The sequence below is a fragment of the Microtus pennsylvanicus genome, chromosome 1 (genome assembly GCF_037038515.1).
Source record: "Microtus pennsylvanicus isolate mMicPen1 chromosome 1, mMicPen1.hap1, whole genome shotgun sequence".
Taxonomy (NCBI): Eukaryota; Metazoa; Chordata; class Mammalia; order Rodentia; family Cricetidae; genus Microtus; species Microtus pennsylvanicus.
The window spans coordinates 8,470,169-8,542,257 of NC_134579.1; positions in this window are offsets into that span (position 1 = coordinate 8,470,169).

Below are 72,089 nucleotides of genomic sequence, written 5' to 3' on the forward strand. Positions count from 1 at the left end.
GAATCTTTTTTTAATTGAAAATTTCCACCTCCTCTCCTCCTTCCACTTCCCTCCCCTCCCCCCATTCCCCCTCCCCTCCCTCTCCAGTCCAAGGAACAGTCAGGGTTCCCTACCCTATAGGAAGTCCAAGGTCCTCCCTGTTTCCCCCAGGACCAGGAAGGTGAACATCCAAACAGACTAGGCTCTCACAAAGCCCATCCATGGAGTAGAATCAAAACTCATCGCCATTGTCCTTGGCTTCTCCATCAGCCTTCACCATCAGCCACATTCAGAGAGTCTGGTTTGATCACATACTCCATCAGTTCCAGTCCAACTGGCCTTGATGACCTCCCATTAGATCAGTCCCACCACCTCAGTGCGTGGACACACCCTTCAAGGTCCTGAATCTTATCAGTAGACCACAGCTTTGTGCTGACACACAGATTAAGAGAAATGGGTTAATTTAAGATCTAGGAGCCAATTAGGAAAATACAAAAATTATTGGTCAAACAATGTTGTAACTAATGTAGTTTCTGTGTGATAGCCTGGTATTGGCTGGTCTGGAAATTAATGAGGCATCTCTATGCTCTGGGAACACATTCTGCTCCTTCAGTCAATAGCCTTTAAGATAACAGTCCACTTGGGCATGGTCTTTTATACTACTAAAAGCAGCAGTAACAGTGTACCTGCTCTCTTGCTTTTGGCTCCTGCTTCCTGCTGCAACATTCTATTTCTGTTCACTCAGAGAACTGTTGTCTACGAAAGTGATCTGTAAATTTTCCCCTTAAATAAATAACCCTTTTATTATTCATAATTCTGAACTGGTGTGGGATTGTTTTATGCCTTCATCTTTGTTTACGTATCCACTGTTTGACTCCCAATTGATAGAACTGTATGGGAAGGATAAGGAGTCATTTCTTTGTTAGAGAAGATGTTTCACTGGAGCTGCGGAGGTGGTCTTCTGAGATTATATATATAATATGGCTGAATGTCATCTTGGAATTTAGTCAGTAGGAAACCTTCCTTTATGATCTCTGAAAGGCTTCATAACTTCAGGTTCTTGTTGCTTCTCTAGGCCAATGAATGATGGACTCTGACCTGTAAAATGCACTAAACCTTTTCCACCCCATGTTGTTTAGGAAATAATATTCTATTATAGTAGCAATAAGCAGACAAAGAGAATAATATTGATATTATGTCTAAACATTAGCTCTGATAATTTTTTTATAAAATTCTCAACTAAGTGAGTTTTTGTAAGGCATAGATATTCTAAGTAGACACATTTTCCCTATACTTAAGTCTATTCATTTTAATTATGGGTATTACCTAAAATTACTTTCCACAAATAAGAAAATAATTTACATGTTGCTTATTATTTCTTTAAGCTGTATCTATCTGTATAAACATTACTTCATTTCATATTGCCAACAGGCTTTTCCACATAATCATCAATGATTTCCTTCAGTATAAAGTAACTATTAGAATTATTTTCAATGGTTTGTTTGTTTTCTTTAATCGATGTCAGCACAAGCATCAGCATTTAAATAACCACTACCAGAAGCTAATAAACTTAAAAAAAATTTTCAAGGCTCATTGGGTAGTCATGAACCTTTGACATCTGACTCAGTTTTAAATAGAACTGTTTATTATCTGAAATAATCTTAATTAAGTTTAGTCAATGTAACATTTTCCTTATAAATGAAACACATTGTCTCATTAGGTCAAACTTTTTCTTCATTAGAAAAATCCTTTTGATATTTTATTCTTTTAGAGAATATTGTTAATGAGAACAAACAGAGTTGGTGCTTGCAGATGACAATAAATGTGTCAGGAATTGTTACTTTATAGGACTTCATAGTTCAAATAGTACTGTGAAAATGGCACTCTAAATTAGTGCCACCCAAATTTAATATATATAATATATTATAAGTAAATATAAAATATTTCTCTAAATATATTAAGTATATGGTATTATACCATTTTGATCATACTTTAAATAATAACACTTTTATTTAAGTGATCTTTTTTTTTTTTGGTTTTTTGAGACAGGGTTTCTCTGTGGTTTTGGAGCCTATCCTGGAACTAGCTCTTGTAGACCAGGCTGGTCTCGAACTCACAGAGATCCGCCTGCCTCTGCCTCCCGAGTGCTGGGATTAAAGGTGTGCACCACCACCGCCTGGCGTATTTAAGTGATCTTTAAGCAGAGATCAATACATGTATGTGCCGTATTATTTCTAGTCACCATTTACTTGCATTGAGTCATTCTTAGAAATATCACTTAGTAAGTTTTGTGATGGCTCTGAGGATAAAATGGTTAGATACACATAATAAGACCTTGCATTCCCTCTCCAATCAACATTGTAAAAAGAGAGAACTAATTCCTAGAAGTTGTACTCTGCCCTCTAAGTGAATATCATCACATGTGCCTCCATAAATAAATAAGTAAATGTAAAAATATTTAAATGATATGTAAAATATTTTAATTACATTGGATTTAACAATAAAACTATAATTTAATAAATGATAATAATCTAAATTCATGATTTTAATGACATTTAAAATTTTCTCTATTTAAATAGAGCAACATATATATGTACATTTTACCTTGCTTTAGATTTTCTGAAGAGTTGTCAAGTTATATATGGAGGTAGAATATTATAATTGACTTTTTGAGATTATGACCTAACTACAGTATTTTCCCTTCTCTTTTCTCCCATCAATCTCTTCTATAAAATTTGTCTCCATTATCAAATTCATGACCTTTTGAAAGTTATTATTGCATGTTTGTTTATGTATATACAATTATATTTCCAAATATAAAGCTCATTAATGCATATAATGCTCTATGTATGTATGCATGCATATTTTCAGGGCTGACAGTTTGGCACTGAACCATCAGTTGGTGTGTACTTCCTGGGGATGACCAACTCTTCTCTTCCCCGCTTTCCTTAGTTGCCTAAAGTTCTCCGTCTATTGTTGAGTCCTCTGAGTTTTTCTGTGTCAAATGTGGCATGTACATTGGAGTTTTTATTCAGCTCACATTTGGGCAGTCACGTTCATCATTTATTGGTTGTGAGTTTTGATATTACAAGGAGACATAGTCTTATAACAAACTTGCTGTTGCTCTGGTTCTTATAGTATTATTACCCACTCTTCCGCAATTTTCCATGAGTATTTGATGAGGAAGTGCTTTTTTAGATGTATCCATTTTATTGACCATTGTTTTCTTTAGTGGTTCTGTCTGTTTCAAAGAGAATTTTCCTCAATCCATAGTGAAGACGTTACTTATCTATGGTGATATAAACAAATGTTTACTGATTATTATTTGGTATTTCTTTGATTTAATATACTAGAAGTTAAAGATTCCTTCCATCAACTATGATTTCCCTTGCACTGATTAGTTATCTACGTTCCAAATACCAAGTATGTCATCTTAGTTGAGTAATATTAAGCTCAATTAGAGAGCTGGAGGACACTACCATGATTTTCACCCATGCCACTACTCTACTATTTAGTTTTTGAACAATTATGCACCATGTAAATGATAAATGGTCACTTTACAAAGTTGAAAGTTCATTACTAATCCGAATAATAGTTGACTACAACGTTGTAAGAGAGTGCAAGCAGTGTTTCCTTCTAAAAGGTTTTATTTGTTTTCTTATATAAACAAGACCCTAGTCCAACACATGCTTATTATGTGCAAAGAAAGATTATGTAATCATTTGTCAATTGCTTGCTAAAATTTCTTCCACAATCAGGTTCAGTTTTACAAATTTTGTTCAATACAGGAATTGTGCTTTATGCTTTCATAAGTGTGGCTTTAGAGTCTTTTTCTTGAACATTGTGTAACTCTACATTTCTAACAATACAAGTAGAGTATGAATTCACAAAAAAAATGAATTTGACTAAATATAACCATACAGAATTAAGAAAAAAATCATGATGACTTTTGATGACCTGATAAAAGAATGAGGTACTATATGAAGCAGTAATAATACGCTTTCATTAATCAAAAATTTAAATGTTTACTAGGTCAGGTTGCTATTTTTCTCAAATTCTGCTGCAAAAAATAATAGGCACAATGATAAATCAGATACCAATTCATAAAACTTGCGATTAATCTTGAAAAACAATATCATAATTTCAATTTATGCTTCAAAGCAAACCAACCCTACAAATCACAATCTCAGAGAACCTAGACAACAATGAGGACCCTAAGGGAGATGTACATGGACCTAATCTACATGTGAAATAGTAAAAGACAAGATCTCTTGAGTAAATTGGAAGCATGGGGACCATGGTAGAGAGTTGAAGGGGAGGGAAGAAGCAGGGAGGGGAGCAGAAACATATATACAGTTCAATAAAATCATTAAAAATGAACATATATACAATGGTAGAAAAACAAAGTAAGCACATACAATGAAACAAAGAATCCATACCTTTACTTTGGAATTTGATAAATTACACTTGAAAAGAAAATTTGCAAACAGAGAGAAAATAAATCAGAGTAAGAAAAGAATGTATTCTGAACAGGTCTGAGACATGAAAATACTTTGAAGAACACAAGATCTCTCTCCATCCTTAAATTACATGGCACCTTTACTCCCATGACTTATATGCTATATCCTGTGGTGATGTTTTGTAACATGGAGGAGGGCCTGCCCTGCTTGTTTGGGTTTTCTGTCCCTCCCAGTACCCCATCTATTTAGTCCCAGAGAAAAATCACACAGAGATCTCTATAAGTTATAAGCTGATTGGCCCAATAGCTCTAGCCTCTCACTGGCTAACTCTCACATCTTGATTAACCCATTTTTCTGATCTATGTTAGCCATGTACCTTTTTTTCAGTGGGGCAAATAACATCCTGCTGCTTAGGTGGTCTGGGCAGGAGTGGGAGGAATCAACTTCCTCCTTCCCAGAATTCTCCTGTTCTCATTACATCATTTCTACTTCCTGTCTGGTTTTCCCGCCTATATTTCCTGCCTGACCAATCAGCATTTATTTGAAACATGATTGACAGAATACAGACAATTCTCCTGCACCAATGTTTACTTCTGGCACTATCTTTTCCTCATGTTTTTTTTTTTTTTGTTGTTGTTTTTTCATGTTATCATTAACCATGCAATAATATTGCTATACTCTATATTGTTTCATTGACTTTGTCCAATTCCATGAAAGACTTTCACAATGTCAGATATTATTAAATGTATAAGAGTTCAAAAGAGGTGAGTGTTTTGTAAGTAAATGTTTGATACTAGAAATTATGAACACTAGGATCTGATTTTTTGAGTACATGCAAAAAATACTAATTATTCTTATTTTTGTTGTGTTTATTGCTAAAGAAGCTTACTTAAATGAAAAAAATTAGTGAACTAATTTAAGTTCACTAATATAATAGCCAATACACAGTTATGAAATTTTTACATTCCTGAAATTGCATTTATATCTAGGTAAAAATTTTATGTTTAAATTTCCATTTCATTAACCCAACACTGTGTTCAGTGTTATAAATTTTCTTATATGCAATGTTCACATGTATGGGAATATAATATGGCATATAATTAGTATACTCAGTTGATACTCATGTTGCACCTAAAAATTTAATCAAAAATTGAAATTTAAGGTATTCTTTCTCATGAATCAGAATTTTATAATTTTTCTGAAAACAACTGTATATTTGAGCTTATAAAGCAATTGTAACATTTCTCTCTTCAATTATCTCCCTTTAAACATTCCCATTTACTCCTCTCCACTCTCAGTTCATTGACTCTTTTTTCATTGTTATTGAATGCAATAATATGAGTATAAATATGTGTATATAATATTTTTATATCTAAATGTAGATTTTTCAGAGCAGGCATGTAAGTGTAAGGAAGTAAATACAAAAGAAGGAAAAAGATGTGTAAATATGAGAATACCTGAAAAAAAATCAAAAGAATTTGTATTTTCAATTATTTACCCCCAAAATTTATAATTTATGTACAAATATACATTGAGAGTAACAATAAACTTTTCTTACCAGGATTGAGAGTAGCCTTTTTAAGAAGCAATATCACTTATACCTATACCAGACATACAAAATGCTTTATGAGTAAAATATGTGCCAGATTAAATGGAAAAGAAACAGTGAGAGATACTACAAGAATAATTTTTAAATTTGGTAAGTGTTGAAATGACAATACTCTTTAAATATACCATATATAAAACACTTACTATTTTAAGTATTTTACCTTGTAAAATATATATGCATTTTAAATATCTTTTCTTTCACTAAGAAACAAAAAGTATTCACTTAGGGTTTAGCAATTTTATTGTACTAAGATTTATGTGCCTGTGAAAGACAATGATGAATATTAAAAGGCACTTTTCCTATAGTGGTGTTTGATTTACTTAATTTATGCAGATTCTGTATTATTACTAGGACATGAAAAACAAATCTTTTTATTTCATTAGAACACATACTTCCTTGACAAAATAATGGAGATTGTGGGTTTTTTTTTTATTACTTCATACATAATACCAATCAAAATTCCCACTTCCTCCTCTCTTCCCACTTCCCTCCTGCTTCCCCACAACCTTCCCCCGGCCCCTCCCATCCTAAGAGATTGTAAGGTACCCTGCACTGTGGGAAGTCCAAGGCCCTCTCCCCTACATGCAGGCTTAGGCGGCTCAAAGGTAGCATGTCTGACTCCAGATAATGTCCTAATTATCACACTTATGTTTTTCTAATAAGTAGATGGATCCAACTCCATTTTTCATAAAGTGAAGGGGGAGAATGAGGAAAGTGGGCTGTTCACTTTGCAATTGTTTCACTCTCTATGACTCTCATGATATATATGTGTTATCACTATTCTCTTCTTCTTCAATCTATTCCATGCTCATTTTGCAGTAGATGAAACTGACATGATATTATTCTTACATGGTAATTCAAAAAAATTAAATATCTTTCCTGACAGCATCATTATATTTGCCAACACAATACAAAGAACGATAGAATGAGGGGTGGGAAGGAGACAGAATCATTAGATATTCCATTCCAAAGGCTGTATTAGTTTGTTATGATATAGAAGTCAGTATATTGTCATTTTAAAATAATGTATATTGGTTCAGAAGAGTTGAATTATTTATTAGAAACATTTGTTGAACTTTCAGAGAATCCACTTTCAGATTCTAGTTGCCAGTTTGTGGTTCACAATGACTAAAACTCTATTTATGGGGAATCCAGCATTCTCTTCTGAACTTAGTACCAATCATATACATTATGCACATATGCATTCAATCAACATAATCCTATACATTAAGAAAAAAAACAAAACTAATTTTTATACAAATCTCCCATTGATATATTTTTGAAGACTTTTACCTATTTTCTTACTATCTTTTCTGACTTGAGTAAACTGTGTTTAAGAAACAATGAAAATGAACACTTGAAATGCTCTACACTTTAGAACTTTCAATTAAATGATTATGGTGTTTGTGATCATATTTTACTATTCTTGATTTGTAATAACTGATGACCATCCTGACTTTAATGTCTGCAATCTCTTTATTTCTAGTTTCAATTTTACTCCATTATGTCGACTAACACTTTTTTCTTTAAGAATAGAATCCAAGAGCTGTTTCTTTCCCCCTCATGTTAACATCATTGCATCCTAAAACTGCAGCTAAGAAATGAGCAGAAATCTCTTTGTCACGCTCTGTGATTTCTGTCCTCCTTCTTTTCCCCACATACTTAGAAAATTAAGCATTATAATTTTATTTAGTCATTCAATAGGGACAAAAAAACTAACCAATTTCATTGATTCTCATGTGATCTTGCTATAAATTTCTAATCCTAAGAGAATATAATATGATTACTTTATAATTACATGTACATATTCTATATGCTTGGGTGCAAATTGTGTAGAACAAATAGGCTATATTTCTTTGTGTGATCACTCATTTCAGATCTTATGACTTCCTTCTGGCTTTTTAACCAAGAATGTATATCCTTCTTATCTTCAAAGTACATTTGATGCATTCTCTTTAGTCAAGATGTAGGTCCAGACTATTATAATAGGTTCAGAGATTATAGTAAATGTGGAAAAATGTGTGAGTTTTATATTTTGTATTTGAGGATTTTGAGAATACTTAAATAAGCTGTCACTAAAGTTCTGTAGAGTAATAGGACTCCAATATTCATTGTGTCTAAACAGTTTTCACAGCTATGGAGTAGGTATATACAGTGTGTGGGGAATGTAATTTTTGTGAAATACTGTTCCCTAGTTTGCTGTCTGTTACTAAGATAAACACTATGGCAAAAAGCAACTTGAAGAGGAAAAATTTCATTTGACTTACAAATCATGAGTCACTGTTCTGTGAAGGAATACCATGTAGGAACTAAAGATAAAAACATAAAGGAACTGAAGCAGACACATGGAAGAACGTTTCTTATTGTTTCGATTCTCATGCCTTGTTCAGTCTGCATTTTATTGATAATTCCCAGCACCAGCTCTTCGAGCAGTGATCCCCCATGCTCAGGAATCTGTGACCACTCTTACTGACCATTACACTAGAAAATGCATAATAGATTTGCTTAAGTAAATATGGCAGAGACAGTTTCTCAATTGAGGTTCTTCATTAAAGAAAAGCTCAAAACAGACAATTATCAAGAGAAATCTAAAATGGCTGAAAGACACTTAAGGAAATGTTCAACATCCTTAGTCATCAGAAATGCAAATCAGAACAACTCTCAGATTCTTACACCTGTAAGAATGGCCAAGATAAAAAAACACTGTTTACATCTTAAGCTGGAGAGGTTGTAGGGTAAAGGGAACACTTCTGCATTGCTCTTGGGAATGTAAGCTGGCAAAACCCCTTTGGATATCAATGTGGTGATTTCTCAGAAAATCAGAGAAGATCCTTCCTTAAGACCCAGGAATATCACTTTTGGGTATATATCCAAAGGATGCTCAATCATGCCACAAGGACATGTGCTCAACTATATTCATAGCAGCGTTGTTTCTCATAGCCAGAACCTGGAAACAACCTAAATGCCTCTCGACTGAAAAATTAATAAGAAAAACATGGAACATGTTTTGGAGTACTACCACACACAGCAGAAAAAAAAGGACATCTTGAATTTTGCAAGAACATGGATGGAGTTAGGAAACATTATTTTGAGTGAGATAACCCAGATACAGTAAAACTATTATCGCATGTACTCACTCATAAGTTGTTTTTAAATGTAAAGCAAAGAAAACCAGCCCACAAATCACAATCTCAGAGAACTTAGACAACAATGCGGACACAAAGAGAAATTTACAAAGATCTAATCTACATGGGAAGTAGGAAAAGACAACATTTCCTGAGTAAATTATGAGCATGTGGACCTTGGGAGAGGGTTGAAGGGGAAGGAAAAGGCAGGGAGGGGAGCAGAGAAAAATGTGCAACTCAATAAAAATCAATTAAGAAAAAAGAAAACTCCAACTAGTCAAGTAGATGTAAAAGTTAATATGTCAGCTTGGACATATTAAACTTGGGGTTCCAAATATTGTATACTTTTCCTGTTGTTCTGTTTTGTATTGATGTTTTTTGTATCAGGTATTTAGGAGGTCATATTTTAGAAATATTATTCAAATAATCAGTTTGTACTTTGTGTTTAGTTAACACCTCAGTGGGAGCATTTAAAACATGATTTATTATAGAGTTTAAGATTCAGCAAATAATTAGAAATTTCTAGCATGTGGAAAACTGAAATAATGTGTTACATTAAAAAAATGAACATTGTTTTAAAATTATTCAAAAAACAAATCCACTATGTTTTAAGATAGAATAAATGATGTAGGAAATGAGCATATGTAGTACTTATAAAACCTCAAGCACCATTCTGATTTATTTTATGAATCCATGGCAAAAACATAATATTAACTTACAGTACATTGTTACACACTCATAGATACACACCTACACACATATGTATAACAAAGTGCATTTGAGTATATTCATTTACATGTGCTAACTTCTAACAATTCAAGAAAAAAACATAAATTTTGGGAATGGTCTTCAAAAATAAGTGGAAGAAGAGAAGATGAGCATGAAGCTTCAGTATACATCTATAAAGTTCTCAAATGAGCAAACAGAAACTAACACACCCCATAGTATATAATATAGTACTAATATAACATGCAAAAATAACAATTTGTATCATGAATTATTCCTGATGAGAGCATCACATTTATCAGCATTTGTAAAGCTTTCTAAAAATATGCATAAAATGTGAATATTACAACTTGCATTTTGCATCACATATTGCATAAAATATGGTAAATATGGTAAGTGGTATTTTCCTCCAGCATCACTTGAGTTGTATTCTTCAGTATTTATTTTGGAAATATTGCTTTCTGAATTTTACACGGTCTATTTTAAGTAATTTAAAGCTTCTATATATTTTCACACATTCATGTGGTTGATGACTAAGCATAAGGTAAAGATTCTCAAATTTCCCTACATACTTATACACTATTGTTTCTACAAAGAAAAAAAAATTACAGAAGTCCAATTTATGTATTGTTCTACCTTGACATAAAAACACATGAAAATATTTTTACCTTTCAAATGAGAATATTTTTCCTGTGGCAAATAATTAAATTGTGACTAATAAATGAATATTTACATCTACTGACCACAATGACAGCTACTGTAGCAAAGGTGAAATGCAAGCCTTATTTCAGGCCACAAATCCTCAGTTAATACTGTTATTAAGCATAGCATAAAACTAGCTATAAAAAGGCTTACTTTTATAGTGAGGGGAATAGTTTCCCTCTTTTAACTGAGGGGAATAATTCATACCAAAATCAGTTACAAAAGGCATATAAATAAAAATTGTTATAAGAAAATTTCAATCTAAGCTGGAGTATTATTTCTAGTTATGAATACTAGCAACGTTTAATTTTCTTTGCATACCACATAATTTGAAATATTAATAAGAACAGGAGACATCATTAAGATATATAAAATTTGCAAGTTTTTGTAAAAATGTATCATAAATTATTTTGGTTGGTTAAGAGAAGTAAAGAAAATGTATAGTAAAATTCAATTCATTTTTTAAAGTTGATATGTTCACCAAAGAAAACTTCCACATATTTTGCTCTGATTCTCAATTTTTTGTCATTATTGAATGGCAACCGATTTTTCAAAATGAAATTTTAGTAATTTTGATATTTTGACATTTCATACATATAATTTGTCTATAACATTTTAGATTAAGCAATTATTTATATTCGTAACCTTACCTTTATAATTCTGCCGCAATTATCAACATTCAGGCTTAGAGACAATCTTATAAAGTTTATACACAAGGTACTTTAATCAAATATCCCTACCCATACTATACCAGATCCTCCGCACTTGGCCATGCCCATAACTTTATGTTTTCTCTCTCTCTCTCTCTCTCTCTCTCTCTCTCTATATATATATATATATATATATATATATATATATATATATATTCCCCCTCTCTGTCTCTGTCTCTCTTCCCCCCTCTGTCTCTCTCTCTGTCTCTCTCTCAGAAGCAAATGAATAAAACAGGACAAAAAAATTAAACAAACAAAATGACAAATCAAAAATAAAGAAATGCCATGAGTATTTTTTAATTATTGGAGAATATAATAGTTTTACAAGATTTTCTCCCTGTTTTTTCTCCATTCAAAACCTCCCTTATACCATAATTGTTGTTATTTTTCATTAATTATGTATCAATGTCTATATATATTTAAATACATGCACACAAATATTTCCTGCCAGTCTGTATAATGTTACTTATATATTTTTTCTGTACCAATCATAGTTTTGAAACTAATTGGTCTGCCCTTCCATAAAGACTCTTTCTTCATTTATCACAATTATCATTTAACCAAATAAATGAGCACTTATTCTAACCAATTTGATGGAGGAAATGAATCATTCTGCTGAAATAATATGTACATATTTAATCTTGTGAACTGTGATTTTTTTTTGACAGATCACTCTCAAATTCTCCTTAAATGTTATATTTATTCATTCAAGAAAATGTCAAACCCAGGGTACCTAAAACAATTCTATACAATAAAAAAAATTTCTGGAGGTATTTCTGATTTTAAGGTGTACTATAGAGCAATAATAATAAAGAAAATCACATGGTATTTACATAAAACAAACAGGCTGACCAATGAAACTGCACCAAAGACCCAGACATAATTTCACAGGACTATGGACAACTGGTTCATGATAAAGAAGCTAAAAGTATAAAAGGGATAAAAGAACGCTTCTTCAACAAATGATACTAGTATAGCTGGGTAACTACATGTAGAAGAATGCAAATACAGATATATCTATTACCCTGCAGAAAATTCAACTTCATGTAGACCAAAGACCTTAACATAAAACCAAATACATGGAATACGATAGAAGAGAAATTTGGGAACAGTCTTGAATGCGTTGAGACACACACTCAAAAAAAAAAAAACCCAACTTCCTGAAGTGAAAACCAATTACTATGAAACAAAAATCAATAACTAATAAAACTGAAAAACTTCTGTAAGGCAAAGAACACTGTCAAAGGTACAAAACAGCAGTTTACTGAATGGGAAAAAGCCTTCCCCAAACCCCATCTGACTGATAGCAAATCTCTAAAATATATAAAGAAGTGTAGTGAAATTCTGTAGTGAAATTGCCTGAGATATTAGGCTAAATGAACCACAAGTATTAAACAGAATCTAGATGACTTCATATATGAAGAAACTACACATCAAAAACAAATAATCTAATAAAATGGGGTACAGATATAAAAAGAGATTCTCAGCAAAAGAATCTGAAACGGCCAAAAAGCACTTAAACAAATGTTCAACGTTTCAGTGGGAACAGCCTAAATATCCAACAACTAAAGAATAAAGATACATTTTCACAATGTAACTCATCTATTAAAAGCAATGACATAATGACATTTTCTGGCAAATGGATGGAATTAGAAAAATCCATCATGGACAAAGTAAGCCAGACCGAGAAATTGCATAGCATGCACTCATATATAAATGACTATTAGCGATAAAGGATAACCATGCTACAATTCATAGAACCAAACATGCTAAGTATCAGGACACAAATCGCCTTGTGACTAGATTGAGTAGATATCACAGGCAGATGATGAGAGGGCTCTAGATGGATAAAGCTTGGTATGACAACAGAAGGATTCAGGTAAGGGGAAAATGGAGGGAGAGAATACTGGAAAAGACAATTAGAATAATGAGTATCTCTAGGGTGAGCTAGGCACTTAGTACAAAGAAAACTCCCAAACTCCCAAGTATCTATGAGGATTAACCTAGCTAAGACTTCTAGCAAGAGGAGATATGGAATCTGAACTGGCAATATCATAAAACCAGGCAAAATTTACCAGTGGATAGATTTGAACCCCACCCAGCCACATAACCTTTGACCTATAGTTTCTCTTGCCTACAAGATATGCTGGGATAAAGGTCATAGATATTATGGGGGTAGACAACAAATTACAGGTAGTGCTTGAGAGTCATACCATGTGGGATGTTCAACACTGACACTGTCTGAAGAGCCAGGACCCGGAAGCTGCACAGCCCAGAGGCCTAGGACAGAACCAAACAAGACTGGCAAAAAAAGAAATGATCTCTAATGATATTTTGCTATACTCATAGATTATTCCCTGGCCATGCTCCATCATACCACAGGAATACTTGCTCAGATATATTCGTGGCAACTTTAATCCTGTCCCTCAATCAAAGAATGGATAAAGAAAATGTGGTGTATTTATACAATAGAATAGTACTCAGTTGTAAAAAGCAAATATATTATATCATTTGCAGGAAAATAGATGGAACTAGAAAAAAATCCTGCCTGAGGTAACCCAGACCCAGAAGACAAACATGGTATGTACTAACTCATAAATGGATACTACATATAAGGCAAAGGATAACCAGACTGCACTCCACAGCCCCAGCGAAGCCAGTTAACAAGGAGGACCCTAAGAGGGAAACATGCATCACCCCGGAAGTTCAATAGATGAGATGTTCGGGGTATACTGGGGGCAGGCGTGGGTGGTAATAACAGGGGTGGGGAATAGGAACATGAGGGAATGGAACGGTCCAGTTAGGGAGAGATGGAGTGGGAGAGTAATGGAAGAGATATCTTGATAGAGGGAGCCATTATGCAGTTAAGGAGAAATTTGGTCCTAGAGAAATTCCCAGGACTCTGCAAAAATGACCCCAGCTAATACTCCTAGCAGTAGTGAAAAGGGGTGCCTAAAAGGTGTTTCCTCAACAATCAGATTGGAGACTACACTAACTGTCATCCTAGAACCTTTATCCACTAACTGATGAAAGCAGGTGCAGAGATTCACTGCCAAGCCATAAATTGGAGTAACAGGAGTTCAGTTGGAGAGAGGGAGAAAAGATTATATGAGCAAGAGTATTACTGGGAAACACACACACAGAGACAGCTGAACCAAGGTCCTAGGTTCTCACTGACTCTAGACTGAAAGTTACGGAATCTGCATAGGACCGAACTAGGTCCTGTTCATTTGGGCAACAGTTGTATAGTCTCAGATCTTTGTGGGACCCTTGGCAGTGGGACCAGGATCTATTTCTGGCCCTTGAGCTGGCCCTTTGGAGCCCGTTCCCTATGGTGTGGAGGCCTTGTTCAACCTTGATGCAGAGAGGGGTGTCTTGGTCCTGCTTCATCTTAATATGCCAGGCTTTGCTGACAGTTCATGGGAGGCTTTGTCTTTTCTGAGGAGTAGATTGGAGGTGGGTTGTGGAGAGGTGGGGTTGAAGGTAGAGGGGAAGGAAGGGAACTGGGATTGGTAAATAAATGAAAGAAGATAATTTGTTTTCCTTTTGTAAGAAAAAAATAAAAATAAAAATAAAGCCAAGAGAAAGAGAGAGAGATCAGGAGGGAGGAACCGATCAACCAAGATTCATGAAATACAGTTTTTTTTTTTTCTTGTTTTTTGTTTTGTTTTTCAAGATGAAGTTTCCATGTGTGGCCCTGGCTGTCCTGGAATCATTCACAGTCATCTGCTTGCCTCTGCGTCCCCACATCTGGGATTCAAGAAGGTTTGGGCTAATGTCTGTTGACTGATCAAGAAGTGAAAAGTAAGCATAGGGATAACCCAGCTTCAAATTCCGCAACTTACCACAGAAAACTGCTTTCAAAAAATAATAATTACTAATGAATATAATCAACCATTTTTAACTATGTGTAAGGCCTACTCCAAGAGATGGACACCATACTGGACAATGAATGCAATTATGTGTGAGAACCTGAGAATAGGGAGGTCCTGGATGCTAAGGGAAGACCTACTACTGTTATTTTCTTAAAAGAACAAAGCAATCAAATGATTCGTAATGACATATTGCTGTACCTATAAAACAATGCATCACTCAACACTCATCAGAGTAGTTTCTTTCAGAAGATTATATTTAAAACTGAGACCTCCAACTCAACAATGAGCAGAGAATGAAAGACTTTGGAGCAGTTAGTCATAATCTCAAACCCCTAACCTCGAAGCTCAAGGATGTATGTGGAAGTGGATACAGTAAGGTTATATGAGTCAATGGTTGAGGAAAAAAAATTTCAACAAGACAAGACTATATACATGAACTCAGAAAGACTATGACAACACTCATTGAATCTGCACAGGTTTAAAACAGAAAAAAAAAAATCTCTGCACTGGGAATGGGAAGTGGACAAAAATTCCCACCCATAAGCAAGAAGCTCTGAAGTGAAAAATCAGTTTTCTCTCTTGAGCATCACTATTTTATCAGCATGTTTCATTGCAGTAGTAAGTCATTCAAGACAAAATAGGCAAATGGTTTTAGAGGGAAGAAAGGGACGGAGAAACCTTACGACTCTTATAAACTGCCAGTTTCAATTAAAGAAGATTGTGGTTATGAGTTGGCCTTATATAATGAAAGAAAGACTTTGATTTCTAAAGACTTGAATTTCTCAAGAAATCCAGCATTCCACCTTAGGTATGTAATCCAGAAATTCTGTCTGATATAGTCGCTCCTCCTTAGTCCTCCCACATAGTCTTTAAACATAAGAGTGTACCACCTCTGTGTGTGTGTATGACTGTGTGTATGAGTGTGTGTGTGTGTGTGTGTGTGTGTGTGTGTGCATGTAAAATTATTTGCTGAATTTCATTTTCAGTTTTGTGTTGTTTTGTGTTTGCATGCTTTTGAGAGAGAGAGACCCAGAGAAAGGGAGGGAAGGAAGGAGGGAAACATAAAAAATGAACAGCAAACTGAGTAGGTAGGAAGCCAGAGAGGAGGAGACTGAGGGAAGAAAAATAATGTGATCAAAACACAGTATAGAAGAAAATAATAAATCCTTATGTTAATGTACTTTTACACAAATAATGAATAATCATACAAAACAGTGCTTTTTAAAAGAAGTTATATCAGAAATTTTCGTTATTATTATTATTATTAGTGCAAGTATGAGATACACAGCAAGAGCAATGAAGATATCCCATATTTGCTAATTTGAAATTGTTGAATAACTTATATTGTGCAAATATTCTGATTTGAATTGAGTTTAACTAGTAAAATATAATGTGCAGTATTTCACTTCTTTCTATATTTCAGATGATTTGTAGTAGGAAAATATTTTAGCAGAAAATCAACATTATCTGAAATAAATGAGTATGTATTTTATATAACAACACACACAAATGCAAGGATACACATTCTCATTCTCACACAGACTTTTACTCACACACACATACCCAGGCTAAAATTCAAGTATTGTAATGCATGCTTTTAAACTAGTAGCATGGAAGACAAAATAAAAGAATGGTAAGCTTCAAACCAAAAACATAATACATTTTATTTTGAGACTATGTCTTAAGAAATGAGAAAAGAATAAAATAAACTCATAAATTACAACATTTACTATAACAAGCTAATGCATGCTCACATGAACAACATATTTTATTGCTTATTCACACTCTATTGTCATTTTTATAATCTGCATTTGTAATTAATATTTACTAAAATTGTTTTGCTCTTTTCATATTAATATTCGAGATAATTTCAGCATAATTTGATGATATTTAATACCTTAAGACTCTTATCGGACAATTTCCAGTAAAGGTTGAACTAGGTAATAATTTGCCTTTATCTTGAAAGACATGCCCTAAATTATTATCCTGTTATCATCATATTCTGTCATAGTTTCCACACTGGTTTGCTACTGTAAATTAATGGTGCTATCACCAATAATCTTATTTTCTTCTACTATTCTAGTGGATATCTTTGGGAGAAAATTAATGCATAAATAAGCTTTGTTTAGTAACACTGTTGAAGGCCTTGAAATCAATATTGACAAATCATTAACACAGGACCACCTATTTCTTCTAGAAATAATTTTTCAATAATTTCTCAATTATGCATTGTCAGTAACTGAATTGTAGAATGTTATCATTGTAAATCACAAGAAATGATTTTCTATTTACAATCTTCCCTATTTCCTAATGCCAACAAAGTATTTCACGCGCTTAGTGACTTGGGGTGTTTTCTCATAAATATTATGTGAATAGCTTTATGGCATTGTGAGCACAATAATGTTTGACTTTCTACTCTTTTGTGATGCACAATTGAATAAATTTTACACTGAGGACAATATTGGTAAATAAAGATTCAGCAGCATTTCCGTGAAGAGACTCATTATTAGGAATGGAGTTTTTGCGAAGGTAGAGTTACTTTCTTCCATTGGTGAAGAACTATATGCAAATTTCCTTATCTGGCACATACAACCGTCAGCATTGCTATCTTTGAAGTTTCTTTTTATTAACAAGAACACAAAAGTTTTCTGATACATTTATGATTCAGATTCAGAAGAAATGTGTTTTTTGGTATAGGTATCGTCTTGATCATGTGGAAAGTAAACAAACATGCAAACACCTTAGATACAGCATTTCAAATGCAAATATTCTTTTTGAAACCTATCCTGTTTCAATAAACTCTAAATATTAAAGATGTTAAAAATTTCTTCGTGTCTTATAGGCAAGGAAAATATTATTTGGATAACACTGCAATTTGGTAAGTTGGTTGAATGAAGAAATATGATCAAAATATATCATTATAAGATATATTATTGAAGAAATAAAAATTGATGTTTATATTTGCTTTTATCAAATGATCTCATATATATTAAAATAATCCTATAAGGTAAAAAAAGCTTCTCTGATCAGAATTTTTTTAATATATTTCAACTGAATTTGATAAAATAGACATTAAGGAGAGCAGTCTCAATTGTTCTATATCATTAGACCAGTTGATTATGTCATTATTCTTTCTGATTATGATTCTTTAACTTAATTTACATATTAATATTTAATCTTACATTATATCTTTGTAAACCCAGAGAACTAATATTTAGTTTTCTAAAGATAATACATATTAACTTTTTGCTGTATTTATTTCACTTTAAATGTTTCCTTACAGCTAAAAAAATAGCCTAATATAGCAAAAACCTTGCTTTTATTTTAGTGTGTCCATTGAGACAAAATGCAATTAAAATGCCAGCACTTGCAAAATCTGATAAAAGACAGTATAATGAACCATATTAAAGAATTGACATTTAAGTTCCTAAGACATAATTTCCCCAAACAGATTCACGATTTAATCTAATTTATTTATCAAAAGAATTTGGCTTTCTAAGCAAGAAAAAAATCATTCCCCCAGACTGTCACTGTTTCTTTCAGAAAGTATACCACTACTATCAGTTTGCCATTATTCCTAAAAAAATATTGAATATATCAGGGAAATAAAATGTGTCAAAGGCAATGGCTCCATATAAAACAAAATCAGAGTAGGGCGGTGGTGGCACACATATTTAATCCCAGCACTCGGGAGGCAAAGTTAAGAGAATCTGTGAATTTGAGGCCAGCCTGGTCTACAAGAGCTAGTTCCAGGACAGGCGCCAAAGCTACAGAGAAACCCTGTCTCAAAAAAACAAAAAAGAAAAAAAAACATGAAAAGGCACTAATATGTAGTAGGAATAAAATATTAAAAATTAATAAAAATTATTTCTCCCGAACATCTGTCACTGTAGTAAATATAGTTTAGAGTATTATATACAAATGACACATTGCTATAAAATTTTTAAAATATATAAGAAAAGTAGTCTCTAAATATTTGTAGCTAATTCTTAAGAAAAAAGATCACCATTTAAAAGTGATTTTATATAGATTTGTCAGTGTGTGTGTAGTATAAAACTATTGAGTGCATGTTTTGCTGGATTTGAAATTTGCAGATTTTGTACACCAATTAAAAACAAAATTTTGTTTTTTGTGGTGTTGTTACAGAAGTATGTTAGTTTTTATTAGCATTTTTTTGAAAAACAATAATATAACAGAGGGTTCTTCTTATTTTATTTTATTTTTGCACATGTTGAATGTCACAATAAAATTCTCAAAGCGTGAGTGTGGACAGTCTATAATTATTTCCACTATTTAGCACTCTGAGGCTTGTCATCTTTGACTCAGATACAAACAAATAAGGATTTTATTCAGTACCTTTCTGCGATATCAAGAAACCTGTATTTTCTACACATAAATTTCAAAAAAAAAAAAAAGAAAGTAAAACGTTTCATGGCAAACTTACAGGATTGCATTTGTGGGAAATGAGGTTCAAAAACGGGTCAATATTATCTTGTTCATTTTTTTAAAAGTAGATCCATAGTATTACTTATTTTGTTATGTGGTAAAAATTTATCACTATTTTCAAACTACACATGACTTCCAACAGATTGAAATAACATTTTAGTAGGATAAATAGGCTTATTTTCTGTATTGTTATTGAATACCCATAATAAAAATTAGAAAATGATCACACATAAAATGTTATCTGACACTTGTAAGAAATTCCAGAGCAGACACAAATTGCAATTTAATTAATCCCACAGATTGTGTTAGCAACAAAACAAGCTAGGATTTTAGAATTAGACACTAATGACATTAAATTTCTTGTTCCCATGTGAGTGTGACAATTTCCATTATTGCTATACTAATGTGCGAATCAATCCCACACCAGTTTGGATTCACAGGGGTATTTATTTTAGGGGAAAACTTAAAGAACACCGACAGTCAGGAAAGGAGTCTAGTTGCTTGAGCAAGAGCCGGAACCAGTAGAGTTAACAGAGGACTACTCTTTTTTTTTTTTATTTTTTATTTTTTTTATTTTCAAGACAGGGTTTCTCCGTAGCTTTTTGGTTCCTGTCCTGGAACTTGCTCTTGTAGACCAGGCTGGCCTCGAACTCACAGAGATCCTCCTGCCTTTGCCTCCCTACCGCTCTTTTTTTTATTATTTTTATTTTTACTTAAAATTTTCCACCTCCTCCCTTCCTCCCATTTCCTTCCCCCTCCCTCTCCAGTCCAAAGAGCAGTCAGGGTTTCCTGCCCTGTGGGAAGTCCAAGGTCCTCCCATTCCATCCAGGTCTAGGAAGGTGAGCATCCAAACTGCCTAGGCTCCCACAAAGCCAGTACATGCAGTAGGATCAAAACCCAGTGCCATTGTCCATGGCTTCTCAGTCAGCCCTCCTTTTCCACAAGCAGGTTCAGAGAGACTGGTTTGATCACATGCTCCATCAGTCCCATAGACCAAGCCAAGTGGGCTGGTATTTCAGCAGCTATTGGCTGAAGGAACAGAAGGCACTCCGCAACACTATGCTTACTGTAGAATGCATCTTCAATTGACATTTCTTTTATTGAAAGATTCAGTCTCAGAAAATGAGGAAAGGGAAAGTGGCCAAGACCATTCCTTTTGCCTCTAAATTTCTATAAGTATCCCTATTTTTATGTGGGTCTAAGTATAAGGACCCTGTACATTGTATTATTTTGATTTTGTATCACTTATGACCATCTAAAATATTTATTTTCACATATATCACTAATTTTTACTTGAATAATATTTAAATATACTTAAATTTGCTTGCATTTATCATGTTTTAAATTAAGGTACCATGTGCCCAACTCTGTGACTAATTTGCTAGTTGTTTGAAAAACCTATTTACTTCAAACCTGAATAAAAAAATTGTCTCCACATATGCAAACAAAACTAATGTGCACAAATGTAAGGCATGTGTTACACCAATGCATAACATGTATTTTAACATTAGTCAGAAAAAGAAAAAATGCAATCAAATCGATGAATATGTTGGAATTCTTAGGCAATAGGGATAAATAGCCCTATTATTTTTCACAACCTATTAATAGTCAAGACTATTGTGAAGAAGTGCAAATGCAAGAAGGTTATTCTCTGGTTATATAACTGATACACACACTGCTGAGGCAAAAGCTAACTATTCTAAAAAGGGAATGGCAAATCTTGGAATCAACAATAGTTTTTCAAGTAATTTAATCACTCTTTGTCAAGTTGCAAATGACAGAACAAGGCATTGTTGAGTTTGGGAGTTTGATTATCTCTCCCCTTTTTCTGGGAATAGAATAACTATCACTTTTCAAGGCCATGGGAAATATTAGATTTCAAACAAGAGCAAACAATAATCTTTTTAAGCACTCAGAAAGCATGCAGCATTCTCTGATGAGTAAGTACAGAAGGTGTGGTAACAGTTGGGAAGTAATTAAAAGAATTTCAGATTTAATTATTGTCAAATGAAACTTGTTTTCATTGAAAGGATAAATGAGTGTAAGAAATGAAACTCTCAAGACTGCACTGTTACTAGATGATCTTATATATGTTACTCTTTCAATTAGGAACAGTTTCTCAAGCAGTAGCTTTGAAAACACTGGCTCTGTTTATAGCAAAGGTATTGCAGTTAGTTACAGTGAACTATCTTTCAGTTCTTTTTCTGTTATTTGAAAATATGTATAGTTCCTGTTGTAGTGTTAATTAGCTAAATCATCAGTCCAGTATTGCATTAGTATTTCTCAATCACTTCTTTTGGAAAAGGAATGTATTCTGTGCACTGGTATGTTAGAAATAGGCAAGTGGCCATTTCATTTTCCATAGGGTTACCATTAAGAGATTGCTTTGAGTATCAGAAGGTATGCTAAAATGTTAAATTTTGGACTTTTAAGCAAAGTTGAAACTGAAATACAGCCATTATTTTAGAAATTGGACCAAATTCATTTTAAGTTATCATATGGCCACAAGCTTTTGGTCTTAGCAGAGTGGAATGTGCTAGAATGAGTGAGAATGGCTCCCGTAAGGTCATACATTTGAATACTCGGTTCTCAATTCTTACAAGTTTTTAGAAGAATTAGGAGGTGACATTTTTGGGGGAAGGGTGTCATTGGGGAAAATTTCCAAGGTTTAAAAGACCCCTGCATTTATCAGTGAGTTCTCTGCCTGCTGTCTGCAAGGTGCAAGTTCTTCGCTGATATCTCACCTGCCTTTTCTCATTTCTTTATTCCTCCAATATGGACTCTAATCCTGTGAAACTATAAGCCCAGCTATGCATTTTATTCTAAAACTTGTCTTGGAAATGGTGTTGACAATTCATACCAGCTGGAGGAGAGAGAGTCACTTTCATTTGATAAAGTAGCCAATGTGAGATTGCCCATGTCCCAGTATATGATCCCACACCCATTGTCATATTGATAACACTAATTGAGCTCAACAACTTACAAAGTAAATAAATAGAAAATAACCTTTTAAGTCAAATCCTGGTTCTATATGGTGTTTATTACAAAACAGGAGCATCGTTAAAGGTGATATGAGAATTTTTTTTTTTTCGAGACAGGGTTTCTCCGTAGCTTTTTGGTTCCTGTCTTGGAACTAGCTCTTGTAGACCAGGCTGGCCTCAAACTCACAGAGATCAGCCTGCCTCTGCCTCCCAAGTGCTGGGATTAAAGGTGTGCGCCACCACTGCCCGGCTTGATATGAGAAGTTTGATAATTATAATAAGCAAATGATTATCCTTTTTTTTTGGAGCCCATCCTGGAACTTGCTCTGTAGACCAGGCTGACCTCAAGCTCACAGAAATCCACCTGCTTCTGCCTTCCAAGACAAGCAAATGGTTCTTATATGTCAGTTTCATTTTTATCTTAATCTAAATACACAAACAGGTGAAGTCACTTCTAATTTGATTTGATATAAATTAGAATTATTTTTATAAAAATATTGATTTATGTTTATCCTATTTAGGAATAAAAGACAGTTGAGTTGATGTATTGATATATTTCAAGATGCTTCTTCTCAATCTTATGCAAAGTAGCAAGGATCTTTTTCTTTTCTATTCTTTCATGCAGTACAACTCTACCACAGTTTCTCCTCCCTCCTCTGTTACCAATTCCCTAACTCACACCTGCCATATCCTAAAAATTCTGTTCTTTGGGTAGTTAGAAAGAAAATGACCCTCAAATGGAATGGCACAATTAGGAATTATGACCCTGCTGGACTAAGTGTGGTCTTGTTAGAGGAAGTATGTCTCTCTCAGGGAGGACTTTGGAGTCTCTTTTCTCAAGATTCACTCAGTGTCACTATCAGTCAACTTCCTGTTTCCTGCAATATCCAGCACTCTCAGGTCCAGAACCATTTCTGACTGAATGCCCCCATGCTCTCAGTCATGATAATGACTAAAACATCAAAAATCGTGAGTCACTCCAATTAAATGTCTTCTTTTTAAGACCTGTCATGGTCATGGTGTCTCTTTGCAGCAATAAAAAAATACTAAGAACAGAATTTGCTACCAGGTACTGGTAAATTGTACTGATACATGCTTTTGTTTGTAACAATGTTGACTTTGGGAGTTTGGGTAAGAAAAGCAAAGGAATGCTTTAAGCACTTCATATTGGGCCATAATGCTGGGAGCATGGAAGACAATGCTGTTGATAATGATTTGGTATATGTGGAGCTGGCTCAAGAGATTTCAGAGAATAATTTTAGTATGTTGCCTAGAAATAGTTCTTATGATACTTTGATAAAAAATAATTATTGCCCCTTTTTCCCTTTTCTAGAGTTTGCTAATGCTAAAATGGATAGTTTTCAATTAATTCTGTTGGCAGACGAAATCTCAAAACAGTCTATTATAGATTCTGTTGTATGGAAATTAGTAGGAACTCCAATGGAGATTTGTCATGAAAAGGAAAGCAATGAGCAGGGGAATATTCAAATTGTAAGTTTTGAGGGGTAAATGAGCACCAGGAAGTAGAAAGGAGCTAAACCCCATGTTCTGTAAGAAAAATGAATTGAGAAATGGAATATAGTTAGTGGTGACCTCAGGGAAAGATCCCACCCAGATAAGTCCAATTTGTGAAACGGAACTAAAGAAGTCTCAAATTCCTCTGCTGGAAGCCTTACCTGGTTACAGAAGAGGTCCAGTTCAGGCTCTGTGTACCTCATCACTAGGAATTTTCTCTAGGGTCATCCCCAAGATTACTGAGAATCTTCATTACAAAACAAAACCTGGCAATAAAACTTAGGAAATCTATATCATATGCTGAGTCTGTCAAAGGAAGATTAGATGATATGAATTTATGTCTAGGTAAAGAGTATATATAGTACATAAGGTAGGTGTTAGAGGGTTACTGCTGTGGGATAATGCTCTTGGGCACTATAAAGATTTGTTACTTGTAGCTTGTATTGGTTTAATAAAACACTGATTGGCAAGTAGCCAGGCAGGAAGTCTAAATGGGGCAAATGGATTAGAATTCTGCAAAGAGGAAAGATACAGATGCTGTCACTAGCCAGACGCAGAGAAAGCAAGATGAAAATGTCTTACTGAGAAAAGTTTCCAAGCCACGTGGCTAAACACAGACAAGTATTATGGGCTTATTTAAGTCATAAGAACTAGTTAACAATAAGCTTGATTTAATAGGAGAGAAAGTATATAATTAATATAAGCCTCATGTGTTTATTTGGGACTGAATGGCTCCAGGACCTGGCAGGACAGAAACTTCTATCTATAAGCTGGGAATTGTGACACACAGTTTTAATTGCAGAACTTAGCAGCAGATGCAATTAGATTTCTGTGAGTCTGAGGTCAACCTGATCAACATTATGAAGTCCAGGACAGAAAAAACTACATAATAGAGAGACATTGTCTTAGAAATTTAAAAAACAAAATGTTGGTTCTAGAGATGTAGAAGTAGAAAAATTTCTTTTCTGATAAATTTCCTGTTATAGATATAGTATTTAATATTAAGATTTTCTTTCATTTATGACTTATTACAGTTATGACTATAGCAAATAAAGCAATAGTTATAATTGATTAAAATATTTAAAATTTAATTTTGGGTATTATTTAGAATGATTTCACTCAAGATGGTATAAAACTTTAACACTTAAAAATAACAGGAATTAAGTATCACTGGTCATTAATATCCCTTAATATCAATGGATTCAATTTGCCTATAAAAAGTCACAAGCTAACAGAATGGAAATGAAAACAGGAGCCAACCTTCTACTGCATACAAGAAACACACTACAACTTCAAGGATAGACATTACACCAGAGTAAAGGATCAGGAAAAGTCTTTCCAATCAAGTGGACTTGAGAAATCTGATGTAGCTATTTTAATATCTAACAAAATAGACATCAAACTAAAATTAATCAAAAGAGATGCAGAAAGAAAATTCATATTTATCACATGAAAAATCCATCAAGATGAATCCTCAATTCTGAACATTTATTCTCCCAATACAAGGATACCCACATTTATAAATGAAACATTGCTAAACCTTAAATTGCACATCAAACCTCACAAACTAATAGGGGGAAACTTCAATACTCCACTCTCACCAATGGACAGCTCAGCCAGACAGAAAATGAAGAAATAAAATAAAGTCTTCCTAGACTTCATTGAAAATAAGTGTACAACATACCCAAACTTAAGTTACACAATGAAAGAAGTGCTAAGAGGAATGTTAATATAAGTAAATGCCTACTTATAGAATTGGAGAAATCTCACACTACTAACTTAATAACACACCTGAAAGCTGTACAACAAAATGAAGGAAACTTAACCCAGGAGAAGTAGATTCCAGGAAATAACCAAAGTGAGGTATAACATGAAAGGGCCAGGCCTGCTTGTTGTTTGTGTTTTTGTTCTGCCCTGTACCGCACAACTGTTTAGTCCCAAAGAAAATCATACAATGTCTCCATAAATTATAAGATGATTGGCATATTAGTGCTAGCCTCTCACTGGCTAACTCTCACATCTTGATAAACCCATTTTTCTGATCTATGTTAGCCATGTGGCTCAGTACCTTTTTCAGTGAGGCAGATCACATCCTGCTGTTTGGTGATCTGGGCAGGAGTGGGAGTCATCATCTTCTTCCTTCCCAGAATTCTCCTGTTCTCATTACATCATTTCTACTTCCTGTCTGGTTTTCCCACCTATATTTCCTGCCAGGCCAATCAGCGTTTATTTAAAACATGATTGACAGATTACAGACAATTCTCCCGCACCAGTGAGGGATGAATTCAATTAAAAAAAAAAGAGGAGAATATAAAGAGTCAATGAAACAAGAGTTGGGTCATCAAGAAATTAACAAGATAGACAAACTCTTAATCAGATTGACCAAGAGGTACTGAGAGAATTTTCAAGTTAACTAAATTAGAGATAAAGATGGGGAAATAACAATGGGCACTGAGGAAACTCAGAGAATTATCAGGTCATAATTCAAGAAAATGGGTAGTTTGAAAGAAAATGGCTCCTAAAATTGGAAATTTAAATTAAATCAAGACCAGATAAACAATTTAAAATGACCTATAACCCTTTAGAAAATAGCAGCAGTCATTTGTTCTCCCAACCAAAAGTAGGCAAGGGCCAGACTGTTTTAGCAAAGAATTCTACCAAAATTTCAAAGAAGAGATAACCAATACTCTTCAAATTGTTCTACACAATAGAAACAGAAGGGAAATTGCCAAACTCCTTTTATGAGTATAAAATTACACTGATAATAAAAACCCACAGAGACTCAGTTAAGAAAGTGAATTACACACCAATCTCCCACATGAAAACTGATGCAAAAATACACATTAAAGTCACAAGATGCAGCTTAAAAAATGAAAAAGGAGTTATACCCTCAGTCACCATATAATGCATTGAATCATGCCCTCTTTATTTTGAATTTTTGAATGTGTTTGACCGTGAGCAACTTTCTGTGGATAGGTTCTGGCATGATGGCACTCGAGCGACTTTCATGCAGGTGAAATGTTAACAATCTTGCATTGGATTATGACAAGGTCCCGAGCTTGTTTTGCTATGGGGTTGAAGGCATGTTTGTGTTTTTTCGCAGGAAGAAAATGAAATTTGATGGCTGTCTGAGCATTTGGTGGTGTGTGTGGAACATGAGTGCCAACCCTGATAATACTGTGGCAGCAGAGACTCCCCCAGAGAGGAGTTGTAATGAGATTTGCTGAACCTATGTTCCTGATCATCTGATATTGAAAACTGCAGTCTGTGAAGGGAAGGAGAAAAGAGTGATGTTTAGTGTTTCCCAGATTCACGATATACCTGCTACACAAATTTCCCAGACCTCTGTGAGTTCTAATTATTCTGGATAAAACCAAGGAATGCCTATCTGTTTTCCCAAGAATAAACCTGTGACTGGATGAGCATTCATCTGTTTACCCACAGTATATCTTTGGGATATGGAAGTCAACTGCCTGTGCAGTGTTCATCTGAAACTATGAAGGAGAAGGCCTGGAGGACAGGAACCTCAGCTATTCCCCCTTTGAGGGATAAAGACTTATTGGAGCCTGGCAGTGGTGGCCCACACCTTTAATCCCAGCACTCGGGAGGCAGAGGCAGGCGGATCTCTGTGAGTTCGAGGCCAGCCTGGTCTAGAAGAGCTAGTTTCAGGACAGGAACCAAAAGCTACGGAGAAACCCTGTCTCGAAAAAAAAAAGTTATTGGAGCAATTGAACACTATTATAGAGGCAATATGTGGTAAAATGCCCTCTCAGTATATGAGGAGGAGTCAAATAAAAGCTTTGCTGATGGTATTTGGTAATTGGGTACTAGAACAGCTCAAACATATTTTTGGAAGTTGGGAGTAGAAATGCATTGGACTTTAGGATAAGAAAAAGACTCATATCTCACTCACCAAAATAATTTCCTTTGATTATAAAAATTGTAATATAACCAATTGTTTATTTACTGTTACTTACCATACTAGATTTATGGTATTGACCAGTTAATATTTGTAAGCACTTTTATTCACATTGAAAGTGTTCATGGATGGAAAAAAAAGTTTAAGCACTCATCTGGAAGGGATTTGCTGTGATGCTAATGAGTACTTAGATTCAATGCAAATGAAAAAAAAAGCTGATTTGTATTTTGATGCAGCTAAACTGTTGAAGACATCCTGGACCAATTTAAAGAGTTACTTGTGAACTCTCAATGGAAAGCTGATTCACAGATACATGGTGTCAAGATATGCACTCTACCTTTACTCTTTATAAACAGAGACCTGTAGTTAGAGATGGATAAGATCTCTTTCCCTGCACTTCATCAAAGACAAAGCACATATGATTCAAGTTGTGTACCAATGACAGTTAAGTCTCAAATGTTGTAAAAGACAACCTAAAACAGGCACAGTCATCTGTCCTATAACAGAAACACAAACATTAATAAATAAATTTAAAAAGGAGAGCTGTGAGAGCCCACATAATTGACTCTGTTCCATCTTGACTTAATTTCAGAGAATTAAAACCTATTATTGATCCTCAAGGAAAGATTACTGTTTGTTTGATCTAAGATATGGTTAATAAATGTCTTGATCCTTGAGGCTAGATAACTGGAAATTTTATCTGAACTATGGTTGCTAGTTTTCTTGATTCTCAAGACCAGATAACATGATGTTTGATCTAATGAATCTAATAACTAGATGTCTTGAGCAATATCTTGATCCTCAAGGCCAGATAACATGATGTTGCATCTAAAGCATGGTTAAAGTTACTCATAAAGGCCAAATGGTGGGATTTTTTTTTTTTTTTGCAAAGGGAATGGTTACAGGGTGCTTTGAGAATGAAGGAAGTAAATACACTCGTTCGTTACTTGTATCATGGTAAGGGAGTCTTTTGCCCTTCCCTTTCCTTAGGGTATATAAGGGCTATGAGAAATGAATTTGGTCACATATTGATTCACTGGATGTCCTCTTAACTCTGTCTTATGACTTTTGTCTATTTTTCCTAAATCTTCACCCCTTTTCAGTCACATTTAAATAGGTAAATTGTTTTCTGACAAAGACATCAAAAATATTAACCACCATGATCCAGTAGGCTCATGCCAGAGATGCAGGGATTGTTTAACATATGAAAATCTGTAAATGTAATCCATTATATATAAAAAAAAAAAACCTAAAGGAAAAAAAAAACATCACAAGGTCATCTTAATAGATACTGAAAGCACCTTCAACAAAATCTAACAAGTCTTCATAACAAAGATCTTAGAAAGATTAGGGATACAAGGAACATACCGAAACATAATAAAGGAAATCTATAGAAGCCAAGAGCAAACATTAAACTAAACAGAGAGAAACTCAAAGTAATTTCATTAAAATAAGGAATAAGGCAACCGCTCCACTCTCCATATCTATTCAATATAAAATTCTAAGTTCTACATAAAACAATAAAGAATATGAAAGGAGATTAAGAGGATACAAATTGGAAACTAAGAAATCAAACTTTCACTATTTGGAGAAGATATGATAGTATAAATAATTGGCCCCAAAACTTTTACCAGGGAACCTAGCAATAACATTTCTGAGCATATATCAAAAGGATACTCAATTATACTCTGCTCATTTGTTCCCCTGACACCCGGATATGAATTATGACACAGAAACTTTATTAATTATAACACTGTTTGGCCAAGAGCTTATACATATTTTTAGCTAATTCTTACATTTTACATTAACCCATTTCTATTAATCTGTGAATCATCATGAAGTTGTGGCCTACTGGTAAGGTTTTAATTGGCAGTTGGTATATTTCTCCTTTGCCAACTACATGTCAACTCTCTGATTCCACCAATTTTTTTTCTATAAATATATTTCCCATCAGACTTCACTCTATTAAGTCATTGACAAAAATAGCTTCTCTAATAACTAACTAATGGCAATGAAAATTATTTATAGCATACAAAGGGAATTCCACATAATATTCCCATTTCTACCTAAATAAAAATGAAGGTTATAACTTTAACACAGTAAAATTATATCTAACAAAACAGGTATCAAACAAGAATTACACTTACAATATTTCTATTTACTTTATCTTTTATAATAACTAAAGAAAACTATAAATATAACTATCTTTTTTTTAACTCTATTAAATACCCCAGCAGGATATAATATTACCTAAGTTAACAGGAAGTACATTGTAAGAAACTTCCAAAACTCTAGAATTGACAAAGACTTCTCGCTGCTTGGACAGTTAGGCGAAGTTCTTCTATAGCATTGTGGCATCCATCTTCAGCTCACAGGCCCATAGTATCTGGCAGACTTTTTCATGAAGTAGGGAATTTGAAAGACTGTTTTGTTCTATTGGAAGTTGGTTAATCACTTTCTTCTGTGTCCTGCAAAATGACTGGCAAAGTCTTTGATGAAACAAAAACCTGGCTGGTGACTGATGTCTTTCTCTTTTGGCAGCTATATGGCCTCTTTCTAACTCCATCTACTTTTTCTCTATACATCTTTTCAGATTTCATGCCTGGCTTTACTCTATTAAGCCACTGATAAAAACAACTTTTTAAATAATCAATGCTAATAAAGCATATTTGTAACATACGGAGTTAAATTCCACATCAGGGGAGAGCAACAAATGAGACATCTTGATGGAGCCATAATTAGGTTAGGGAGAAACCTGGTGCAAGGCAAATTTCTGGGAATCCACAAGGATGACCTCAAAGATTCCTAGTAAGAGTAGAGAGGGTAACTGAACTGGACATTTCCTGTATTCAGATGGGTAACTACCCTAACTGTCATAAAATCTCCATCAAGTCACTCATGGAAGCATATTCAGAGATCCAAAGCCAGGCACCAGACTGAGTGCAGTGGGACCAAGGCCTATTTCTTTTGTTTTAGTTGGCTTTTTGGAACTCATTCTTTGTTCAGTCATAATGCAGGGGGAAGCAGCTTAGTACTGCCTCAACTGAGTATGCCAGGATTTGCTGTCTTCCAATGAGAGGCCATGTATGAAGATAGGTTGGTGAGTTGTGTGTGGGAGTGGGAGGTGGGGAGGTATTAATTGTGGTTGGTATATAAAATTAATAAATAATAAATAAAAATTAGTGAGTACTCAAAAAACTCTATACTTGTGTGACAATAATCCTTATAATAAATTCATCAGTAATTGATTCAAATCACCAAAACAATTGGATGGTTCTTAAGATTTTGCCATTGTTGTCACTTAATTTTTATATTTTTAAGAAGGTAGCAACTTTAGATCATAAAAGAACTCTAATAAGGATTACTTCTAAGCCTTTGTCAATTATTTGTGTTACAGTTGTGATCAAGTAACTTAAATTATCTAAGGCATAATTTCTCATTTATAAATAGAAAATTAATCAGTTTGTCACCCATGGAAATGTATATTAGAAAAAGGATATACAAAATTATTTGTAAATAAGAAAATGCCACTCAATTTTTAATTTGGTGTGAATTTGTTGACTTTTCATCCTCTGTGTGTGTAGTTTTGAAGGGCAAATGTTTTATTGTTAAATAGACGTCTAAACATCATTTAATTAATCCTTGATTTTCTTCTAATTATCTTGATTTTTAATTTGTATTCTCATGTTTAAATCTTTGTTGTGCCTTGTATCATCTTCTAGTTTGGCCATAAAATAGGATGATATTTTAGGAATATCAATTTTGAAGAAGTGATACACATGTATACCCATATTACTCAATAAACACATTTATATTGCTTTCTTATTCCTGTTGAAGACAGTTTTTCAGAAAGAGACCATAACTCATAAAATTTTCAATGTGCCACACTATGCTCTAGGATCTCTCAAGCTTATATTATGTGTATATGTGGCAAGCAGAATATTTATGTCCATAAATCTATTTTAATTATCATAATTATGATATTAAGCTTAAGTCAAGGTAAATAATCAGTGTTATTAATAATCAAATCTCAAAGAAATTAATTCCAAATCCTTCAGTGTATAATGTTGAAATGTTATGTGGCAGTATTTTAGTGATCAACATTCATTTTTAGGTAAAAGAATGTAAAATCAATTAAGCACTTTAGTTGTATTTATCATTGGAAATCTAAATTACTTTTGTATATGGAAAACAAATATAAAATAAGTACTTTGTTCTGTATTTTCATGTATTCCCTTTACTTTTTACTTCATTTCCCCTCTTATTAAGGATTTTTATGTATTCTAAAGCTAATATTGTTTTGACTATATCACTAAAGAACGGTTTTCTATCATTATTTTATAAATACACTATGAACAGAATCTGTGAAACACCAGAGTCGTCAAATTCACTGTAGACATTGTGCAGTCAGGATGGAGATAGAAGGATGAGGCCTTTAGTGGGGTATTTTTAAAGTGTAACAAGGGACAGAGACTCGAACAGCAAAGAAGATAGAAACAGGAAACCTAAGAATCTGTAATGAGGAGTAGAGTAGCTATACTGGATGCTGACACACACAAGATGCCATCCAGCACTCCTCCCCTCCACAGCAGTGATCTAAGAATGTGCCCAGTTACCACTGGCATTTGATAAATGGGGATATACATTGTATCTAAATGAAATAAAAAGGGATGTCTTATATTTTGCTTCCCACCCGACAGACATTGCCTGGTGAAAAAAAAAGGAATTATTAAAATAAAGTTCATGCACCATTAGTAAAAGACAAGACATGTACACTAGAAAATAAAATATTGATTGTAACCAAAGTAAAACATAAAATTCTATAAAAAGAATAATCAGTGAATATAGGTACTGTGCATTCACAAATAATACAGGTATATGAATAATCATTATATTATATCAAAGCCTAGTAATAATCAGCAAGTTATAAGAAATTATTGGTTACCATGCAGATCTAGTTTGTTGACTAAAATTATAAAAATTTCTTTCCAGGAAAAAAGACCTTTGCTGTGAAAGGTTTGCTTCAGATTCCCTGCATAGCTGAGTGCATGGAACTCAATTTATCTACCTGGAGAAGATGAAGGGCTTAACCTGCTCTCTGTGATTGCAAACTCTGCCTTTACTAAGTCTCCCAGAAATACAGCATAGTAAGCCACCCCTCTAGTTCTCACATTGTTATTATAGAAATGCTATGATTTTTTCTCTAAAGAAAGATGGAAATTGGCTATTTTTACCTTGATACAAAGCATTTTAGAGTGAACAAAATTATTTTTTCTGTCAGAAAACATTTTATCTAAGCACATTGGGCATTCTCCACTAAATCAGCACAAAGAGCTACTGGAGCAAAATGAAACAACTCCAGATCTACATTGTATTGAAAAGTAGGGCATGGTTCTAGACATGGAAGTGTTTAAGAGGTATATAGGAGAAAGGGACAATTTTGATCATTTTTTCTTTAAAATTATTTATTATTTTTAACATAGGATGTACACACACACACACACACACACACACACACACACACACATATATATATATATATATATATATATATATATATATATATATATATATATAAATTCACTTTAACAATTCTGTAATATAAAAACATAAAACCCCAGTTGTTTAAAGTTATTTTCCTTCAGTTATCTTCAGGTTCCCACAAGACTCCAGAGAATACTTCTATACTAATGGTCACACAATTAACCTTGGTTATATTTTATAGGTTAAAAAATAAAAGAAGCCACACAAATCTGAAAAATTGACTTCCAAGGAGGGGAGAAGAGTTGATAAAGTAGGAGACAGAAAGAAAAGACTAGATAGAGATTATAATGACAATATATATTATATACATATATAAAATTATCAAATGATGAACAAAATGAAAAGTATAGTATTTTTAAAAAATTGTAAATTTACCAGTATGTAAATATTCTTCACATAGTTCTAATAGGTTTAATAATCACTGCACTTAGTGGCATTTAGTACGGAAATTACCTTTCATACCTTTGCTTTTTATTTTACATGGTAATGTTCTAATATAACATTGTATACATTTTCTCCAGGAGAACAGTATATTTAAGCTCTAATATACTTCTTACCAAAATGTAAAGTCTGACTGATTTATGCAAGTCCTTGTAAATATCACTAAATGGGACGAAACTTTTATTTTTTAACTTTAATATATTACAACATGTAATTTATTAAGCCTTAGGAGACAGCAAATATTCTAAAGGCTTAGAGGACATTTTTCTTTAATAGTGACATGTTTAATTGTGCTATGCAATGTAATATTTTTGAGAGTTACCATTTTGTGACTCATCCCTAGATGAATCAAAAAAAAAAAAAAAACCCTGAGAAATTGAAGCTACAGGACAATACATATATTGATGATGTGCTCTGCTTTACATCCTGAGAAATTGAAGCTACAGGATAAAACATATATTGATGATGTGCTCTGCTTTACATCCTGAGAAATTGAAGCTACAGGATAATACATATATTGATGATGTGCTCTGCTTTACATCCTCTTGCAACACTTATTCTTTTCACAAATATTCAACCTTCTCTCACTTAAAGAATCTCCACTAATCCTCATTGGTGAGACAGTGGTCAAGAGATAGTCTGAACTTTTGCCATCACTGAGGAAATGTTTATGTGACAATGCATATTTAATCCTGGCTTAGATAGTAACCAGACCAAAAAAAAAAAAAAAAAAAAAAGCCAAGAAGAGAGGAGTAAAGAAACTCTTTGAAGATTATAAAGGTAAATTTTGTTATAGGATGTCTTCCTTTGAAATCCAACTAAATCTGAATAAAAACCTGATAGGAAGGCAATTTTCACAGAAACATTGTGATTATGTTATCAAGAATGATTCTGATTTTCTAAGAGGTGTGATATGATTTGATTTGATTTTTAATATCCATCTTGATCCGGTAACCTATGTTGAGGAAACTGGGATTGGTTTATGATGCATTCATCACAAAGTATAGATTCTTCTTTTGCTTCATATAGTCCCACAAAACACATATGTTTCTATGCCACTAAATGCTATTCAACATTAACTTCCTCTGAATATTTGCACTGGTGCAGCACAGGGGAACACATTAATTAGGTACCATCAAATTTCAAAAAAGTTAGTAGATTATAACTTAATAAAATGCAATGTATTTTCTTTTATGTCTAATAATGCTAACTTTAAAGGAATATCAAACACATAGAATTATTCTTCAGTACCTATTAGGTATGAATTAAGACTACAAACGTGAAAGCAATCTTAGAAGGTGGCCATCTAAAAATAAAATATCAGATAATTTTATTTTCTCCTTTTAGGTTCAATAACAGTCATCCTAACATATCACAGTGTTTCTATCAGATATAGTGAGATTATACAGAGGCATTTAAGAATTCATGCATAAGTTATAGTTTTATTAATTATTATATGATTTATATATACACATGTATGTATATATTTATTTATGTATATGCATATAAATCTACTAAGTAATTTGATATTGAGATAATAATTAACCAGAATATGAGGCTCTTATACAGCAATCTCCAACACTTAGAACAGAATACTAAAGAGTGAAAAGGTGCCAGCCAGAATAAGAGATAGTAAAAAAAAAAAAATCATTAGATGAAACAAGATGGTCTCCTTTTGCTATTTTAAGCCTTCAACTTTGGATAATAATAGAGTGCAGAATAAATATTAAATAACAATATTTTTAATATTAGAGAAGCAGAAAAATTTCAAAACATCAAGGATCATTTTAAATTGGACAGTATTGCATTTTGTTATAGAAACATCTTTTAAAGATATATTTAAAAATCATATATATATAATATCATGAATTTATTCATATAATTTTCATCAATTACTATTTTCAGATGAAATATTTATATTTATTTTATTCTTCTGTCATGCAATACATGCCAACCTTGGCATCCTCCCTTACCTCCTCTAATCCCTTACTTCCCCTTTGCCCCAGATCCACTGTCCTCCAAAATATATTAGGCCTTCAGAATAGAGCAAGCCTCCCAGTGATATCAATGAAATTTGGCATAATAAGATTCAATAAGGCATGTCAACTCATAATATGACTGGATGAGGAGAGAGAGTACCGGGAAAGACAATTGAAAAACTGTGGGCATTAAGGGACAATATGGAAACCTAGTGCAGTAGAAATATCTTAGAATTTATAAAGTTAACCATAGTGAGATCACCTAGTAATGGAGACTATGAATAAAAGATTTTAATGATTGGTGGAACACAATGGGCTGGCTTATTTGTTGGGGTTTCTGTCCCACCCGGTACCCCATAACTGTTTAGCCCCAAAGAAAATCACACATAGGTCTCCATAAATTATAAGTTGATTGGCCCCATTAGTGCTAGCCTCTCACTGGCTAGCTCTCATAGCTTGATTAACCCATTTTTCTGATCTATATTAGCCATGTGGCTCAGTAACCTTTTTAGTGAGGCAGATCACATCCTGCTGCTTCAGTGATCTGGGCAGGAGTGGGAGGAATCAACTTCCTCCTGCCCAGAATTCTCCTGTTCTCATTACATCATTGCTACTTCCTGTCTGTTTTCTCACCTATATTTTCTGCCTGACCAATCAGTGTTTATTTATAACATGATTGACAGAATACAGACAATTCTCCCATACCAGATTTGCATATGAATAGATAAGCAAACAATTCCACACTCCTGTACTTATCAAAATTACGGCTGCACTGGGGAGTTTGCTCACATTGTTAAGCCCTTGCTTTGCAAGCACAAGGTCTGTGTTTCCCATCTCTAGAGTACTAGGTAGTTTTGGTGATTCTGCTGTAATCCTAATGTAGGGGAAAGTAGCAGGGGAATCCCTAAAATATGTTTCTAGCCAAACTAACTCTGATTTCCAACCCTGTACTCACTGAGAGACTCTGCCCAATATCTAAAGTGAAGAATAAATTAAAAGTCTAAAATGTTGCAGAAATCTATTCACACAAGTTCACATGCATCTATAGAAACTTACCACGATGAACATGGAAACATGCATTAATATAGAAACATTTATCACAAGCCTGCATATATGCGAACAATTAATGTAAGATTGCTGAGACTACTCAGCTTCACAGAAATCACCCATGAATCAAATGAGAGGGCAGATAAGTAGGTTAGTTCTTAACATTTTGAAACACCTGACTAAGTAGCAAGTGTCTTTTACTCTTCCTTCTGTTTTATACCCATTATGCAATTTAGACAAAGTTGCATTTAATTATAGAACATGCACAAAGCCAGACTTGTATTTTGACCAGCACTTTCGCTACTAGGTGCTTTTGAAAAGCTTTATTTTATGCTTCCGTTACTAGGACGAGAAAAAAAAGCTAATAAAGTAATCTGTTTATATATATTTCATGTTCTCTATAGCTCTAAAATAAACAATAGAAAATAGGACATAGGACAGAGGACTCAAGTCCATCACAGAATGGACCAGCATATATGAACCATCTTTTCCGACTGTGGCTGATGGTCAACATCTTTCTGGAGTGTTTTTGTCCTCATAACACTTCTTTAGTACAGTTATTCTTTAATATTCTAACAATAAATACTCTTGTGTCTCTAAATAAATAGATTTGTATCATGTAACATTTTTCTTGTAAGATGAGACTCTCAATGTTTCTCTTTATATTTATGAAGAATATATAACAACTCACAGCCAATAAAAGGGATATTTATGAAAATATTATTTTGCGGAAAATATGTCAATTTTATTATTATAAAATATACAAAAACTAGATTAATAAGTGGCTATTAGGGTATTGATACCTATGGAGAATATAGTAGTGGACAAAGAGGCATGTTTTTGATGAGACAAAAATAACCCCACAAACTATTAAATATTTATCAAAATAAATGTTTTAAAGTTTGAAGAAGGAAACCTTGAAATTATACTCAGAGAATGTATTCCCAGGTAGGGATATAAATACATTATGAGTTATTTGTTTTTTGGTTTGTTTTATCATTTTGGGCACATATAGGAAATGGAAATAGTAAGTGAATAACGGGCCTGATATCAATTGTATTATCAAAATCATCATGCGTTCTGTTTTTACATTGGTGGATTTATTTTTTGATGTAACTTTTATTTTTCAACTCTGAAATCTTCATGTAAATGTGATTTTCTCCTGATTATAGACTTCACCTTAAACGAGCTAGGAACATAAATTCTCCTCTTAGAATTTCTATGGCAGCTGGAGCTGGACACTCTGAAGTCAGAACTCATTTGGCACTTATATTTTACACAGTCATTTGAAAGTATGATAAGGCTGGTCTTTCTAAGTCACCTGGAAGAACATAAGCTGAGTTAAGGGAAGCATGGACCCTGTATTTTTTGTTTAGCTTTCATTTGCACAATTTTATAAAAGATTTAACAAGATTATTGGAAAGATGCAAAAGACCTAGAAAAAGAGCCAGGTACGTGGCTACAGTAAGACATGAGATTTATCAGGTGAAGGTTTTTACAAAGTAGGAGACACCTTTGAGAAGGGTGTAATTCTGAAGACCTTCACGTATACACAAATTTGGAAGGGATTTGTGCAAATCTTAGAGTGGAAAGTGTATTCAGGTTTTCATTACACAAATTAAGGCTTGTGTGTTTTCATTGGTGGCATGCTGAAGCTTCGCATGCATTCCTTTCTTGTTTTGAAAGGACAAGTGCTCTTGCTTCCAGTGTGCAGACTGCAGTTAATCCTCAAAAGTTACTGAGAGACTAAAGGAATCAAAGTTCAATTTCCTTGGCTTTCAAGCCTTCTTTCCAACCAGAATTTAGCATTGCCTAAGGCCAATTTAAGCTAAGTCAATTTAGCACAATACCATTTTCATATTGCAAACAGAAATATCTCTAGGTTAGTTCGAAGATTTGAATGCAGTCAGTGACTTTTAACAGTATGTGTTACTGTACAATTTATTACTTGTTTGATCTTGCTTCCTTGACAATATCTGGTATTGAGTCTCATATTTTGCAATGAACTGCACAATATATCATTGCCTTTATTCCTTATATTTCTACCTATTACCAAGAACATTTTAACCAGATGAAGGTTCTAAGGTGATATGCAAGATATTCATCAGTATTGCTATAGGATAGGGTCATTTCAGGTTACCTATCCTCAGCTGCCCAAGGAACTAACTGGGGACATTGCCTTTGGCTCCTGAGAGCCACTCTAGGTTCAAGTCTTTTGCCAACCCTAAGGTGGCTCCCTTAACTAAGAATTGTGCTTCCGTGCTCCCCTATCCAACCTTCCTTTATCCCAATCATCCTGTTTCCCCAAGTTCCCCCCATCCTCCCCTTCTCACTTTTCTCTCCCCATCTCCCCTTACCCCCATCACACCCCACCCCCAAGATCCCAATTTTTTCCCCGGCAATTTTGTCTACTTCCCTTATCCAAGAGGATAACTATATGTTTTTCTTTGGGTTCACCTTCTTATTTAGCTTCTTTAGGATCACCAATTTTAGACTTCCTGACCTTTATTTATGGCTAGAAACCAATTATGAGTGAGTACATCCCATGTTCATCTTTTTGGGTCTGGGTTACCTCACTCAGGATAGTGTTTTCTATTTCCATGCATTTGCAAGCAAAATTCGAGAAGTCATTGTTTTTTACCACAGCGTAGTACTCTAATGTGTATATATTCCACACTTTCTTCATCCATTCTTCCATTGAAGGGCATCTAGGTTGTTTCCAGGTTCTGGCTATTACAAATAATACTGCCATGAACATGATTGAACAAATGTTTTTGTCATATGATAAGGCATCTCTTGGGTATATTCCCAAGAGTGGTATTGCTGGGTCCAGGGGTAGGTTGATCACGAATTTCCTGAGAAACCGAAACACTGATTTCCAAAGTGGTTGCACAAGTTTTCATTCCCACCAGCATCTGGTGATGATAGATGGAGATAGAGACAGAGACTGCAATGGAGCACTGGACTGAGCTCCCAAGGTCCCAATGAGGAGCAGAAGGAGGGAGAAGATGAGCAAGGAAGTCAGGACCACGAGGGGTGCACCCACACACTGAGACAGTGGGGCTGATCTACTGGGAGCTCACCAGCTTTGTGGGAGCCTAACCAGTTTGGATGTTCACCTTCCTAGACAGGGACGGAGGAGGGAGGACCTTGGACTTTCCACAGGGCAGGGAACCCTGACTGCTCTTTGGACTGGAGAGGGAGGGGGAGAGTAGTAGGGGTAGGGGGAGAAGGGTGGGAGGAGGGAGAGGGAAATGGGAGGTGGAAGGAGGCAGAAACTTTTTTTTCTCTTTTTCTCAATAAAAAAAAATTTCAAAAATGAAATCATAAAGATCAATTTTTGACCTTATTGATAGTAAGTCTTTGACTTAGTTGCAGAAATAAACTCAAGTAAAATGAAAAAAAATCAAAATCATATATATGAGATTTATCATAAGAATAATTAGATATATAAGATGAACAAATATGTTTATATTTACACAATTCTAAAAAAAATTCTAGAAACAATTCTAAAAGGACAGTTTTCTTTGTTTTAAATTCAGAAGGGAAACACGGATGAAAATAGAAGAGCCATTAAATTTGAAGCTATGGGAAGAAAGCACTACAGATGTGTTCAGTTTATCTTGGTTTTCTCAGAATCCAAATATTAGTAAATCAAAATTACACACACTAAATATAAGGAAATTGAAGGACAGAAATTTTTCAAAGAATTTATCACCTCAGAGAAGAAAGACCTCAACCTTTTTCATTACAGAAAAGGTCAGAGACAATACTCACTTTAGAAAATAATTTTAAATACAAGATATTAAAATATTGTTTAAAGATGTTATCTTTTAATGATGCATGACCTCAACCAGAACATATTATTTTTATAAAAAATGTTGAAAAGAGAAAATGTCGTGTAAAAGGGATACTGTCAATGATCCTTGTAAGTAAATGCTGGATTATTTGTTTTAGTCTTAGTAGGCAAGACACTCATTTTACTGTCAACATATTAGTTTTATTAGACAAATATAATTATTCTAGATAAAATATATACTACTATGCTACAATATACCATCTATAGCATTTAACATATAAATATTCATATTATATGATAGTCAGCCTCTTTTCACCCAATATTCACTTATTCTAAATGCATATTTCAGACATTTAATTCCGAGGGAAATTGTAAAAATTATAATAAATGTTTTCTGATTTATTTCCTGTAAATAAATATTGAATAGTAGACCTATATTAAAGAAGGTAATAGGCTTCAAATTTATTTATTTTCCTTTCATTCTTTTTTAAACACTCCCCTCTAAGTACAGATTTTTATGCCACCTAACACATTTCTATATCAAATTAAGGAATGGTATTTCTAATTTATTTTACAATAAATTAGTATTGTTATTAGAAATACGTAAATTTATAAGAACTTTATCATACTGCATTCTATATTCTCCCTACTGTTATATATATATATATATATATATATATATATATATATATATATATATATATCAAAATTAGGTTATGATGCTCAGTTAATCTTAGTTTCACCTTAAAATATTTCTGCATTTATGATCTCTAGATGGCATTTTGTCCAGAATATCCTGGTTAAAATTAAAATTTAGTTGTTCTCTTTAAACCACACTTCTGCTCCAGGATAATTCAGCACACAGGCTTCAAAATTCACAAAATGCAATGGTATGTGTACTTTCTTGGTTTGCCCAGAGGTAGAGTCATGCCAAAGTCAACCAAGACTCAAAGTGTGGTTATTAATATTGACTGATCCAGATATACATGCTTCCATCATGCTTGATCATTAACATTGTCCTTTACATGTTACACACTTATTCAATTCTCTCACACTTCATATTACACTCTAGAAAATGATAATTTTCACTTTATTGCTAGATATTTTCCAATTTAAGTCTATTCCATATATAGAATCATAAAAACTTTAACCAGTATTTTTGGTTTTTTTACATTCTGCATAATTCCTGGAGACCTTCTTTAATTATTGGTTTCCCAGATTCTCTTTTTAAATATTCAATCCATTTTCTTGCAGGTGATTTTTTCCCCAGTCTGTTTACTGCCTTTGATTATTTTAATTCTGTTTTACATAGTAAATTCTTTTAAGTTTTTACAATACAAGATAAAAATGCTTTTAGCTATTTTTTATGGGTCCTGCTTAGACTTAGGCTTAAAAATATTCTCTGTATTTATGTAGTCATTATATTTTTATATATTTAGGTTTTATATTAATCTTCAATTGTTTTGAGCATTTGAGCATTTTCAGATAAATGCATAGATGTGATGCTTATGTTGAAGGGGTTTTGGTGGGGTTTCATTCATTTATTTGTTCTCTTTCTTTTCTCCCTTGTTCTGCCTTCCCTTTATTTTTGTATGTGGATGTTTAACTTATCAAAGAACCGTTTGATTTAATTTTTTATTCTTGCTAATTATTAATTAGAAATATGTGTATCTTGTTTTCCATTCTTTTAAAAAAATAATTTCTAACATGATTTATCAAACTCATTTTGTCCTGATTATATTGGTGCATTTGTTAGTGCTCTAACGCTGTGATAACACTATGACCAAAGCAATATATAGAAGAATGGTTTCATTTGGGTTACCACTCTAGAAGGTAAGAATCTGTGAGTGTAGAACTGAAGCATTACACAGCAAGCATGGAATTCTCAGAAGAGAATTGATGATTTGCCACCACCTAGAAGCAGAGGGTAAATTCAAAACACAGTGAATCTTTAAAATTTTGAAGCCCACTTCCAGTAAGGTATTTATTTCAGCAAGACTACACCTCCCAAACCTACTAAAACAGTGTTATCAGCTGGAAATCAGTTACTCAAAACTCCAACATATTTGAGGGACCTCTTTTCCAAACTTCTTGCCTCCAATCTTAATATCATATAATATGAAACACTTCAACTAAAAAAGAGCACTATCTGCTACTAGATTCAACACTGTTTATAAGAACAAACACCTAAGAAAACTGAATAGATTTAAATTTAATGAATCAAGTTATGTAGAAGGAGCTGAGGGAAGGCGTGCTTTTTTGTCCTGCCCTGTTCTCACACTGCTAGCTTAGACCCAGAAATAATAACACGGAAATGGTATTCTTTTAAACAATGCTTGGCCCATTATCTCTAGTCTCCTACTGGCTAACTCTCATATCTTGCTTTAACCCATATCTAATAATCTGTGTAGCACTCATGGTGGTGGTTTGCCAGGAAGATTCTAGTGTACGTCCATCTGGGGCTGGAGATTCATCACATCTGACCAAGAGAGGAGAGGCATGGCGGTTGGCTAACTTCCCTTCTTCCCAGCATTCTGTTCTTTCTACTCCACCCACCTAAGGGCTGGCCTATCAAATGGGCCAAGACAGTTTCTTTATTAACCAATGAAAGTAACTCCTCCATTAAAGTTATTGTCTTCTCTATACATTATGATTTATAAAACAAACTATTTAATTTGAATGGGTTGGGAATCTAGTCCCGTGTCTTGTATATATTAGATATTTTAAGCTAGTATTCAATCTCTGAAGCATTTCTCTAGATGAAGATAGGATTTGCATTTTTCTTAATTAGCAGATCATTTTAATTTTCAAAGGATCACTGATAATTTTCACAATGGGAATGATGGTATCTCTGACTTTTCTACCTGCTGTAGAGAACACTCTTCCACCTACTGGGTCCCACATTCTGTCTTGATATGAGGGTTTCTGTCTAGTCTTATATCTTGTTATGCTGTGTTCTGTTTATACCCCTGGGAGGCCTGCCCTTTTTTGAAGAGAAATGGAAGAAGGGGTATTCTGGAGAAGAGAAAAGTGTAAAGAAACTGGAGGAATGGAGAGAGGAGAAACTGCAGTTTGGTTGTATTGTATTAGAGAACAGTAAGTAGAATTATTATTGTTATCATCATCATTATTACTATAGCATATATATGTTTTAATGTCTTAACTTTAGCTTTTTATTCCTTATACAATAACTGAGTTATGCTCTCTGGTCACTGTAAATAATGATAGATGAAAAGCAGAGAAAATAATTCACATGTAACACTGGTGGAACTTAGATGATAGCACTTTATCTCTCTATTTCTCTACCTATCTGTCTGTCTGTCTGGCAGTCTATCTATCTATCATCTATCTATCTATCTATCTATCATCTATCTATCTACCATCTATTTTATCTAAACAATATATACATACACAATTATTTTTGTAAATTAAGTAGTTAATATTGAGCAAATTCAGATTTCACTACAGTCTTTACTATGTTAAAATCCTTAAAAACTTTATTGAATTTTAAAGTAGTTAAAGTTAGCCATAAAGTATCACCAAGCTGGAAAATTTTAACAAACTTATTCTATAATAAACATGATTAAAGCACTAGGAACAATGAATTTTAAGTATGTAGAATAGAGAATGTCTCAAGAATACTAATGTGATTAACTGCTGTTATACAGACAGGCATAGAATTGTTACTAATGTGCCCAGGCATTATATTTTAAAAACAATAGAGTTTATAAAATAGTAAGTCATTTGAATGTTAATATTTTAAACAGTGCTGTGTCAGACTCATCTACAGTTACTGTGGAAGTTGAAATCCCAATAGACATTACTGATAGTTTTTTTTTTAAACATGGAGGGAGACAGCTTTCTTCCTGGCAAATATAATTTTGATAGTAATTTTATTCTTTGTATGTATCTATAAACTATAAATGAATATGATACTATATTTACACCATTACTTGTATGCTGGTCTTTTCAATTTAATCAGGAGATCTCATCTTTCTCCTTCCTATGTAGACCCATGTATGTCTCTCTTTGGATCCTCTTTGTTGTCTGTATTCTCTAGAGGTGTGGACTGTAAGCTGATTTTTCTTTGCTTTATGTCTAAAAGCCATTTATGAGTGAGTACATATTATATTTGTCTTTCTGGGTCTGGATTACCTCACTCAATATGCCTTTTTTTAGATCTATACATTTGTTTGCAAATTTCAAGGTGTCATTTTTTACTGCTCAATAGTATTTCATTGTGCAAATGAACCACATTTTCTTTATCCATTCTTTCATATTTTAACTTTTAAATGACTTTTAAAAACTCTTTCTTTGTGTATTTTTTTTAAATTTTCTCTCTAAGGTTTCATTGTGTCCTAACTGGTTAAATGCTAGAGTTTTAAATCTTTCCTATTCTCTCCATGCCTGTGTGATCTGTTTGCTTTAATTACAACAGTTTTTATTTCTCTGTATGTTCACTTATAGTAGATACAGTATTAAATTATACTTTTATAAATTGTAATTTAAATAATTACTTTAAACTGATTGATCATTTCTTTTTTAAAAATATTTATTTATTATGTATACAATATTCTGTCTGTATATATGCCTGCTGGCCAGAAGAGGGCACCAGACCTCATTACAGATGGTTGTGAGCCATCATGTGGTTGCTGGGAATTGAACTCATGACCTTTGGAAGAGCAGGCAATGCTCTTTACCACTGAGCCATCTCTCCAGCCCCTTGATCATTTCTTTGAAATACAGTGAATGTCTCCTAATCCTTCTCTTCTTCATGGCTTCCTACTTAACCTGATAGCTTTCTCATTTGTCTTCACTTCATTATACTCAATATCATTGTAATTAGACGGCAAATATATATTCTCCTGTAAAGTATACTGATACTTTCATACATTTTTTTGCTAGTAGTTTACTTTTTATTTGAAAATACATTCTTTTCTTATACATAATGACCACAGTTTCTTCTTCTACTCCTTTCATGTTCCCCCCAATCCCTGCTTTCTCAGATTCTCCCCACCTCCATTTCCCTCCAGAAAAGAGTAGTCTCCCCACCAAGACATAAAACAAATACAACAAAACCAGTTATAAAAGACATGTCAAAATCCATCATTTCAAGACTGTGCAATGTAACCCAATAGCTAAAGAAGAGCACTAAGAGCAAGCAAATGAGTCAGAGCATACCTTCTCCCACTGGTAGCAGTCACACAAAACCATTACACTAAAAACCTTAACATGTATGCATACGACTTGGTGTGGACTTGAGGACCACTTCAGGAGAGAATTCCATGTCTGACACTAGAATTTGCATGGTTATTTACAAAAATTCTGTGCCACCATAGTCCTAGCACATTTCACATGCAGCATACATTGTATGTCTAGGATTTTTTGAGGCATTGGTCCTAGTAACGGCTGTGCCCATATCAAAAATAAATATTAACTCAGGACTTCACTTATCCCGAACTTCCTCTACTCTCAAATATTATTCCTCTAAAAATTGCCTTAAGTTACTTTATCAATATATTAGGTAAAATACTGATTATGGAGAGAAAAAAATCCTACACTAACCATCATTTGGAGATTTAGCAATTAAAAACAGACATTTCAGCTGAAAGATAGGCATTTTGGAAAATTTTGGGAATCTAATTTCATTTCACCATGTGTGTATGTGTATGTATGTGTGTGTGTTCAGTTGAACAGATGTCATGGAACATGTGTACAGATCATAATACAGTTTTATGGGATTGCTTCTTTGCTGCTGTTCATGTATACTTCTATTCCTGAAATCAACTGCAGGCTATTGTAGGACTTTGCAACAACAGCTTTGACCCAAGACATCTTGGTGATTTCATTTTTAAATCACTGTGAGAAATGAAACTTGAGTGGTGAATTTGGGTCTTGTGTATTGTTTTTCTAGGATATAGAACATGAGTAAGTCTTTACAAACTATGAATTCATAAATAACTTTACTGTTAAATAATATGTAAATTTATTTCAAATAAACATGACTTACCAGGTACCCCTCCTGATTGATATTTTTAGGGGCAATTTAGCACTAAGTTTAGTATGTGTAAATATGAATAAAACTCACTGGTACTAAACAGACAATATATACCGTGTTATCACATGGAATATGGAAAATCTCCTTTTACCTGCTGCCCTATGCACACAAGATATTAAGTCATTTAGCACCATATTCTAAGTAAATGCAGGTATAAAAAATTGGAAATTTAGTTTTACTATGACTAAGTTTTCAGGATATATTTTACAGGTCTATAGATAGTTTTAATGTAGATTCTATATTAATTAAGAAACATATACTTTTAAATTACATAGTGTAAAATTTCTTTGGTCATATATCTGAGTAATTTATATATATTTTGGATATTCAAAATACAGAACAGTAATATATACATATAAATATATATACATATATATGATAATTGACTAAAAGATGTCAGTGTGCAGATACAGTTAATAGAATATAGGCATAGTTTTAATTGTTCTAGAATATAGAATAGAGTGTCAGATTCGTATATTGTTTAATGGGCAGAAGTTTCAGGCTTATTTTCTGGGTTATCTTTGAAGGTTTGGAAGCTTCATTATTCAGTTCACACATCCTTTGGCTTAAAAATTGTTTACAAGTATTTTTAACTTGTAAAGATGAATATTTACACAGAAACCTTGAGGACAATCCCAGAATTTTTTCCAAATCATTCTCACAAATTAATTCTGTAGTTTGTTTTTAAGACATTTTTGAGCACCTGGGGATTGCTTACCTCTGGAATAGAAGGCAGCCTGTGGCATTTCATTTCTTATTGCTATTTCATATGTCATAAAGTTCCAGAAGTGCCACAATGGCTGAAAATGATGGAGAGGGAGTGAAAGTCTACAATCACTATCCCAAAGAGAGTGAAGTTGCTCTCTCACTGACATTTAGGCAATATGAACCTCAATATACTCTATTGGAAATAAAGATGGCTATTTCTTGATTGATGAAGAGTTGGTGATGTGGAAATAACTGTGGCAAGCTCTGGACAATAATCTCTATATATTTTTTCACATTTAATAAAACTTCAAAGCTTGAGATTCTATAGTAAAGTAATTGTAGCATGACTCTTTGAGAACAGGAAGAACTTTAGGAAATATTCTTTAATAAATATTGTTTCTTGCAAAATTTCAAAGTGTCTTTTAATATAGTGTTTGTTGATAAATAAAATGCTATATTTTTTACAATTAAGATGTATGTCGATTTATTTCCCATTTTTACTACTCTTTAAGTATATTTTGAATGTACTCTGTGAAAAGCAAATGAAATAAAAATTTTACTTTGTTAACTTATTTCAATATTTAAAAATTTCCCTTCGGAATTTTTGTGCATTTAATAAAAGTGTTTCTAAAATAAAGAGGATTTATCAGAAACTAGAAAGGGACTGGAAAAATCTAGATTCCATTATCTTCTCATTCTCTGAATTCAGTCTATTTCAAGCAATGAACATGTTGCATGTGGTCAATAGCAATATAAAACTTATAATGATTGGATATTATTTTGGAAATATTTCTCACTTTATGTACACATTATATTACAAGATTAGTAAATTAGGAAGATTCATTGTTTAGTATCCAGGTTGTTAAAAATTATTTTACTTTCCAAACATATATTCAATCAAGAACATGTTTAGGCTACATGGCCAAGAGTGATCAATAATATGGAGTAGAAGAATGTGATGGATTGTAATCTAGCCTTTCATCATAACCAGAGCTTTTGGGTTGATGCTTATCAGTATATTTTCCTTTTAAAATAATTAGTGATAAAGAGGAGTTTCTTAGTTTCCTTTCATTGTAGGAAGGATGTAAGTGGGCAACATATACCTTAAAATCTGAAGTATAAAAATAATTGTCTAATAGATTATTGGAGGGGCAAGCCTTGAAAAAGGTGACATTATATAACTGATTTTAAATTATACTGTTAAAATAGCAGATAAATCAATAAACTGGAAGTGTTTAACCCTGAACAAATTTATATGCATTCTGCTACAATTTTGAGAGATCACGTGGAGAAATTTCAGCATAGTAGCTGATGTTCCAATATTCCCAAATTCATGTCTGTGATCTTTTTAGAGTGAAATTTTCCATACTTCAGGACAGTGTTTGAGAAGAAGGAGAATGCAAGCTCACAAAATAAATTTGAGGACCTGAATACTGATAGTGCATTTTTATGTTCCTCACATTCTGTACTGCATTTAAACTGCCTTTCCAAGTGAGGTTTGGACTTCTGATGAGACTTTGAGCTTGACTATAATTCTGGTATCTTTACAGATAAAGCAGTATTATGCAAAACTGGTCACACAAGTAACAGACGACTATGTCTTGTAAAGCAAAGGTGAGTAATTCCACACCAGTTGTCATTTGATGACAATTTTAAGGTCATTCATTAAGAAGAAAGTTAAATTGTGTAACTTGGTCTTCATGTGAGACTCCTAACAATGAGAGCAGGGGAAATCTCTGACTCTGTTGTTTGCATTTTGGGATCCTTTGCTCCTCCTAATCTATTTCTCTTACAGATTACTTCCTCCGGCCCTTATAGAAAATAAGGTGCCTAGTCTCATTGAAACGTGATATACTATGCGTGGATGATATACATGGTATGCCAGCCTGTATCAGAAGAGAAACAATGGAGGATAAAAGGATAGAAGGGGGGGCAGAGGCACAGAAGCTAGGAAGAAGAGAGGGAAGTGAAACTTTAATTATGATGTAAAACTCAAAAAAAAAATGGCCTGATCCTATAGCCATACTGATGAATATCTTCTATTTGTTTATTTGTTTATTTATGTATGTATGTATTTATTTATTTATTTATTTATTTAAGATTTCTGCCTCCTCCCCGCCACCACCTCCCATTTCCCTCCCCCTCCCCCAATCAAATCCCCCTCCCTCATCAGCCCAAAGAGCAATCAAGGGTTCCCTGCCCTGTGGGAAGTCCAAGGACCACGCACCTCCTTCCAGGTCTAGTTAGGTGAGCATCCAAACTGCCTAGGCTCCCACAAAGCCAGTACATGAAGTAGGATCAAAACCCAATGCCGTGTTCTTGAGTTCTCAGTAGTCCTCATTGTCTGCTATCCATTGCTGGTGAGAATGCAAACTTGTGCAACCACTTTGGAAAGCAGTGTGGCAGTTTCTCAAGAAATTCGGGACCAAGCTACCCCTGGACCCAGCAATACCACTCTTGGGAATATACCCAAGAGATGCCCTATCATACAACAAAAGTATATGCTCAACTATGTTCATAGCAGCATTGTTTGTGATAGCCAGAACCTGGAAACAACCTAGATGCCCTTCAACGGATGAATGGATGAAGAAAGTGTGGAATATATACATATTAGAGTACTACTCATCAGTAAAAAAACAATGACTTCTTGAATTTTGCATGCAAATGGACGAAAATAGAAAACACTATCCTGAGTGAGGTAAGTCAGACCCAAAAGAGGAACATGGGATGTACTCACTGATGAATATCTTGCATATCACCATAGAACCTTCATCTGACGATGGGTGGAGATAAAGACAGAGACCCACATTGGAGCACCCAAGGTCCAAATGAAAAGCAGTAGGAGGGAGAACAAAAACAAGGAAGTCAGGACCACGAGGGGTGTGCCCACCCACTGAGATGGTGGGGCTGGTCTAATTGGAGCTCACCAAGGCCAGCTGGACTGGGACTGAAAAAGCCTGGGATCACACCGGACCTTCTGAACATGGCTAACAATGAGGGCTGACTGAGAAGCCAAGGACAATGGCACGGGGTTTTGATCCTACTGCATGGACTGGCTTTATGGGAGCCTAGTCTGTTTGGATGTTCACCTTCCTAGACCTGGATGGAGGGGGGAGGACCTTGGAATTCCCACAGGGCAGGGAACCCTGATTGCTCTTTGGACTGGAGAGGGAGGGGAAGGGGCATGAGGGGAGGGGAGGGAAATGGGAGGTGGGGAGGAGGCGGAAATTTTTAATAAAAAATTACTTTAAAATAAAAGAAAAACAAGATTAAAAAGGGAAGATAGATGAAAAGCAAATGCCATATGTTTTCTCTTATGTTGAGCCTGTCTTCACTTCTGTTGCTTTGTGTGTTAGAGTTTCTGTAGGGATCAGGAAGCTGAAAAAATAACTAGGAAGGGCCATAGAGGAGGCTTCATGATAAGGGGATAGTAGTGTGGGGATTATATGAAAGGAAAGCAGAAGAATAGAAGGGATAAAACATTTAATCACAGGTGTGAATGGGAGGTAGAAAGATGAAGTGAAAAAATAACCAAACTAAGCTTATTGGAAAAGACTCGGGGAATCCTACTTCATAAGTCAGTTACAAAGTATAAGAATATTTAAAGGAGTTTGAATGGAGATATCTTAAATGAATAGATAGTGCTTTTTGCAGAAGTCATGGGTTATTTAACAAAAATCCCTCTGAGTTACTGGTCAGGGAAACCACTAAATAGGAAACTTTCTACTATTCTTGGTTGCCAACAAAGCTATATGGTAGGAACCCACTATTAAAGACAGAATATATTTTAGTGATAAGGTATCAAAAAATAAAGGTGGAAAAGATCTGGAAAATTCCTCCCTAATGGATAGCAATCATAGTGTTATAAAATACTATCTAGATCACTAGGAGAGAAAATACATTCATGACAGAACCAGCACAGGACCTTACAGCCTAAAATACTATTCTGCTGGATAGAATATCCACTGTTATCATGGTGACATGAGTATTATTAGAGTCAACAACCACTTTCTGATTATTTAATGACAGCTTGACAGGAAGTAAAAATGTCTGGTATTATGAATCTGACCAAAGCACATGGTTGAGGAAATCATAAGCTTTAGAAAGAATCCTACTATGCTGGTAAATGGGCATGTTGTCAATATGCCGTCTTAATATTTTAATGGCATTGATTACTGCTATTCTCAAGCTTAATGAGAGATGCTTCTTTTTGACATGACCAGCATTTAAGGAAGAAATACTTAACTAGCCAGAGCTGAGAACAAGTGATTGTTCATTGTTTAGCCGTGAATGAAACATCTACCTCCTACCCTCCTCTCAATGCTTAAGAAAAAGGCAAGTTTATGAAATACCTAGAAGATGGAAAAGGCAGCAATGAGGTGCTGTCTTATGTTTAATATGATCATTGCATCCATAACCTCACTCAATTACAGTTAACTCTATCATAACTGTTGAGCCTGTCAACATTCAAGTAGACAAGGCAAAGGAGAAGATGAGGCCCTATCACCAAATGTGGAGATATTGTCAGTTAATATATGATGGTACAGGCATAATAGTTATTCTGCATGAGTATAGCAACCTGGTACGTTGCCCTAATATATTAAATGCCTCATACCCATGTACATGCAAGCAATTCTAAGTAGCTCCATGGAATCTTAGTTCAAAAGAAGTAAGAGGAAAATAACAGAATACTAGCAAGTGAATCACATCAAAGTGAATGTAAAAAATAATCATAGAATAAATAAAATACATTTTTAATGTCTTGTAAAGAAAAAGAATATGAAAGATGGTAATTTGGTGATCTTTCCAATATCAAGTAAAAGAAAGATAACTATCAGATTTTAGGAAAAACAAAATTAAAATGTTTATGTTTTGCTGTTATTCTAAGTATTCTACTTTACATATAGTGATAATACAATCAAATTAATATTAAAAACATAAAAAGGAATTATGTTGGTAACATTGCCTAGTGGACAAATGTGCTTGGCAGCAAGCCTAGTAATTTAAGGTTAATTTCAAGAACCCAAATGAAGAAAGAGGAGCAATCATTGTAGCAGATTTTTTTTCCATTGATGCACCTAAGCATATACATGCATCTATACAAACATTTAGACAATTATTTTTTCATTAAAAGATAAATTATTGTTTAAAATTAGAAAATTCAAACTAATATTCTATTCTTATATTTATTGATAATTATTAAAAGTTTGCCCTGGCATTAAGACTATTTGATTTATTTTCACTATGCTTGTTACAAAGGACTGTTTTGGGGGACTTCGGACATTTTATTTGAATATTATGATAAAGAAAAGTTACCAAGATTATGTACATTTGATACTAGTTTTATTTCTTGTTTTAATTCAGTATTCTTCTGATATGTATTGTAAGGCACACTTAGAATCATCAGTTTCTGAATTTGTTGCCATGTTCACATTTGTATGTGCAAATTGTATGAGGAAATAGGCAAAGCTGATACTTGCACTTTAATTATAGAGCAGAGAGAAACATTAATTTTGATACATATTTTTTTATTATTTTACTAAGTATTTATCACAAGTGTCATGATCTTGAGGATCACTTAAGGCACTAGAAACCTTGGAATAGGTGATACATGCCGAATAAATGTCTATACAGTACATCTAGTAAATTGTAATTCAAATATATTTTGCTTTTTATATAATAAACTTTTATCAGATGTTAAAGCTATCCTAAACACAAACAATATAACAATTAAATTAATAGCTATAATTTTAACAGAATATTTTTACAGTATTTGAAAGCTTAACATAAAAAACAATTAGTACAGAACTTAGCCAGAGCATGCCCTTTTCTAGAAATAACCATAAAAAATGTAATAATTAAAAACTCTTGAAAATAAAATTAAATGACAGCGGAATAGTGGAAATACTGTTTTTGATGAAGAATTATATTGAGAAATATGAAATTTAAAAAAAAATGTAGATTATTTCATGGCTTTGTGACTGTTATTACACTCACTCACTCGTAATGCCTAAATTTTATTAAAAAAACATTGTTATAAATAAAAGAGTTTTTTATAAATACTGAAAAAATTAAGAAATATCTATTACTGCTAAGGAATACATTTACTTTCAGATATATATAACCCCAGAAGCACAGACATTAAGGGCAACATTGAATAAGTGGGACCTACTGAAACTGAGAAGCTTCTGGAAAGCGAAGGACACTGTCAATAAGACAAAAAGGCAACCTACTGACTGGGAGAAGATCTTCACCAACCCTGCAACAGACAAAGGTCTGATCTCCAAAATATATAAAGAACTCAAGAAACTAGACTTTAAAATGTTAATTAACACAATTAAAAAATGGGGCACTGTACTGAACAGAGAATTCTCAACAGAAGAAATTCAAATGGCCAAAAGACACTTAAGGTCATGCTCAACCTCCTTAGCGATCAGGGAAATGCAAATTAAAACAACTTTGAGATACCACCTTACACCTGTCAGAATGGCTAAAATCCCAAACACCAATGATAGCCTTTGCTGGAGAGGTTGTAGAGGAAGGGGTACCCTCATCCATTGCTGGTGGGAATGCAATCTTGTGCAACCACTCTGGAAAACAGTGTGGCGGTTTCTCAGGAAATTCGTGATCAACCTACCCCTGGTCCCAGCAATACCACTCTTGGGAATATACCCAAGAGAGGCCCTATCATACAACAAAAGTATTTGTTTAACTATGTTCATAGCAGCATTATTTGTAATAGCCAGAACCTGGAAACAACCTAGATGTCCTTCAATGGAAGACTGGATGAAGAAAGTTGGAATATATACACATTAGAGTACTACTCAGAGGTAAAAAACAGATATTCAAGTATAAACATATAATATATAATATCTTTGAAAGTATAAATCAATAATATCGTTAATTTTATTTATTAATCAAGGACTATATTTTATATTTTTAAAGTTAAATTCTTTATGTAACTTTAGTGCAGGCTACAGTATCCCAGTAGTATAATTGGAATAAAAATTATCTCTCAGTAATAATCTTCATTATTAAGTTGGTTAGATAGTAGAATGAAAACATTGGTAGGGCATACTTCTGAGTGTGTTTCTGAGACTGCATCTTTCAACCTAATCAATGGTGCACAGCACAGACAGATTCTGATGTTCCACAAACTATTAGGACTTAAGAAACAGTAGGAAGTGTAGATTAATTGGAGAGTAGATCATCCTTTAGTTTGAAGCTTTTCCCCAGGCTTTCTTCTGTTACTTCTCTACACTGCCTCCTGTCAGCCATGACAGGAACAATCCTCCTACACATCCCTTGCTGTGATACATTGCAAGGAGGATAAATCTTCCCTACTTGTTCTTTCTGTGAAACACATGCATGATCACAGCATCAGTAACCCATTTCTGAAAAAGTTAATAGTAGTGCTCCAATGAGCAAAATAAGTAAAAGAATAAAACTGGGTTATTGCCTGTTTTATAGAAACTAAAATCCTTTATTAATGATACTGAAAACATGATCTTAATAAAGCTAGTATTAAATAAAATTTTCAATTAGGTGAATTTCATTAGCCTCTCAAAGAAATTCCCTTGTGAAAGAATGTTCAAAATGTTTCAAAAAATGAAAACCTTTGAATGATGTATTATGAGCACTGTTAGGTTTAAATTTCAATGGTAGGAGAAATAGAGTATAATCTGATTTGTGTGTTTGGTCAGATAGCTCTATTGATCTTGTACATGATAACATTTCACTTGGCAGATGAAATTGAAAATGAATGTTCAAAATACTGCATTTTATTTTCAGTGCAAGTAGTTATTAGGGCTAGAAGTCAGAATGCTAGCAGCTACTGTATTCTAATAACTTCATTTCTAATATTGAAAGGAAATTCAGCATTATTGCCTTCTGCAGAGTCCAAAACAAGTAAAATATTTGATTTAAGAACATTCAAGTCATAATATAAATAGATATATTTTTCAGCCACCAGAGTTTACTGTGGCAGGGTAAGATCTTTAAAGACATACTTATTTTAAATTCCCCCTCAGAATTTCAGAGATGAGATAATTATATAATAAATTGTAAACTATGTCTATAAACTGCTCTCACTCTGAAATATTATAAGTATTTTGTCTGATATTTCTTTACTTTACACTAACTACAAGAATGGTTTGTGACTAACCGTTATATCCACTGAAAGCTTTTTGAATATATTTTATATAATTAATGAAATATAATATTCTATGATATTTAATTAGAATGTATTTACTTGATTATCTAACATTAGATTACAAATATTTTAATGTATCTTAAATTCAATGTATAAGCTAAAACAAATTGCAATAATTTTATGTATATATTTTCCTTCACAGAAATACCACATTCTTTAGAGAAAAATGTATGAGTTATTTTTTGCTTTACAAAACAACACTTCCAAAGTATTTTAGCTTTGCTCTTCAAATGCAAGAGTATATTTGATTAACATAATGTGCATTTAGATGAAGTTTGGGACCTCAATCTTTTAGGTCTATTAATAATTTAAATAAAAACCTCAGAAAATAGAACCACTATAAACTTTACATATTTAAGTGATATTTAAAAGTAGAGTCTGTTCTGAAATATTTGTGGACTGGCACATCACATGATTAGTATATTATAAACAAATTGTGGACTTTGATCTTAGTTTCAAGGAACTAACCTTTAAATCATTGGAATAGCCTGTCTGAGCTGACTACTTTTGTTTACTTAAGGGTAAAAGGCTATGTTGGATAATATATGCTAATGATAATTTATTGTAATTTATGGTTATAACTTACAGAATTAGGTATCATTTGACTTCTGGAGGCACTCTCAGCTAAATTTAGCCTCATATCTGACCAGCCATGTCAATTTGAACAGAATTCATATCAAAGACGCAAGTTTAAGACTCAGATGAGAATCACTCATTGGAAATACTCCCACATAAAATTTCTGAGAATTGTGCTTTTGTACTAGGCAGTACTGTCTATAAGAAGACATACAGAGAAATTAGGAATCGTCATATTTCACAGCATCCTGGAGTCATCAGTCTCCACTGAGATAAAAATGCAACTATGACTTAACAACTTTCATTAATTTGCTAAATCTCTTTAAACTATCACCCTGAAAGGTGACTTTTAAAGATCCTGGAAGTTCTACTTTCTATGAAAAATAGAAGTCTTAAAGACTACCTAACAGTACAGTTTAAGGTTTTTCTCATTTTATTGGCATTAGAGGAGGGACAGATGGTGAGAGTATATGCTCAGTATAATTATATTGGGTGAAGCAAAATAGAGAAACACTCAAAGTACGAAACTTTACAAAAACACAAGACTGTTGTCAGGATTCAATGAATTCATTTTTGAAAATAATTAATATAGTGAATAAAGCAAATAAAGCACCACATAAATCTGCCTTTTTACTCATTCACTTGACAAAATAGAAAAAAATATCTTTAAATGTAACTTGAATAACCACAACTATTAAAGACATGTAAACAGTCATGGCAAGATTTTAAGTCACATTTCATTAACTTTGGTCCACTTTCTGACTTTTGCATTTTCAGTGTGAATCACTGCCTTGGTGAAGTTGATGAGTTTTCCATGCATGATTTTTGTCCTAGAACCTTTCATCATGTGAGTGTGCCTACATTCATTAGGCGCAGACCTAATTTTATGTATTTTCCTCAGCCCAAACATTTCTTTATTAACCATTGTTCTACTCCATGTTTGTAAATCAATGGTAACTTTTTATATTTTGTTCTGGTAAAGTGTCATTTGTTCAATCTATATTCAATGGTATAATGGCATGAACACAGACACCAACTAGTTGATATATTTCTTTTATAGTCAATGTTTGGTGAAGAAATAGCTAATGAAATCCAAGAACATATCAAAAAAAATCTTCCATCATGATCAAGTCAGCTTCATACAAACTTGAGTTGCAGGGCTGGTTAAACATGCAAAAATCTATCAATGTATAAATAATATACATTGTAAGAAAAAACATATGATCATTTCATTAGATGATGAAAAAGCATTTGGCAAAATCCAACACACCTTCACTAACCCCACATAAGACAAATAAACTTATCCAAAATATATAAAGATCTCAAGAAATTAGACATTAACCCAATCAAAGAATTGGGAAGAGAACAAAACAGAAAATTGTCAATGGAAGAATTTCAAATGGCCAAAAGATACTTAAGGAAATGTTCAACATCTTTAGTTATCAGGAAATGCAAGTCAAAACAACTCTGAGATACCACCTTACACCTGTCAGAATGGCTAAGATAAAAAACACCAATGATAGCCTGTGCGGGAGAGGATGTAGAGTAAGGGGAACACTCATCCATTGTTGATGGGAATCAAGCTTGTGCAACCACGTTGGAGTTCAGTATGGTGATTTATTCATTTTTGTATTGAAAGGTTTAGTATGGTAAATGACCTCTATTAAAATTAATGTTCAATTGGAAATTAAAAATTAGTGTTCTCAATTATGACAAAACAACAGTTCAAATATTTAAGAAGAATTATGTAAAACACTTTACAGACCAAAAAATAAAATGCTAGAAAAAAAAAAAAACCAATACTGCTAGCCAGTAAAAAAGCAATGAATCTTGAAATTTGCATGCAAACTGATGGAATTAGAAAACACTTTCTTGAGTGACATAATCAAGACCAAAAAAGATGAATATGATATGTACTCACTCGTAAGTAGACACTAGCTATAAACAAAGGTCATTGAACCTATATTTCACAAGCCTAGAGAAGCCAAATAATAAGGTGAACCCAAAGAAAAACATATAGACACAATTTGAAATTGGAAACAGCCATGATCGAGTGGAAAAATTGGAAGCATGATGGTGGGGAAGAGAAGGGAGGGTAGAAGGTGAAGATGAGGAGAGAAGGGGAGTTTTGAGGAGAACTTGAAAGAATGGGATAGTTGAGTTGGAGAAAGAACAAAGATGAGAACAAGGAAAGAGATACCTTGATTGAGCAAGCCATTATAGGGTTAGCAGAAACCTGGCTCTAGAGAAATTGCCAGAAACCCACACAGATGATGGTGCCTAAGACCCTAAACGATAGAGGGGAGAGGGACTATTCTTAACTTGTCCTGCAATCAGAATGATTATTATCTTAAAGATCACCATAGAACCTGCATTTAGCCACTGATGGAAACAGAGGAGCAGTGGAGTAAGCTCCCAAAGTCCAGTTAAAGAATGGAAGAAATGGGAATATTAGCAAAGATTTCAATCCATGATGGGTTCACCCACTGAAACAGTCTACCTGAGCTAATAGGAGATTGTCAACTCCAGCTGGACTGGGAAATAACAAGCATGGGACCAAAATAGTCCCTATTAATGTGGATCATGGTTGCATGGCTGGGGCAGACTAAGGGACCACTGGCAGTGGTACGAGGATTTATCCCTACTGCCTGTATTGCCTTTTGGGGATCCTATTCTCTTTGGATGTATATTTTGCTCAGCCTACATATAATAAGGAGGACCTTGGACCTCCCACAAAGCAATGTACCTTACCCTCACTCAGAATTAGATGTAGTTGTGGTGGGAGGGTGTGTGAACAGAATAGGAAGAGGAGATGGAGTGGGAGCTTGGATTGGTAATTTAAAAATATCTGATAAATTAAAAAAAAATAAAATGAAAAAAATCATGAATATATTCATACTAATTTCCTTTTTTTTATTTCCTGGAGTTTTAATTTGATATAAAGAGTTGCACATTTTTTTCAGGAAATAATTACATATGTATTTTCAGATATCTGGGTTATATTTTCCCTGACAATGAACTATAATTGTGCCTATAGACTTTGAAATAATGTGCAATTGAATGTGTTGTTTCTTGACAAAATGTTCTCTAAAAATTGATGACTAGTCCGTAGGCCACAGTTTGACAAATCTTGACACACATACATACATACGTACATACACATGCACACACACACATGCATGAGTGTACACATGTGCCTAAGCACAGTTAAAATAAATTAAGATTAATATCATATTTTATAGCAAACTATAGTGAATTTAATTACTTAATTTTTTATGTGAGAATTCTCAGATCACTGTATAGTCTCATCAAAAAGAAAATGAGATGGATTCAATTACTCTTATACATCTCTATATTCCAAATGTTATTTTCTTTTGTTTATTGAATTTTATTTGACTGATTAGCTTTAGTTTACTTCTGGATAAATTTTAGATATGAGAAAATATTGACAAATAGATGACTCAAAGTATTCCAAAACCTATAGCATGTTTTAATTTGAGTACAAAATATAAAATAAATAAATATTAATATATATATACCAACATGAAAATAAAACAATAACAAACACCCCAGTATATCATGGTTAATTTAAAAGAAATTATAAAAGTTGATAAAGACATCTGCTACTAGCCACCCAATAATTTATACTACAAGAGCTAATATGAAGATCAAAGTAATAAAAATTATTAAAGATATTATATATCAATATATTTGAATGAGTATGATCTGTACTGATTTTCAATGTGGTATTCCATTCTGTATGCTATGAATACTATTGGTGAATAAAGAAATCTCCATGGCCTGTTGATAGGAAAGAACTTAGATAGATGGAGAAAACTAAGCTGAATGCTGGGAGAAAGGAGGTGGAGTCAGAGAGAAGTCATGTAGCCCCACAGGAGAAAGATGCTACAAATTTACCTGCTAAGACACAGCCACATGGTGATATACAGATTAATGTAGATGTGTTAAATTAATAAGAGTTAGCTAATAAGAAGCTAAAGCTAATGGGCCAAGCACTGATTTAAATAATGTGGTTTCTGTGTGATTATCTTGGGGCTGAGCAGCCAGGAATCAACAAGTGGGTTCCTTAAGACACATTTTTTTTGAGAAAAAAAAAGATTAAATATCGTGAAATAAAACAAATTTGATGTGTAAAGTTATGAATTAAACTTTATACATTTTGCATTAAAATATATAACATGTATAGATTATAAGGTTAAAACATTGCTAGGCTGGGGAAAGTAGCAAATATTTTACATGAAAGATGATGGTCTTATAGCATTGCTATAAACAAATGTGCAAAATTTTCAGCTTGCTTTGTCATGTTCACTACTAAAGCATGGTAATGCAAACTAATAAAATATGAATTCCCCTCCTTCTTCAACTTAAAATTTATAATAAACTATTGACAAATCAAACTCAACAGTATTCATGTATCATGGTGTACTGCTTACTTTTATTTTCCAATTTGTGTTGAAATATGTCCAGAAATTAATATGAACAATGAAGGCATGAGCATTATGATGTCCCCAATGAAGTTAAAAAAAATTCTTTTTTTTAACATTTTTTTATTGATAAAAGAAGAATAAAGAAAAAAAAACCAAATTTCCACCTCCTCCCAGCCTCCCATTTCCCTCCCCCTCCTCCCACTCTTCTCCCTCTCCTCCCACTCTTCTCCCCCTCCTCCCACCCCTCTCCCCTTCCCCCCACTCCTCTCCCCCTCTCTCTCCAGTCCAAAGAGCAGTCAGGGTTCCCTGCCCTGTGGTAAGTCCTAGGTCCTCCCCCCTCCGTCCATATCTAGGAAGGTGAACATCCAAACTGGCTAGGCTCCCACCAAGCCAGCAGATTGCGTAGGATCAAAACTGCGTGCCATTGTCCTTGGCGTCTCATCAGCCCTCATTGTTCGTCATGATCAGAGAGTTCAGTTTTATCCCATGCTTTTTTTGGTAATAGTCCAGCTGGCCTTGGTGAGCTCCCAGTAGATCAGCTCCACTGTCTCAGTGGGTGGGTGCACCCCTCGTGGTCCCGACTTCTTTGCTCATGTTCTCCCTCCTTCTGCTCCTCATTGGGACCTTGGGAGCTCAGTCCAGTGCTCCAGTGTGGGTCTCTGTCTCTATCTCCATCCCTCGCCAGATGAAAGTTCTAAGATGATATGCAAGATATTCGTCAGTATTGCGCTAGGATGGGGTCATTTCAGGTTCCCTATCCTCAGCTGCCCAAGGAACTAACTGGGGACCTCAGCTTGGGCACCTGGGAGCCCCTCTAGGGTCAATTCTCCTGCCCACCCTAAAGTGGGTCCCTTAACTAAGGATTGTGGTTCCGTGCTCCCCTATCCAACCTTCCTTTATCCCGATCCTCCTATTTCCCCAAGTCCCCCCTCCTTCCCTTCTACCTATTCTCTCCCCATCTCCCCTTACCCCCTTCCCACCCCACCCCCAAGATCCCACTTTTCTCCCCGGCAATTTTGTCTACTTCCCTTATCCAAGAGGATAACGATACGTTTTTCCTTGTGTTCACCTTCTTACTTAGCTTCTTTAGGTTCGCCAATTGTAGATTCTGTGACCCCTATTTATGGCTAGAAACCAATTATGAGTGAGTACATCCCATGTTCTTCTTTTTGGGTCTGGGATACCTCACTCAGGATAGTGTTTTCTATTTCCATCCATTTGCATGCAAAATTCGAGAAGTCATTGTTTTTTACCGCAGCGTAGTACTCTAGTGTGTATATATTCCATACTTTCTTCATCCATTCTTCCATTGAAGGGCATCTAGGTTGTTTCCAGGTTCTGGCTATTACAAACAATGCTGCTATGAACATAAAGAGAGGGTTTTGGAAACATTTAAAAATCTTAGAAAAACGTTCTAAGAAAAAAAACAATAACTCTCGTTATAAAAGTTCTGTTAGATATTCTGAGGACAGAGAAGTTCAAAATAGTAATTAGGATTGCATATTATAAAGGTAACACAGAAGCAATTTTAGATGTGTAGGAATCTCTTGCAAGTTATGACAAAGACAGTCTCAGGTATCATATGACAAGAAATTTGAGTACATCTTACCCTGACACTTTATTGGAGTCATAGCTGTGAAATGAATGAACCAACTTACAGAATGTAGAAGATGCTTCAGTGGAGACACTTTGGGAAGGGAGGGGTGCTAGGAATTAAATTCCTATTAAGAAAAGTGTCTAGAAGTAAACAGCTATAAGAGAAAAGCTATTCAAATTATTGGCATCCTACATTTTGTTCCAGTGTTCTTGAGATGATAGGTATGTTGTTGCTGTTCTGTTGGGCTGACATATTCTTCTGGACAATAATCTTTTTTACTTTTTCTGTTTTTACATTTTGGTATCAGAATTTTTGTTCTGTGATTGTTTTATCTTACACCAGAAATATATAGCTTATTGTTTCGAGTGATTGGAAGAACTCTTATCTTCCAAATTTGCATGGGTTTAAGAGAGACTTTGGCCTTGGATTTGTGAACAAAATTAAAACACTTAATGACACATGCCATTTAAGGAAGAATACAATGCATTTTATGTTGTGAAATTGACAAATTCTTGGAGATATAGATGATACTCTGTAGTTTGGATCTGGAATATGCATGAAGGATGGTCTAAAATTTAAACAAGTTTGACACATTTGAGAAGTGAGGAGACTTTTAAGAAAAGGAGCTTAATATGAGAAACCGAAGCTTCAGGAAAGACAATTTAAAAGGATTGTGAAATCCTGTGACTTTCAATCTTTTTTGACTGATTATGGAATGAGTAATCATTCTGTACCAACAATACCTGGCCTCAATACGAACCCAAAATAAAGGGATCAACAGATAATAAACTGCAACATCCAAAACTGTGAGATTACATAAATTTATCTTCTATCTATAAACTCATTATATTAAATTTAATACACAACTGTAATCTGATAAACATACTTGGCAAACTGTGCTGTATCAGTTTTAATCAATATTTAAATATTAGTATAATTTTTGGTACTTACACATAATTGATGAAGACATGAAATGGAGTTCAAACTTAAAATATTATACTACAATGCTCTCAATGAGCAAAAAATATTAGGTAGGGGTTCAAGTGTTTTGAATGAAGAAAGATCCATATTTACCACCCTGCACAAAACTCAAATACACGTGAATTAAAGATCTCAACATAAAACCAGATACATTGAACCTGGTAGAAGAGAAAGTGGGGAACAGTGTTGAACACATTGGTACAGGGAAGAACTTTCTGAAATGGTTACCAATAGTATGACCTCTAAGATTCAAAAAAAAAAAAAACAACTAATAAACAGATCTAATGAATCAGGGATTCTTCTGTAAGGCAAAGGGTACTGTCAAAAGAACAAAATGGAAGAACACAGAATGGGAAAAGATCATCAACAAAGACACATCTTTCAGAGGGCTACTATCCAAAATATATAAAGAATTTAAGAAACTAGATACCAAAAAACCATAAATAATCTAATTTTAATATGGGGTACATCTCTAAAAAGAGAATTATCAAAAGAGAAATCTCAAATGACTGACAGACACTTATATTATGGAAATCAATATGTCAGTTCCTCAGAAAAACGTAAATTGGTTTACTTCAAGACCCAACTATGTCACTTTGGAGCATATATCCTAATGATATTTCATCCAACCACAGAGATACTTGCTCAGCTTTGTTCACTGCAACTTTATCCATAATAGCCCAAAATAGAAAACAACCCAAATATTCCACAACAAAAGAATAAACAAAAATATGTGGTATATTTTCATCATGGAGTATTATTCAGTTGTTTTAAAAAATGTTGCCATAAAATTTGCAAGCAAATAGATGTGACAAGAAAAAAATTATCATGAGTGAGGTAAATCAGAATCAGAAAGACAAATATTGTATGTATTCACTAGTAAGTGGACATTATAAAATATCAATGATTAAAAAATTGATAATCTCTAGACCATGAAAATTTAGGTCAATGGGAGGAATCTATGGTGGGCCAAAAGATTTTTCTGGGAAGAGGAAATAGAATAGATTTTGTAGGCGTATTGGGAGCAGAGGACCATGCGAGAAGCAGGAATCAGGTGGAGCATGGGAGATAGGATGGAAAAGGAGACATAGTTGAACATATGTCCTTATAGTATGACTGACTGTCTTTTGCATATATTCTCAACAGTAATATTACCGGTTCTTGAGGTAGATTGTTATACAAGTTTGCACCACCAGCAGCAATAGAGGAGCATTTCCCTTTACCCCACATTTCTCTCCAGCATATGCAGTCATCATATTTTTATTTTGACCATTCTGACAGATGTGAGATGGAATATCATCAGAGTTGTTCTGATTTGCATTTCTCTGATGAATACGGATGTTGAACATTTTCTTAAGTCTTTCAGCCCTTTGAGATTCATTTGTTGAGTTTTCTGTTTAGGTCTGTACCCCATTTTGTTTTATCAGATTATGTCTTCTTTTGATGTCATGTTTCTTGAATTCTTTACATATTTTGGAAATCTGTACTCTGTACAAAATGGGGTTTGTGAAGAACTTTTCTGATTTTGTAGGCTGTTGTTTTGTTTTGTTGACCACGTCTTTTCTTTACAGAAGCTTCTCAGTTTCATGAGCTGCCAAACCGACATTTATCCAACACTGTGACCCTTTAGGGGTCTTTTTTTTTATCTGAACCTGTCTTTATTGTGTGTCTGTAATCATTATCTGACCAACAGTGGGTTTTTGTTGTTATTGATTGTTTTTTAAATTCTAAGTGTTCATGGCTAGGACCAAGTCTACAGTCTTGCCTCTTGGCTCCACCCAGTCCAACATGGCGGAGGCATGTTCATTGCTTCTGAGAGTCAAGCACATTGCCACAGTTCTGGGGTCACAGCAGGTCTTGTCACCATTAAGCAATTTGTAGCATGCAGTTCACATACCCCATTTAAGTGGTCGGCATCCTGAAAAGGCCAGAGATATTCTTGCAAGCACGAACCAGGAAGAACACTATTTTGAACAGCAAACATAGCAAGAAGCTGTGTTAAACTCTCTCTCTCTCTCTCTCTCTCTCTCTCTCTCTCTCTCTCTCTCTGTGTGTGTGTGTGTGTGTGTGTAGAATATATTTTCAAGTTTTCTCAGAGTTTATGTGATTTTAGTCAGCCCTATGGTGTGTGCCAATCTGTAGGCAGAGGCCACCTGTTTGTTTCCTGACTGTCCAGACTCCCAACACAGAAGTTCCACTATTTAAATTACTGTGTAGCCAATCACTCAAGTGTATTGCTAGCCAGATTTTATATCTTTGGTAAACCCATTTCTAAAAATTTATATTTTACCACAAGGCACATGGCCTACCAGCAAGGTTACAGCCAGCAGATCATGTCTTTCTCCTCTGATAGATTTATAGTATGTCCTTGCCTCAACCTTTTTCTCCCAGAATTCAGCTGTTTCCCCGCCTAGCTCTAATCTGTCCTATCACAGGCCAAAGCAATTTCTTTATTCATTAACCAATAAAAGCAACACATATAGAGACAGACTCCCATATCACATGTATGAGTTATATTTATTGGCAGAGGAGATCACTTCCTAAATATGACTCCAGTAGACGAGACACTGAGAAAAACATCAACACAGTTCCCTGAACATAGGAATGTTCAGCTGGTGCCTATATGAAGACTTCATATTCTCTTTGGTTCAATAATGTGCTCTTCAGCCTATGGAAAGAGTAAAGTTGAAACATCCCCAAACACACAAATTTTGACCAATAATCTGCCCTGTATACAAGATGTGCCAGGACAATAGTGACATGGAACTTGTGGAACCAACCAATGTCAAATTTAAGTTGAGACACACTCATTGAGAGGGAGCCATGGATGACACTACCTGAATGGCTAGGAACTGGAGACTGGATATCCCAGAGACTTAGGGTAGATCCAAACAGATTTTTCAAAATAAATAACTATAATACATGATGATAGATGATCGATAGATAGATAGATAGATAGATAGATAGATAGATAGATATAATAACTTCTAATTATACTCTGCTCTAATCATAGTGTGGTACCTTGTCCATTTGTCATCAGAGATGTTTTCCCTGGCAGTAGATAGGAATGGATGGAGAGATCTATAACATGACAATATAGAGAAAGATTCTAAATTGGAGGTCTCCGTTGGTCTATGACCTTGGAACTCAGTGAATCACCTCAAAGATAAGTCAGAAAGATTGTAGGAGTCAGATGACATGAAAGACACCAAGAAATCATTGTCCAGTGAATTATCTAATCATGGTGCATATAGACTGACAGAGACTGAGGTGGCAAGCAAGAGAACTGTGTCTTCATCAAGTCTTCTTAGTATATGTTGGGACTGTTAACTTGATGTTTTTGTGGTACTCCTAACTTTGTGAGTAGCTGTATTTTTACTCTTTTGCTTGTTCCTGTGACTCTTTTCTTCATGTTTGGTTGTTTTCTGCAACCCAAATATAATGCTGTCTCCTGTAAGGAGCGGTGGCGGGGCTGCGTCCCCAACACCCCAGCCGCCTGCTCAGCTAGCTTATGCCCCGAAATAATTACATGAACACCGTATTCTTTTAAGCACTGCTTGGCCCTTTAGCTCTAGTCCTTACTAGCTAATTCTGATATCCCGATCAACCCATCTCTAATAATCTGTGAGCACCAGTCTTACCGGGAAAGATTCAGCATGTCTGACCTGGCGGCTTGCTTCATCGCGTGCCTCTGCCCAGGAGCCGGGAGCATGGCATCTCTCTCTGAGGCGTCTGCTCCCGAGAGGAGAGCTGTCGAGTCTGAGCTCACTTCCTCTTCCTCCCAGTGTTCTGTTCTGTTTACTCCACCTACCTATGCCCTAACCAATAAAATGGGCCAAGGCAGTTCCTTTATTAGCCAATGACCTTCCTCCATCAGTCTCCATGTCTTATTGTACTTTATTTTGTCTTGTTTGGTCGCTGTGTCTTGGAGGCTTGCTCTATTTTGAGGGCAGATGGGAATAGTGGATCTGGGTAAAAGCAGAATTGGGGGGTTGTGCTGGGGGAAAATATGATCAGAATGTATTGTATTAGAGCATAATTCTATTTTTATAAAAAGATATGCTATATACTATAATATCAATAGTGTATTATGATAGCTACATAGGTAACAGAAAAGAAGATAAGCCTTATCTTGAATGGAATTTATCATTTTGTTTAAGAAACTTGGAGCTATTGAAAAAATAGCTATGTCTTTCTTCATTTTCCTAAAATATGATAGGTAAAACATTTAAAGATTCTATAATACATTCTAGGGAAACTAATTTTTTGTTTTGTTTTGTTTTTTTTGAGACAGGGTTTCTCTGTAGCTTTGGTGCCTGTCCAGGAACTAGCTCTTGTAGACCAGGCCGGCCTCAAACTCCCAGAGATCCACCTGCCTCTGCCTCCCAAGTGCTGGGAAAAAGTAACTTTTGAAGCATTGAAGTTTTCTGCAATTGTAAATCAGAATATATTAAAATATAAAGATAAATAAAAATGAAGGAGATAAATGAATTTACAGGACTATATACATATATATACAGTATATATACATATATGCACATATTGCAGCAACTTAACTATCTTAAGTGATTTTAAAATATAGTAATATGATAGATCTGTCAAATATGAAAAAAATAACTTCAAAGATTAATCTCTTTCCAATGATTTTGCTGTTGATACTATTATTTGTGCTAATATAGTATAATTGACATTTAGGATAAAGCTGCACATCAAAAGCAACAATGTGGATATAAACTAATCTATTAGTGTTGATAGGCATCTACATACAAAATCAAAGAAGTAAAAATACAGGTCATAATATTATCTACTAGTATCAGAAAAACTAATTTATTTTTATTTAAAAATTTATGTGTGTTGAATTTTGTAACTGTGCATGTGTGTTTGAGTGTAGGTGTGTATGTGTGTGTATGTGTATGTTACTTAAACAGAATAGTAATGATAAAATTAGAAGCAATAATTACTGTATTGTCAGCTTATGGTTACTTCATATCATTCAACAAATGAGAATGAAAACTTCTTGGAGAAATACCTGCTTTTATAATATGAAATATGTGTACTTTATCAATTTTTCATTGATTCTTTGTGAATTTCACATCATTCACCCCAATCCTGCTCATTTTCCAATCTTATAATATCCACAACTCACTTCTGTAGTATCCCCTGACTAAAGCAAGTCAAAAAATATTTAAAACAAAGAAAATAAAACAAAAATTTCACTTCACTCCTCCATCTTTCTTGCCTCTCCAGCACCTTGTCACTCATCTTACTGTCATTGGTGCCGGCCCTTTGTTATACAGTGTACATTTTTGTACACACAGCTTTTCTTGCCAATGGTCATTGCAATAAGTTGTTGGCCTGGTACAAGGCCTTTGAAGTCAACACTGACCCCCACCCAAACGGTTTTTGGATATCCTCCTGGTGCCCTGAATAATGGAGATTCTGTTGCCATGGTACAACAGGACCATTCCTTTCACACATTCTTGAAGATCTTAAATGGATTAGATATTGGGGTAGGCCAACTAAAATGTCTGGATGTGGGTCTGGATGTTAGCTAATTTGATCAGTCTAGGCATCTGGGACCTCCTGCCTCAGATGAGGGGCAGAACTAACTCTTCTATGCTTCATGCGAGTGGGGGCCATGGACCTGGTGAGAAGCTGTAGCATCTCTGATGAGTTTGGGATCTGATCTCTGGTAATGCATGGGTACAGCTCTCCCAGGAGGACCAGGAAAGGGCAGCAGACTCAACACAGTCCTTGAATTTCAATATTCTTGGTTCCTATGGCCCCTTGTGCTGACACGGGCCAGGAATGTCCCAGGGTGTTGTAGAGTCATGGACTATATATTCCTCACCTCCATCAAAGACACCAGAAGGATAATATTACCTAAGTAAACAGGAAGTTAATTGGAAGTAACATTCTTAGGCCCAAATTTTGAAAACAAGATATCTTTAAAGTATATATGTTGTTTACTTAGCTCCTTCCCAGTCAAAAAATTAAAAGAAAGAAAGTAGAGGTGTGATGATAAAAATAGGAAAACTTTGGAAAGAGAAAAGATTCAGCCTGCAGATGTCACCCAGATGCAAAGGAAGCAAGACGGGAATGCCTCACTGACAAAAGGTACCAAGCCACATGGCTAACATAGACAAAAATAATAGGCTAATGTATAGTGTAAGAATTAGTTAATGAGAAGACTGAGCTACTATGAAAACCAGTTTATAATTAATGTAGAACTCTGTGTGTTTCTTTGGAACTGAACAGCTGCAGGACTGGTTGGGAAAGAAATCTTAGGCAACACCAATAGACTCTAATTTTGATGTTTTATTTGTCAAACTGATCCACTCTATAATCTCCTGGGAAGACTGATTCAATGAAGAGCTTCTAAATCAAGGTGGGCTAAGGACCCATATATGATTTCTTATAATCTAATTAACTAAGATAGGAATACTAGCCAAATATGACTGGCACTATTCCTTAGGCAGAAATGCTGAACTGCAAAAGACTAAAGAAATAAAGTAAACACAAATATAAATAGATTAGTCCATGCCTCTGTTCTTGACTGTCAGTCATAGGTGACCAATTGCTTCAAGTTGATGACAACTTGATGTCTCCTCAATAATAGACTGAAAACTAGAATTGTGAGTCCGAGGTCCTTTCTCACTTAAGTTGTCTTTTTCAGAATGTATCATCATAGCAAACAGCAAAAACTTATAAAACAGTTCAGTGAATTTACTTTTAATTTAAGTCAATATTAGTTTTAGTAGTTGAATCACAGTTTTGCTTTATTTTCTCAGTTATTTATGACACATTCTTTTAGAAAATACATTTGTTTCAGTGAATACTCTTAGGATTTGTCTCTAAAATTTAAAACTTAACTGGTCATATTTAGATTATTTTATTTTACATTGCATATCTTTAATGTAAAAAATCTGTTTTCTTTTAGAACAACTTTTTGCATTTCACAAATTTCAAGGCATTATTCAATGTGAGAGTATGTCATTCAAATTAGAAGGAACTTTGTATTATTCTGATATATTAGATGTGAAGATTTATTTTAAAATCTAATATGGTATTATTTCATTGCTCCAATTTCAAGTATTTTTGTAGAATTTAAGAATTTTCTTTTCCTTGGCCTGATAATCTATTAAGTCAGACTTGTTTCCATTCCTTGGCAATTTAAACTTTGGTGGTCTAACAAAAAAGAATCTAAGGTGATACATTTAGGTCAGTGTGTAGTGAAATATTTCACAGCGTGTTTCTCTTTGTTTTATGAACACGTTCACATTTGGCTGTATTAAACCCTCTGGGAGTTCACTAACCTCCTAGTATTTCTAAAAGGCTTTTTGGAACTTCCTGTACCTTTATTATGAGAACTCAAGAGTCCTTTATTGAAGTCTTTTTAGTTGATTAATGTGGTCATTGCTCTATCTTTGTGTGAGCTACTTTGAATTGTCACCCTGGGAATATATATATACTTTTTGTTCTTTATTGATTCTTTTGTGAAGAGAATCTCTTTTCTTTTTAGAATATTGAGATTCCACTTTGTTTGACCAAATGATAATATTTGGACATTCTATAGAAAGATTAGAAACATATAGTAGTCTGCAAAGCAAGACGTCTCAGGTTTCTATAGAAGAATCCAAGTATGAAATAAAATATGTGCCCCATAAGTTATATGATGCAAAGAATGGAAGATTTACAGAGTAGTGTTAATAACTAAGAGTTATAGCATGATATGCCTGCAGAATACAAAAGAAACTGAGATGTAAAGGCAAAAACAAATGTTTATTATGATCTAAAGGAGGAAGTCAGCAATCAGAACAATGTCAGCAGGAACAGACATTTATTTTTTTCCTTTTAAGAAAGTTTCCAAACTTTCAAGTTTTACAAAATGTTATTAGAGTCATATATATGTTTGTATATATATGTATATATATACATAAATTTATTAAATAAAATATCTAAAAATTATTAAATATTTCACAGTATATATTATATTATTAAATATATAGCTTGTTAATAGGAATAAGAATATAATAAAGACCATATGCTTGTAAATTTTAATGAAAGTGGAGAATTGCACATATAAGATACAACCCAAAATTTTACATTAAGTTCATGAATGATAAATATCTATCCTGAATTTTGGAAGTAATATTTTTCCCTATTGAACAAACTATAAAGCGGAAAGTATTGTAATTATCACCATATTTGAAGCTTCAGATATACCTTTTACAGAAACTGAAACTCCTTAATAGATTTCTAAAATTAGTTTTTATGTCTAAGATACATTTCTTCAAAATATTTTCCTGTGTGTGGTAGTTTGAAAGAATATGCCACCTAAAGAGAGGACCACTATAAGGAGGGGTGGCCTTTTGGAGTAGGTATAGCCTTGTTGGAGTAAGCGTATCACTGTGGGAGTGGGATTGGAGGTTTCATATATGATCAAGACCTCAGAAGTGCAGACTATTAAAGCAGCTGAATGTTTTAATCACTGCTTAGTGGGCCATACTAGTAGATTCATGGAAGACAGTGGTGCTTACTGTGATTAAAATTGTGGATGCCTGTATCAAGAGGTTTCAGAGGAGAAGAATATTAGTATGTTGCTTAGAGACGAGTCTAGTTATATTTCAGTAAAGAATATGTCTGCTTTTT